The 72,089-nt window shown below is 40.7% G+C and overlaps 3 protein-coding genes across 3 annotated transcripts; 2 read left to right on the top strand and 1 right to left on the bottom strand.

The window, feature by feature from the left end:
• Positions 1-24,877: 24,877 nt before the first annotated feature.
• LOC143301141 (carboxy-terminal kinesin 2-like) lies at positions 24,878-46,004 on the bottom strand. The gene is made up of 16 exons (XM_076615211.1): positions 45,920-46,004; positions 41,864-41,968; positions 40,762-41,005; positions 40,111-40,209; positions 37,281-37,349; positions 36,323-36,557; positions 35,216-35,426; positions 34,299-34,466; positions 33,018-33,164; positions 32,429-32,545; positions 31,025-31,198; positions 29,052-29,216; positions 27,855-27,993; positions 27,143-27,282; positions 25,902-26,051; positions 24,878-25,124 (listed from the first exon to the last, which is right to left on the bottom strand). The coding sequence occupies exons 1-16, from the start codon at positions 45,929-45,931 to the stop codon at positions 25,080-25,082; spliced, it is 2,220 nt and encodes a 739-aa protein (XP_076471326.1). The 5' UTR covers positions 45,932-46,004; the 3' UTR covers positions 24,878-25,079.
• A 989-nt stretch (positions 46,005-46,993) lies between these two features.
• Positions 46,994-54,860, top strand: LOC143301595 (uncharacterized). The gene is made up of 5 exons (XM_076615988.1): positions 46,994-47,339; positions 51,387-51,537; positions 52,317-52,558; positions 53,293-53,470; positions 54,856-54,860. The coding sequence occupies exons 1-5, from the start codon at positions 47,148-47,150 to the stop codon at positions 54,858-54,860; spliced, it is 768 nt and encodes a 255-aa protein (XP_076472103.1). The 5' UTR covers positions 46,994-47,147.
• A 3,250-nt stretch (positions 54,861-58,110) lies between these two features.
• On the top strand, positions 58,111-61,074 carry LOC143301454 (uncharacterized). Its single transcript, XM_076615755.1, has 3 exons — positions 58,111-58,206; positions 59,230-59,376; positions 60,874-61,074. Exons 1-3 carry the CDS (start codon positions 58,140-58,142, stop codon positions 61,032-61,034), a joined length of 375 nt encoding a protein of 124 aa, XP_076471870.1. The 5' UTR covers positions 58,111-58,139; the 3' UTR covers positions 61,035-61,074.
• Positions 61,075-72,089: the final 11,015 nt, after the last annotated feature.

Below are 72,089 nucleotides of genomic sequence, written 5' to 3'. Positions count from 1 at the left end.
GTCAGTACTATTGGCCTCCACAGCTGTGAGGGGCAGGACGTTCTAGTCCCGAATTGTTCTTGGGAGGAATCCTGCCTGCCTGTATTGTGTCCTACAGAAGATCTGGGACAGCTGTTCTGGGTGGGCTCGTCGTTGTCGCAGCGGTTGTGGGATGAACTTCTGCTTCAGGGAGGTATGTTTACCTTGTCATGCTGCAATTAGTACAGCATGGCCAGTCTGGCCGTTTGACGTCGTTGTTGGAAAGGGGGCCACTTGAGCTGGTTCATCATGTCGGAGACGCTTGACATGTTTCTGTAGCGCCTCAGTGTGAATCTTGCTGCACGTCGTTGTACTGATTCCAGACGTACGGTCAATGTCCTGTTGTTGATATGGATCAAAGACTAATGCTGAAAATTCAAGTACTGGGCGGACAAAGGACTTGTATGCCAGTTCCCTGATGGTCTGGGAGCTGACTTTTAGATTCCTTCCCAGGAAGCTTAAGGTTTTGTTCGCCTTAGTTGGAGCAAATGTTCTCGATATGTTTCTTTCAGCTAAGGTCTTTGCTGACTGTCACTCCAAGGTATTTGATGGCGTCCTATATATGCGGTGTGCAGTATGTGGCCATGCAGTTCGTAAGCTTGTTCCTGTGTTTTCCTGCTTCTCGTTACAGGTAGGGTGTAGCATTCCATTTCCAGGATGGAACACCATGTCCCAGCTCTTCTCCCACTCAGCGAGTCTGTGGAGGTCTTGCTGTAGCTATATATGGTCCTGGGGCGTTGCCACTACCTTATACACTGCTGTAACATAGCGAACAGGCGTGCTTTTCATGCCAGCTTCTCAGGCAGATCATTGATGTATATTAAAAAGAGGCATGGACCAAGGACTGAACCCTGTGGTACCCCTGAGAGGACATCAATGAAGCTGGAGCTGACCCCGTTGATGACCACTTCCTGTAATCGATCTAGCCAATCGATCTAGAACATGAGATGTCTGAACAAGTGGGATCGTCGATTAATTAACAAAAGTGCTTCAGGTAGAAGTGACCACGGTCATACGTCCGTGAAAAGTGACTCACATAAAGGAAGACAACTCTGACATTCCTAGTTTCGTGACGTCATCACTCAAACCGGAACGTTCTACGAATTCTCCTTCCGGTTCGATCTTCTTCTTCTTCTTCCTGTTAGGAGTCCACGGTCATCACGCTGACCATTCTGACACCATAATGGGGAGGAGCGCAGCAGCATTACCCACCTTGCTAGGTGATGGGATGGAGGGGGTAAAACATGGTGGGCCCAGGGGGGAGGAAGCCATCAACTGTTTCAGGCATCAGGACCAGGCCTTTCCGGCTACCGAAGCGGCCCCCGGGATCAAGCCCCGACCGGCAGAGCCCTAGTCCCTCACTTGACTTACTTTGGATGATGGCGGGGCAGGGCTTTTATTAAGACATTCGGGACATCCTTGAGGCAAAAGCCTCAAGGGAAGGGGCGGTGACAGTAGCTTCTGGTAGTGAGTTCCACTCTCTGATGGTACGTGGCAGGAATGAGAATTTCCGGTAGTCAGTGCGGCATGATGGTATTCTGTACGCTTGGTTGTGGCCTCTCCCTCTTCTGTTCTTTGGTATGAGGTTGGTTGTTTCGACTTTGGCCAGGTTGTGACCGATTTTGTAGAGCATGGCGAGTCTAGCTGATTTCCTTCGCTGTTGTAGTTTGGGCCACTTTAGTTGCTCGGCTTAGGACGAATCTCGCCGCTCTGTGTTGTACTGCCTCGAGCTTGCTGATGTCGTCTTTTTGGTTGGGGTCCCATACAGTGGAGGCGTACTCGAGGATGGGCCTGACGAGGGACTTGTAGGCTCTTTCTTTGATGGTGGTGGAGCCGATCTTCAGGTTCCTACGAAGGAAACCCAGTGTGCGGTTGGCCTTTGCAGCTACGGCATCGATGTGTGCATTCCAGCTGCTGTTGCTCTGTACTGTCATGCCGAGGTACTTCCTGGAGCTGACTGTTTCCAGTGTGTGGCCGTGCAGGGTGTAGGAGCTCTCCCTCACTGATCTACATCGCGTCATGTTGAAGACGTTGCACTTCTTCGGGTGGAACGACATGTCCCACTGGCTCTCCCAGTCTTCCAGTCGGTGCAAGTCCTCCTGTAGGATGCCCTGATCCTCGGTTGATGCGATGTTTCTGTGGAGAAGAGTGTCATCTGCAAAAAGGCGACTGTCCGATTCCACCTTTTCAGGAAGGTCGTTTATGTACGTGAGGAACAAAGGCAAATCACTCTAATTTTTTTCTTCTAACGAACAAGGTCTAAAGATCTATACCAACCTTCCGACGAACAATTATCGAAGGAAGCCAGCACACGCTTGATGGCTGAATCGACGGCAGCAAGGTCGACAGGACTGGCTTGAGGGAGCTGATCAGCAGGGTTCTCTTCCTCGTCGTCGCTCTGCATCGCGGATCCGTCATGCTGAGCACCGCTGGCTGTCAGCTCCTCACAGGGGCCCTTCAGTGTGTTCGCCAGCATGCCGTAATACGTGTCCTACACATCCATAAAAGTGTGCGTGAAACAGTGAATTCAACTCTTTACTTCAGGGTGGTTTTATTGTGTAAAAACACATATACTGCACACTTCGCTGAACTTTAAAGTCAGTGTACACCAGAGAAACTGCTTTTGGTAGTCGAGAACGTAAAGCATATATTACAGAACCATAAAGTGTACAAGACACAGAATTTAACTCATTTCAAGTTGGTTTATGGAGTCAAGTACATACACTGCATACCTTGAGCTACTGATGCTGATACTTATGGAGTTCGGGATATACAATGCATACATCGCAGAGCCATGAAGTGTTTATAACTAGAGAATGTAACTCTTTATTTCAAGGTTGATGTAAGAAAACGGAGTATGGCTGCCAACTAGGCGGGGTAAAAACGGTCAGACACGTAAAAGCCTACTCGTGTACATACGAGTGAACATAGGGGTTGCAGCCCACGAACGAAGAAGAAGAAACACAATTTACAAAATCATATATATAAACAAGTATACAAAACAAAACAAAAATAACAGCAAGTAACAAACCCACAACAGAAGCAAAAAGAAAAAGAAAAGAAAAAAAAAAGAATATAGTAAGAATGTCCAATCATCAAGTCCAGAAAAAAATAAGGCTTTCTTTTTTAAAATATTCCAAAGACCAGCAAGGCAAAACATTAGAAAAGAATTTAAACAGCACACTGGAAAGGCAAAGGCCAGAAACAATTATTGAAAGTGACAGAAAAGAGGTGGAGTTTTTGTTTGTTTGCTTGCTTCAAAAGATTTGAGAAGACTGGGAAACTATCTAAATGGAAAGAGTCTCTCGGTATTCCCTCTTTATCTATTCATTGCCGCTCATAGTCCAAACTGACCACATAGAGCCAAATCAGGACCACCACACCAACCGCGTCAACACAAAACACTCATAGCTCTTAAGAGAATAAACGTAAAACCAGCAAGACAAACCCACAAAACACAGTTCATGACACATTATCTTTACTAACCATTTAGCTCCTTAGGGCAGTATCCCCACTGGGGGTGGGTGTGTGTGTGTGTGGGGGGGGGGGGGTGCGGGGGGGAAAGAGGGTCGCGGGGGGGGGAGGGGAGGGGCAGAGGAACCATCAACTCACCAGACTGCCGGCAGTGCAAAAAGCTTCCTCTTCTATCCGCTTGGCGTGTGTGTACTTGTCCACCATTTTCTTTCTGGTCAGGCTTTTTACATCGTCCACCACTTCCAGTCTGATGAGTTGAACAGATTAATTGTTTTCCCTCTCTTTGTCATCACGTCACAGAATAATACTAACCCGTAAAGAATCATGATTTGAAAGGCGGAAGGGGTATGTGTGTGGGGGGGAAGGTTGGTAGTGGTGGTGGGAGTGGTTGGTGGGTGTGGTGGTTGTTGGTGGGTGTAATGGGTGGTGGTGGGTTGTGGTGGTGGGTATGATGGTGGGTGTAGTTTAGTGGTTGATGGTGGGTGTGGTGGTGGGTGTGGTGGTTAGTGGTGAGATGGTGGTTGGTGATGGGTGGGGTGGTGGTACACACACACACACACACGACCATGCTAAACACCCACACTCCCCCACAACCTAATCGTCCTACGCCCTTTCTCCCCACCACCCTCCAACAATCCACCCACCCACGTAACAATCCTCCATCAACCCCAACTTTCTTTAAAGCGCTTCACCCATCCCACTCCCACCTCATTCCTCTCTCCCAACCATCCTCCACCCCTTCACCCACCCACCTCTCCATGCACCACTCCCCCACACGTTTCCTCCACACCATTGTCCACCTCTCCATGCACCACTCCCCCACACGCTTCCTCCACACCATTGTCCACCTCTCCATGCACCACTCCCCCACACGCTTCCTCCACACCATTGTCCACCTCTCCATGCACCACTCCCCCACACGCTTCCTCCACACCATTGTCCACCTCTCCATGCACCACTCCCCTACACGCTCATCTCTCTCTCCCCCACCATCACCCACTATCTACCCACGCCTCCCTCTTCCCACCACCCGCCATCCAACCCACCCCCACCCATATCTCTTCCCTACCACCCACCCACACTCTCATCTCTCTTACTCCCCTCTTCCCCCCCCCCCTCTCTCTCCCCGCCATCATCCGACCCATCCACCCTCACACTCTCACCTCTCTCTCTTTCCTCTCTCCCCGCCATCATCCAGCCCGCCCTCACCCACCTGCACCAAATTTTCTTTAAAATCAATCACCCACATTTTCTCCACCATCAGAATCCTCAGCTCCACAGACACCTTCCCGCGCCAACACTCTGCCAGCGGCTGTTGCAGCTGCTGTGGCTGTTGCAGCTGTTGCTGATGATGCAGCTGCTGTTGCTCTTGCAGCTGTTGCTGATGATGCAGCTGTTGCAGCTGCTGTTGCTCTTGCAGCTGCTGTTGCTCTTGCAGCTGTTGATGCTGTTGCAGCTGTTGCAGATGATGCAGCTGCTGTTGCTGTTGATGCTGTTGCAGCTGCTGTTGCTCTTGCAACTGTTGCTGTTGATGCTGCTGTTGCTGTTGCTGCTGCTGTTGATGCAGTTGCTGTTGTTGTTGATGCTGATGCTGCTGTTGCTGTTGCTGTTGATGCTGATGCTGTTGCGGCCGATGTTGTTGTTGAGGAGGAGGAGGCAGATGAACGTGATGAGGATGAACACAATGATGATGGTGGTGGTGGACGTGCTGAGGCGTGACGACATTCGGGGTGTCGTTCATGGGCACCGCCCTCTGCTCAGGCCTGCCGTCGCCAGTCTGGAAGCGAACTCTTCGTTCAGTCACGGGGTTCCCTGCGGCTACCTGCTGGCCCATGCTGCTGCTGCTGCTGTTGCTGCTGTTGTTGTTGTTGTTGTTGTTGTTCCTGCGGCGGCGGCTGTTGTTGTTGTCGTCGTTGACATTCCGCACTCCGCAGCGAGTGGGGTCGAGGTGGCGAGCGGGAGAGCCCAGCGACTTGTCTTCTGTCGGTGTAACCGGAGGTAGAGGAAGAGGTAAGTATGATCATGATTATGACGCAGTCACGGTGCGTGTAGGTGGGTGAATGGTTTAGTGTGGTTGGTGGGTGGATGTGGTGGAAGTGGGTGTGTGTGGGTGGTGTTAGGTGGTTGGTTGGTGGGTGCCTTTGTGGGTGGGTGGGTATGTGAGCCAAGCGAGTGGTAGTGGTGATGGAGGGTCGGCGGGTGGGTGTGGTGGTGGGTGGGTGGTGGTGGAAGGCGAATGGTGGTGGTGCTGGGGGCGATAGATGGTGGTGATGGAAGGTGTGTGGGTGATGAGTCGTAGGTGGATGGTAGGTGGGGGTGGGTAGATGGCTGGATGATAGGTTGTAGTTGCTGTGTGTGGTACCATCAGCAGTTAGTGACAGAGGAGAGACGTGGCAATGGGTGGGTCAGTGGCAGTGGCAGTGACAGTGGTAGCAGTGGCAGAGGCAGTGGTAGTAGTAGTCGTGGTGGTAGAACTCTAGTAGTAGTCAAGAAATCAGCAGTAGCAGCAGAAGGAGGTATAGATGGTAGTGGTGGCGCAGCTACAATGTTGTATTATGTTGCAAGACGATGGAAACAAAAATACCTTTGGAAGACGCCATTCAAGTCCCCCTACACACCCCCCCCCCCTGCCTACCCCCTTCATCCCCCTTCCTAACCCCACCCCCCTTCCACCATCATACCTCCCCCAACGTCTGTGTGTGAAAGTTGTTTCTCTATCAAAACAAGATTTTTCTACAGAAAGTTGGCCATTTCAGAACTGCATCATACTGTGCCGTATCTATATTTACATGAACACTTTCTTACACCAATATTCACATGCATTCCCTTTCTTTCATCCACTACTTCTCTTCTTCCCGTCTAACGACACTTATAGTGAACAGACGTTAAACTGAAGATCTCTCTCTCTCTCTCTCTCTCTCTCTCTCTCTCTCGCTCGCTCACTCACACACACACACACACACACACACACACACACACACACACACACACACACACACACACACACACACACACACACACACACGGCGCATGCCACTCTTACCAATAACGAACTTGTGCATGATCTCCATTCGGGCCTTCGGATCCCTAGGTGCCGACTGAAGCAGATGAATCAGGTCACCCAGATCGTGACGGTACTCAGCCTGAAATCCCACCAGAGAAAAAGAAGTGTATCAGAAACAACAGCAGTCTTTTCATGTCTTTAACACCATGCGGCCTAGTTGGATCTCCACATCTCTTTCCACTCACAACAAACTGAGGATCTTCGACACAAATGTTAAAGCAGTTCTTTTGTACGGCTCTGAAACATGGCGAACAACCAAGACGAACACCAACAAACTACAGGCCTTCGTCATTAGATGCCTGCGCCACATTCTAAACATCAGATGGGCAGAGACCATATCAAACGCCTGCCTCTGGAATAGATAAAACCAGGTGCCCATCAGTGAGGAGATCAGGAGGAGGAAATGGGGCTGGATAGGCCACACCCTTCGAAAGCCTCCAGACGACACCACAAGACAGGCACTTGAATGGAACCCCCAAGGAAAGAGGAGAGTAGGGCAGACCAAAGCAGACCTGGAGAAGAAGCACGGAGGATGAGATGAAGACAGCCGGATGGACGTGGACCCGGCTGAAGAGGACAGCCCCAAACCAAGTCCGCTGGAGGAGTGCTGTTGCAGCCCTATGCTCCACAAGGAGTCAAGAGGCATAAGTCTAATAAGTCAAGTCAAAAGCTTGCTATAAGTTTGCATTTTTTTTCGCCAGAGCACAGTTTCTTCAGGGGGTGTGAACGGTGGGTGTGGTGGTGGTGGGTACATGCCCCACCCTGAGAAAGCTGTACAACAGCGACATTTTGTGCACACACACACACACACACACACACACTTATAACCTCAAGTATTCAAGTCATGAAAAGACTGCTCTTGTTTTTATCTCTTTTTTTTATCTTTTTTTTTTCAATTGTTACATTTCTTAACCATACAAATTGTAACAAGTCGCTTTGTACATGTGTGTCGGTGACAACTTTTAATATGGTATCTTTTTTGTGCATGTTAATTTTGGTGTTGTCTGTTGGGAAATGCGGACAGTTTTCACGCAGGAAGAAAAGGTTCCCAGCCGATGTTTTGTAGGCTGACATGTTGTGAAACACATGAATTTGACGTCATCCATGAACTGCGTCACGTTCGCTGGGGACTGTCTCCAATTTCTGAACGGCCGGCTTGCCCTTGGTGAATTTGGGAGTTCGAACTGGCTTGTCTTTGGTGAATTCGGGAGTGCTAACTGGCTAGCCTTTGGTGAATTCGGGAGTGCTAACTGGCTAGCCTTTGGTGAATTCGGGAGTGCTAACTGGCTAGCCTTTCGTGAATTCGGGAGTGCGAACTGGCTAGCCTTTGGTGAATTCGGGAGTGTTAACTGGCTTGCCCTTGGTGAATTCGGGAGTGCGAACTGGTTTGCCCTTGGTGAATTCGGGAGTGCGAACTGGTTTGCCCTTGGTGAATTCGGGAGTGCCAGAAACATTCCCGTTGGGAACAGCATCGTCTGATTGTGGCAGACTGAGATAAGGGAGACGCTGGTCCACTGCCGTCCCAGGGGAGAGACTACCAGCTGAGGGAGAGCGGCCATGCAAAAGACGACCTGGAAGGGCGGACCACCCATCGGTGTGGCGCCCTGTGTACCATGGTGTCCGTCGGTGGTGTGTCGGCGCCTAAGATATGGGCAGCTGTCGTCGTTGTGTGTGAAGTTTCTTTTTGTTTATTTGGTGCGAGTTCGGAAACTAACGAACATTTATTTTCTTACAAAAACAATTGATTATATATCTATTAATATTATTAAGTGTAAATAGCCAAGTTAAAAAGTAAAAGAAAATGGGAGTTTTCGTTCTTTAAAAAAAAAAAAAAAAAAAAAAAAATCTAGATTCGCGTTGTGTTGCTTTATGGTTCGAATGGGGTGTCAGGTGAAAACAGCACAGGCCCACGTGTTTACGTAATAAAAAAAAATCCGTTACACAAATACAGTAAAATATAAGTGTTTGGTGCATCCTTGGCCAGTTACTGTACAAAGTACGAAAACTGAAGTTTGAATGAATTGTATGTGAAACTTGATCTCTGTCAAGCTTCCCATACATGCATCTTAAATATTCCACCAGTGAGGAATGTCTACACCCATTCATAATTGTCCAGTTAATGTCCTTTTTATTCTTCTTTTTTTTCCCCCATTGCATTGAAGGTTATGTTTCTCTCATTGAAACATCATCATTATTAAGAGAATAAATTATTGTCCATTAGCTGCCCTCTCATACAGAGACTTAGGGTTTCCAAATAAAACAGTAAAATCATCTTCTTCTTTGTTCGTGGGCTGCAACTCCCATGTTCACTTGTATGTACACGAGTGGGCTTTTACATGTATGACCGTTTTTACCCCGCCATGTAGGCAGCTATACTCCGTTTTCGGGGACAAACAGTAAAAAAAAAAAAAAAAAGGGATGAAGAAATTAAGCAGAAAAGGGAGGGGGGTTAGGGGGATTACCGTATCTACCCCTCCCCCACTCCCCGCCCCTTCCCACCCCCTCCGTGCGACTCCCCCCGCCTCTTATGAAACAGTAAAATAAAATGAAGAAAAAATAGAAACAGAACACACACACAAAAAGTGAGTTTCTGTATCCAACCTCTCTCTTCTCCCCCACCTCCTACCTCCAACCAACCCCAAGTGGCGTGAAATATGAAATAATAATAATAATAATAACAAAATAACATGCAAAAAAAAATAACAACGACAAAAAGGTGAGTTCATCACCTACCCCCTCCCCTCTTCACCCCCCTCCCTACCCCACCCCTCACCACCACTGAGTGGCGTGAACTACAAAATAATAAAACAAATTCAAGAGGGGTAAATAAAAAGCTAAGTTTCCGAATCTACCCCCTCCCTGCCCCTGCCATCCCCACAAAAAGAGTGAAATATATGATAAAACAAAATTAATTCAAGACAAAAAAAAAGACGAATTTACGTATTATCTACCAACCTCCCAGTGGTGTGAAAAACCCTCACATGAAAAGCGGGCTTGAGTTGCGCATGAAGCGATCTTTGCATCGCTGCATTTGCTCAGTGTTGATAAGTTTCCTTAATCCATGGAATTGGCATACGCTCCTTTTTTTGACTCACTTGTGTAAACAAAGTGAGTCTATGTTTTAACCCGGTGTTCGGTTGTCTGTGTCTGTGTGTCTGTGGTAAACTTTAACATTGCCATTTTCTCTGCAAATGCTTTGTCAGTTGACACCAAATTTGGCATAAAAATAGGAAAAATTCAGTTCTTTTCAGTCATCTTGTTTAAAACAATAATTTATTGCACCTCTGGGATGGGCACAAAAAATAAAAAAGAAGCAAAATTATATGCAAACCGAATTTACTGTTATATTTACATTTTTTTTATTCTCTAAACTTGGCAATTTGATCTGATATTCTGACACTACAACAAGAGCAGTCATTTTTATCATTTTTTGTTCAAACAGGAACTTCTTTTGCTAAGCATGGAAGTTATATTTATTTTGCATGTCTTTGGTGCAGATAGTAAAGAAGGGAAATTAATCTGTAATTAATGCTAGGGGGCTTAATTTGCTTTAAACTGATCTTTCTCATCTTAAACATTACATTTTGAAATTATACTCAATACATAAAGAGCTTGTGCGTTTTACTCTCAGTGTACAGGTCTTTCACAATGTTCATTCGCCCAAGTGGTCTTTTTCGGAAAATACTCAAATCAATACGATGAGTGGACTTTTTATATCTATTGACTGAGCCCTGAAGGTCACGGGCAAAAATCAATTGCGTACACATATTTATACATATTCAAAGCGCGTGCTCATATTCTTTGCGAACGCAAACGACGCCATTTTGTTTCAAGTTGTTGACCTGCCCGTTCAATCCTATATTCAATCGACAATACACGATAACATGTGATGGAAAGTTGGAGAAGGAGACCGTCAAATATTTATTCAGATAAAGATTTGTGAACGCCTCATCACTTACTGGATTATGCCCCAAACTGCCATAAAAATATCCACAGAATCAGTTTAAAATAATAAACCATGAGAGTTAATACCCTCCAATGACATCTCCAATGTCTCCAACCAAGCCAACAAGACCTTAGGCCTACTCAGACGGAACCTGAAAGTAGGCTCCCAGTGCATCAAACAGCAAGCCTACCAAACACTGGTCCGCCCAACCTTGGAGTATGCCAGCTCTGTGTGGGACCCCTATACAGAGAAGGACAATAACAAACTTGAGGCAGTACAACGCCGGGCTGCTCGCTGGGCGACCCATCGACACAGGAAAACATCCAGTGTGCAAGACATGATGGAGCTCTTCAGTGGTCTCCCCTCAAAGAGCGAAGGAGAAAGGCAAGACTGATTAACTTTTATAAGTTCCACAGCGGCAGTCTTATCATCAACACATGCCACAAGCCCTCTCAAAATCCTTCAGCATCCACGGGGACCCGAGGATCGCATCCAGCAGCATACCACCTCTCCAACTGCAGGACGTGAATTGATGAAACGTAAAAATTTCCAGTCTTGACTTTTCTCAAAATGAAGTCCTTTTCACATCATACGACGTTTAGAAGTACTTGTACTTGGCTGTACATGTTATTAGTTTAACAAAATACTCAATTTTCATATAAACTTTAAAACTATAAAACTAGAATGAACATAAAAGAGAAATTGAATCGACCATGTAACTAAACTTGTACATCTGTCTAGATCCAGAGAAAACGGCTAAATGTTGCAGTGTGATTGCGGCGATAGCCACGTCTCCTTTACCGCGGACTTATAAAAAAATTTTATTTGCCCTCAAAGATTTTTCGAATGCCCAAGATACACCAGAATAATATGATTTAAACAGCGTTTAAATACCGCAATCGATTTATCGCCCTTTAAAAAAGCATGTTTAAATATCATATTTTTGAACGTCAGGTATAGAGCCCCGATAGTGTAATGGGTAAGACAGTTTCTTCTCACCCGAACACGCGGGGTTCGAATCTGCTGTTAGGACCTTTTTCTTCTTTCTTTTTTTTTTCTTCTTCTTTTTTTCTTTAAGCTGAAGCTTTATAATAACAAATACAGAACACATTTTAACGATTAGATTTTTTTTAAGTGTATCACAAGTGAGTCTTGAAGGCCTTGCCTCTCTTGTTTTTTCTTCTTCTTCTTCTTTTTGACTCACAAACACACGCACACACACACACACACTCATACACACACGCGCGCGCGCATGAACAAACGCACGCACACGCACACACGCACACACACACACACACACACACAGGGACACCTCTTACCGCACTGTTGGCGTTCTTCTCCAAGAATTTCTCCGTTCTGACGGCAACGGCCTCCAGTCTGTCGAACGTGACCTCGTTGGCCAGGAACGAGTAGCACTCCATGGGGAACATCGTGCGGAGCCTGTGATGATGATAATGATGATAATAATACTACAATGATAATGATGATGATAGTAATGATAATAATTATGATGATGATGATGATAGTAAAGAATTTAATGATGATGATAATAATAATAATAATGATAACAGTCATGAAAATGATGATAATAATAGTGATGATAATAATAATAGTGATGCTAGTAATGACAATAATGATGATGATAGCAGCAGCAGCAGCAGCAGCAGCAGCAACAACAACAACAACAACAACAACAACAACAACAACAACAACAACAACAACAACAACAACAACAACAACAATAATAATAACGATGATGATGAAGATGATAGTAATGATTATGATGATGACAGTAATGATAATAATGATGATAATAATAATGATAACAATAATGAAAATGATGATAATAGTTATGATAATACTGATAGTAATGACAGTAATGGTGATGATAGCAGCAGCAACAACAACGACAACAATAATAATAATGATGATGATAAGAAGAAGAAGAATACTAACAACAACACTTTTTACCATTAATGATAACAATAATGATCATATCATTATTATCATTATCATCATTATTATTATCATTGTCATTGTCATTATCATATCCTAAATTATTGCACCAACTGGTTTCATTTCCACGGTTTGTGGGACGAAAAACGGAAAAAGCAAGATGGTCGCACGTTATTTTAGTGACTGAATCTTTATCAAAATAAACTGAGTAAAATAACGTACACAATAAGTGTTGAAATCCACTGAAAACGGGTTACAACATCTACTAATGGTAATATCGTTTCATACATGCACAAAAGTTCCGGTAAAAATTGGTGCAATAATTTAGCATGCGAAAACAGGATTTTACAAATGTAATGATAATGATGATAATGCAGGTTTATATAGCGCAGCACCCCCATCCCGGGTGGAAGTCACCACGCTTCACAATATGATATACACATCTAAGAATAAGTGACATAAAAGTATGTACAAAAAAAAAAAAAATCAACACAGGCAGTATCACAGTCTCACATCACATAGGTCCAAATCACAGCAAAAATAAACACACCACATTCACCAAGGTCAAAACGTACACGGCCCAGGAACCAGGCATCACAAAAATCAGAAAGGGTAGCACATCCAGCGATCACATCACAGCCAACATGATTCTGTAGATGGAGAAGATTCAGATTGTGGCGTTGCACTGCACTACTTGCAAGCCACGACAGTTCCAACACACATTAATGATTGTTTCTGATTGGGTGGAGTTTAGATAAGCCATGCTTGATGTCCTTCCCATGCTTTATGTGTTGATGTGCTTGTGATATGCTGTTTCTTTGAATAAAAAAAAAATGTTTAAAACAAATAATACAGTGAGGCACAGTGGTGTGGTGGCCATGTGGAAACGTGTGCAGAGATGATCTGAGCATACAGGATCCAATCCCAACACACTCGCCAGTATTCCCCCCCACTCCAACCCCCACCCCACCCCCCCCCCCCCCCGCTCCCCGCCCCCTCCACTAGACCTTATTTGTATTTGTATCTCTTTTTTTTATCACAACAAATTTCTCTGTGTGAAATTCGGGCTGCTCTCCCCAAGGAGAGCGCGTCGCTACTGACTACAGAGCCACCCATATATTTTTTTTTCCCTCCGTGCAGTTTTATTTGTTTTTCCTATTGAAGTGGATCTTTCTACAGAAGTTTGCCAGGAACAACCCTTTTGTTGCCGTGGGTTCTTTTACGTGCGCTAAGTGCATGCTGCACACGGGACCTCTGTTTATCGTCTCATCCGAATGACTAGCGTCCAGACCACCACTCAAGGTCTAGTGGAGGGGGAGAAAATATCGGCGGCTGAGCCGTGAATCGAACCAGCGCGCTCAGATTCTCTCGCTTCCTAGGCGGACGCGTTACCTCTAGGCCGTCACTCCACTGGCAGAGGTCTGGACACTAGTCACCGACTCGCGGGGATGAGACAATAAATAGAGGTCCCGTGGGGTAGCATGTACTCTGCACACGTAAAAGAACCCACGGGAACAAAAGGGTTGTCCTTGGCAAAAATTCATCTTGACAGGGAAAACAACCAGGCCTACACCTACAGGCAGGAAAATTGGAAAATATTAAGGTAGAGTCGCACTGTAGCGACGCGCTTTCTTTGGGCAGAGGAGAACGATTTTCACACAGAGTAATCTCAGTAAAAACAGTAATATGATAACTAAATAAGTAATGATGCAATACAAGTGCATCACGCTACGCCACACACATTGATTTCTATGAAACGCGGTAAATACAATGAAACCTCAGCATCGCATTGCACAGGCTACACTGTGTATAACACTGCACTTCATTGTACCACACTGACCACTGACCCCATTCTAACAGAATGCAATAAACATAATGAAACCCAACTGCACAGACTTCGTTACACTGTTCATTACACTGTACTATAGCATACAAGGCGGCCGGCCACCGGGGCAGTTCACCAGTAATCCGGGTTCGAATCCCTGTTTCGGCATGGTGTTGTGTCAGACCTTGGGAAAGGCACATAGATTCTCCTCACTCCACCCTGGTGTTGAACGGGTACCCGGACTTCCGTTGGGAAAGGTTCAAACGGCGGAAGGAGAGGACTGGGCCCCGCCTTCCTATGTCGAGCCCTGGACACAGTGGATATCAGTTCACTGCCTTAATGGCCGTGGGAGAGTGTATGGGACTTTGAACCTCAATGCCTCACTAAATTACACGTAACGTACAGCTGATTTACAGGCAACGAAACAGCAAGACAAAGCAGAATACCTACAATTTCAGCATCCCCTTTTTCCTCTCTTCATGTGACGCCACGATGACAATGCTGTCTTCGTCATCACTTAGCGTGGAGGATTCCTCATATGCGCCGCCCTCTGAAGTTGCAGCTGGTGCACCGGTTTCTGCAAGAACATCCCCTCCCACTCCGGATTCGTCCATCACGGACACCGCACTCGGGACTCCCAGCTGAGCTTGTGACGCGTCACGGCCTCCAACAGCAACAGCCAGGTTCTCGGTGTTGTCAGCAGTCACCATGGTTTCCGCTAGTGAAGGGTATATAGGGTTGCGGACAATCACTGGAACTGCCAAGCTTTCGGCTTCCAAGGTGTAGTAAGCATCCACTTCCTCAGCAGCTACCTCGTTTTCCGCGGGTGTGGGGTATAAAGGGTTGTGGACAATCACTGGAACTGCTTCGCTTTCAGCGTGGTAAGCATCGACCATGTTAGCAGCCAGCTCGTTTTCCGCGGGTGTGGGGTGTACAGGGTTGGCAACAGCCATTGGAACTGCCTCGCTTTCAGCTTCCAAGGTGTAGTAAGCGTCGACCTCGTTACAAGGAAGTGGCAGGCCGGTGGGTGGCCGTGGGACGTTGTAATATTTCATGGACAACGGTTGGTGTCTGTCTGTCATAGGATTGTAAGAGGTCAAGTTATTCTGCGTAGGAAGTAGCTGGTCTCCACCTCGCGTGACAAGGCACGAGTCAGCCTGGATTGTGGGGAAAGAGTCAGTTAGGTTGGGAACCAACTGGTTTCCACTTCCATGAGCGGGACCGCCACCAGAGTTGAAATCCTCAGCGGGAGCCAAGGGAGCAAGGGCGGCCGGATGTTCAGCGTGGAATCCTGAAGGGGGCTGGAGTGGCGCCTGGTTCAGGGCAGGTTGCGGTGACTGTGCGTCTGGAGGAAGGTGGTCCATTGCTTCATGCAGCAAAGTGCGGTCTTCCTGTTCGCCTGCAGATGGAAAAGGACCGACAATGGCAACAACTTCCAAAATAGTCCTTCCTAGCTTCCCCTCCCCGCTAAATTTAGACTCACTTTCCCTCTCATTCACCATCCCCGCCCACCACCCCCTCGCTCTGTCTGTCTCTCTCTCTCTCTCTCTGTCTCTGTCTGTCTGTCTGTCCGTCCGTCTCTCTCTCTCTCTCTCTCTCTCTCCCTCCCTCCCTCTCTCTCTCTCTGTTATCTTTGAATGAATGCGTGCAAAAGATCCATCGATTTGTACCCCCACCCTACAACCCTTACTAAAAATAAAAGTGAAAAGCTGTCCCATCTTCTTGGCTGTTTTAGCAGGATTGCCCATGGACCTCAGAATTACTCCATGCCAAGTACGCAGTCACATCTGGATTCGTTTGTCGCAGTCCTAGCACTTGCACTCTACAGCTATTGATGTTTGGGTGACACCACCTGCCAGGTTATCAACAAAGCGATAGAAGTGTCACCCAACTAGTACAAGCACCAGCTGTTAATGATACTTTCTAGAATCAAATGGACGATTCATCAAAATCACTGATTATTGTCACACGTTTTGATGGTTTTGATACTTTGGCAAATTGGGCGTGGAACCTTGACGAAATGATATCAGTTTCATCTATGAAACGAAGAAGGAGTCGTTCAAAGGCTTGTTTATTCATCTTTGCTGCTTATAGGCCTGCCGATCTCTCAAAGTCATTGTTCTTAAGCTTTACAGCTTGTTTTTATCCTAACTCTACTACTACTAATACCGATACGACACGATACGATACGATACGATGCGATGCGATGCGATATGATGACTGGATGAAATACAAATTTATTGTCTGTAAATTCACAGAAGTTTGTCTTTTAGCTCGAGTATATGTAGTATTAAACATAAAAGCAGAATCACTTATAGAACAAGTAGTAGAAGTTGTAGTTGTAGTAGGGACTGGCATTTTTGCCATAAGGCCTCGCGTCCTATAAACGTCCCCTCTTTGTATTATCTTTTTGGTCTGCGTGGCATGCCTCATTTAAAAAATATCAAAGCAATAGCTCGTCAAATTTTAAAAAAACATGTTACCAAGTTTTTGATCGCAGTCCAGAAAGTTCTTTAAAATGTTAGTATTTAACTGAAGGTGGTAGTGAGTTCCACGTGTTGACAACACGAACAGAAAAGTTATATTTTGTTTTGTCAGTGCAAAATGATCGAACCAATATTTTTCCTTCAGAATTTCTTGTTATGCTTGATTGGCAAAGAGTGAAAAATTTGTTAGTATCAATGTCCTCATAATTTTGTAAGTCTGTATCAAATCTCCCCAAAACCTTCGTCCCTTCAGAGAGTGCAAATTTAAATATTTTATTCTTTCTCCATATGATCATATTCTGGCATTCCTTCAACATTTTAGTAGCTCTCCTTTGAACATTTTCAATAGCTATTGCTTGATATTTCCAAGCAGGATACCACACAACATTCCCATATTCCAAATGAGGTCTAACAAAAGCCTTATATAATTTCAAAGGGGTAACCTTGTCTTTAAAAGTAAAAATTCTTTATAATTCCAATCATTTGGTTAACTTTATTCATAACTCTCTGAATGTGAGGCCCAAATGAAAGTTTGTCATCAAACGTCACTCCTAGATCTTTTCATCTTTACACGCATTATAGTTTAACATGATTACCAATATTCATAGTGTAGTCAAAACCAGGGTTTTGTATGCCAGTGTGCATAACCTTACATTCTGATACGTTAAAACAGAGGTTCCATGTGTCTGACCATTCTTGCAACGTCTTTAAATCTTTTTGAATGACATTATTATCAGCTGCATGATTGTAGATTTTTGTGTCATCAGCAAATACTTTACATATGCTTTGGATTTTATCTGGCAGATCATTAAGAAATATTGTAAATAGGATGGGACCCAGAACACTACCTTGTGGGATGCCACTGAGAACATCAACTTTATTTGATAAAGATTCATCCACACGTACCCTTTGTGAACGACCCTGTAAAAAGTTGCTTATCCACTAAAATACACTATCCTGGATACCATAAGACTGGAGTTTTATCAATAGTCGTTTATGCGGGACAGAACCGAATGCCTTCTTGAATTCAAGATAAACAATATCAACTAGTTGATCATCACCCATTAAGCTGGTAAGGTCTTCCATAACTTCAAGTAGCTGAGTTATATATGAAAGTCTTCTTCTGAAATCATGCTGACATTCTGCATATGAATTATTATCACGAATAAAATGTTCTACTATGGTATCTCTTATAACAGACTCCAGCACCTTACATACAATACAGGGTAAGCTTACTGGCCTATAATTACCAGCATCTGATTTTGTACCCTTTCTGAAAATTACTGTTACTTCAGCGCTTTTCCAGTCTTTTGGAAGTATACCAGTTTCTAGTGATTTGTCCAAAAAAGCTGACATAGTGGTGTAGATAACTCTTTTAGCACTTTAGGTGGAATCTTGAACATTCATTAATTAAGATATACAACAATAACTTTAGTTATAGAATTAATGTTGACTTTGAAAGAAAAACCGCATGTCACTGACAATGAAATGTAAGACAGCATTTACTTCCTGCTGCACATAAACTACCACTACTACTACTACTACCAACACCACCAGGAAACAGGCTCCGTACAGAAAGATGTCGTTCTTTGCACGGGCCATCCCAGACTGGACTTACCCAGGAGGATGCGATGGCCGAGTTGTTGGACTGTTTCAAGGTCGGTCCCTTACCTTTGCGTAAGAAAACAGCCTCACAAGGTGTATATATCAAGGTTATAAAGTAAGGTGAAAGGGATGAGAAAGGAAATGCTTGTTGTATAAGCACAAGCAACAGCAGCATCTGCATGCAGCAACGGCAGTTGTAATACATCCAACCGCCCCCACCTCCCCACCCCTACCCAATCCCTCTCCCCCCCCTCAATTCAACACGTGTACGTGTATGTATGTACGTGCACACAAAACAATACACAGATTCGGTGTACGCACGTGAGTAAAACATTTCAGGCTTGACACAAATCAGATTCCAAGGGTTATGTTTTGTGGGACATGACTGCAACTTATGTAGTCGTCCTCTGTCACCAATCGCTGCTGTGTCTGTAAATTATATACAATACCATTGCTGGCCCCACTATTGCTGTCGCAGATGGCACGGTAAGATTTTTTTATATTTCTTATGATCATTATTACTGTTATTATTATTATTATTATTATTATCATCATCATCATCATTATTATCATCATTATCATTTTGTTATATAACAAATACCATTACTGTATTTTCCACTTGCCTAACTCTTATTTTATTTTATTTCTTTAATTTATAAATCGCCTGTTATGGGCGAAAACTTACCAGGCATGTTGTCACAGTGAAGTAAAATCTCAGTTTCGCACAGTGGTGGGTTTTACTCCTGACTTGCATGGACCGAATGTGTTCAAATTGATCAACTGCCTGACACAGGATAACTGATTACAGTTCAGCAACGCTTCGCTGCTGCCCTTCTCCTGTGTGTGTGTGTGTGTGTGTGTGTGTGTGTGTGTGTGTTCTGCCACTGTTGTGATGACTGTGTGTGTGTGTGTGTGTGTGTTCTTTGTGTGTGTGTGTGTGTGTGTGTTCTTTGTGTGTGTGTGTGTGTGTGTGTGTGCGTTCTGCCACTGTTGTGATGTTGTGACGCTCAGCTGCCAATACAGAGAGTCCGTGAGGGTGTGGGTTCGAATCCCGCTCTCGCCCTTTCTCCTAAGTTTGACTGGAAAATCAAACTGAGCGTCTAGTCTTTCGGATGAGACGATAAACCGAGGTCCCGTGTGCAGCACGCACTTGGCGCACTGAAAAAGAACCCATGGCAACGAGAGTGTTGTCCTCTGGCGAAATTACGTAAAATGAAATCCACTTTCATAGGTACACAAATATGTAAGCATGCACTCAAGGCCTGACTAAGCGCGTTGGGTTATGCTGCTGGTCAGGCATCTGCTCAACAGATGTGGTGTAGCGTGTATGGATTTGTCCGAACGCAGTGACGTGTGTGTCTGCCACTGTTGTGATGACACTCTTTGTGTGTGTGTGTGTGTGTGTGTGTGTGTGTGTGTGCGTTCTGCCACTGTTGTGATGACTGTGTGTGTGTGTGTGTGTGTGTGTGTGTGTTCTGCCACTGTTGTGATGACTGTGTGTGTGTGTGTGTGTGTGTGTGTGTGTGTGTGTGTGTGTGTTCTGCCACTGTTGTGATGACACTCTTTGTGTGTGTGTGTGTGTGTGTGTGTGTGCGCGCGCGCGCGCGTTCTGCCACTGTTGTGATGAATCTGTGTGTGTGTGTGTGTTCTGCCACTGTTGTGATGAGTCTGTGTGTGTGTGTGTGTGTGTGTGTGTGTGTGTGTGTGCGTGCGTGCGTAACCGCTCTTAACATTGGCATACTTTGTGTGGACGTCATTCATCGGACAACGAGTACGCGTATACGATCCGATGTGACGTCACAGCATGTCGACAACTCGCTGTTAACCTTTCGAAGAGCAATAGAAGAAGACGTCATGAAACATAACAATTGTATGAGAAATCCACAGAGACTCTACTGTGGTCTTGCAACCATACTGACATTGTGTGCGCCATAGGGTTTTTGTGTTGTTTTTTTGTTTGTTTGTTGTTGTTTTTTTTCCATGGCTTTTAAATATCTTAACCGTCTGGGCTCTTTTCCGTATCAGACAATCGTATTCAGAGGTGGATGCATATGTAGCCTTCACTTCTCTACTTTGCTCGTTCCTTCTTCTGCCTGTCATTCATTCATACTACGCATTCAGTTTTTTGTTGTTACTTTTTTTGTTGGTTTTTGATATATAGCATCGTAAATTAATGAGATATGATATCCGTTTCTGCTATGATGCAGGCGGCCTTGCAAAGCTTGTTAACCCTTGCCATGTACCACGGGTAAAAAAAAAAAATAAAAAAAAGACCCACATACATCTTTACAAGTTCATAACACTTTTGCTTTCAGGAGCAACATGCTTCACATTTCAAGAGATTCTCAAGTTGTACATGAACTTTGTATTGAATGACCTCAGAATATTTATAAACACTTACTGACAATGCTCTTATGGTTACACGTCTCCTTTGACCAGTGAAGCAAAATGACAATATTGCCTCTAAAAACCATGGGTCTCTTCCTACCCATGAAGCATGGAAACAGATACTGACAGTGACTGTACTGCAAATGTGTGAAATGTTTTTTGCCCTCAAAACGAGCAAAGCTGAATAAAATGCAATCTTTGATGAGGGTTAAAATATCTGAATTGAATGAACACAAGCTATCCGAAATGATAGCCAGGTTTCTTTCATGATGTGGTGAAAACCTTATGTTATATGTTCAAGATTTCTTGTGACTTGTTAAGGGTATTATATTTGGTTAGCTTTCAAGGAAACCATGACTGTAGACTTAAATTATTTCTGTGTTAGGCAAAGGTAAATTTACCTTTTGTAGCTTACAGTTCTTTGTAGGAATGAAACAACGTAATTCTCTTGATATGACTGTGTCAGGTCTTGGAATAAAACTGGAGATAGTAACTGGCTGAAGAGAATTATCGTACCACATACACACTGTAACACACATTCAATGCCAAACACGATACAATGTCTTGAGTTCATTTTTTTTAATGCATTGTTCAATGTACTATTTCATGATAAAACACATTTCTGCGGTAACGTTTTTTGTAACATGTAGGCACTTCAGAAAAAAAAAATCTTTAAAGTTTCATTTTGCTACATTTTGCAACTTAAGAAAAAAAATAGTTTGTTCACTCTGATAATGTTCGCTTGCTCACAAATGTCCACAACGATATATGTAGTATATTGTACATTCATGAAGAGAAGCAGTCATACATTTTGAATACCTAGTGAACTACATAAGCACAAGACTTAAAATACACTCAGAATCTACCTCAACTGTATTACCTGTATGATTTGCACTCTCAAGACAGGAGTTCATGAGTTCAAATGTCTGAAGTTCGTGCATCAATGAATGCCCAAACCTGTCATGCTATGGTGAGTTAAAGTTCAAATGACTTGAGGCATCTGTTGATGGCCAAACCTGTCATGCTGTGAAAGTCATGAAAATAAAAGCATGAGAGAAAAACCAGACATTCAGTGTATTCCTTGTAATATGCTCTTTCAGGTGCTGTCAGACACCTTTTGCTGTTGATAGGAAGTTTTCCTTTATCACTTTAACTATGATCTGGAGATATGGCCCTACTCATCCAATGTGGCTCAATGAGATATGATTTGACTATACAGTTTTGCACAAGTTACCCAAGATCGACCCATGAAGAGCTGAGGAAATACAGTTTTCCAGTTTGACTGATTCCTGCATTATGTTTTATTTTTATACTTCACAAAAAAAAAAGAACTGAATAATTTAATGTTTTCATTACCATTAATTAGTAATAAGTTAATAATCTTTGTACACCTGACATTAAATGAAATGATTGACAGTCTCTTCTGATTTTTTCCTCCACCTTATATGAAAATACAGTATTGAAGGCATGGTAGTCAGCAATAGTTACTGCAGTTGATGTTCCATCTGGAAGAAATGCTGTGGAATTTGAACACTGATGATCGTGTTTGGTGTATAAAAGATTCTTGTGATTCTATGTTTAAAAAAAAAAAAAAAGAAGAAGAAGAGAAAGAAAGAAAAAGAGAAAAAGAAAAAAAATGTACATCATTGTAGACCTGCTCAGTTTCAAACCCAGTTCATGAATATTTGTTTATAATCAAAATAAGCACATTAAAGATTGTGTAATCCATGTCAGTATTCAGTGTAATGGAAAAATGTAACACCTGGCATCCCTGAAAATGCACTTTGGTTGTCTGAAAGGCACAGATAAAAAAGACCATGGCTAAGTTTCATTAGAGTTAACCTAACACATGCACACACACACATATGCAGAAAACACACAGACAAGGTTTCTCAATCTAAGAACACTCACACACAAACACATATGCTCAAGCTGAAATGCAGAGGAAAATTTTCCACATTTTCTGTATTATAATGTATGAGACTGATGATGGTCGTCCATATTTCAGTTCTCTACACTTCCTGAACATTCTTCCATAAAAGCCATTAAATTTCTACCAATATGTTATTTCTAAAAGCACACAACCCAAACCTGTATTGAATATGTTATCTAAATTACTGTTTACATTTTTTTCAATAACAAAAGTTAAAACAAACATGCATCATAGAATAAAAATAAGACAGAAAAAAGAGAAAAAAACTTAAGGAGAAACAAAACAACAGTGATGATGAAAATAGCTGCCCATACAGATATGGATGAACTGAAAAATATAGCCATACTTTATTCATGGAACAAAGCATTGCTGGTATTGCAACTGTTAGTTTGCAAAGCCAGATGTTTGTGAATAGCCAGAGACTGAATTTTTACTATGCATATGTCACTTTGTGTGAATTGGTATTGCAGGGAGAGGGAAAAGAGAAGACTGGATAACTGAATGGAGTACATGTAAGTGAATGCATCTATACTATTACTAATGTCATGAAATCAACAGCGATGAAGATATGTCAAAGTTCTTAACCCTACTGAACTGCTACCTTTCCAGTACATAAAACAACACAAACACTTGCAAATCAAGTTACCTGTTCAGTTGAATATTATCATGACTTTCATGAAGACTTGACACCATATCAAAGATCCAGCTCATATTGTCACATAATAAAACACATGAAACAAACGTTTCTCAGAACAGCTACCCTTGGCTTTACACACATCAACTCTGAGCATATCTCCTTTCGTTTGATAAACAGTAAACTCCCCAGGAGCTTTAAATACCTAGCAACATCAGGTTCTGAAAATACTCTGCTGTTGAACCAGTACATGAACACAACACGGTTCATTTGTAATCACACGTTGAATGGAGAAACGTGCACAGAACAACAAACCAGCTACCAGAAAAGCTTACAATGAATTATTGTTTATGCATAAAAAATGTGAGCATTGTTTAAAAAAAAAGGGGGGTTGGGGGGAAGAGTAGGGGGATGGGGGGGGGGGCATGGAAAGTATATAAGTAGCATTATAATGGGCTGTTTCACGAATATGTACATGCTGCTTTCCTTAGCCTTTTACACACAGAAGAAACAGAACAGACCTTCAAGATATATATAGAGAAGAGGCAGAAGAAAATAACTACATAAAAAGAATATTCTTAAAAAAAAAAATCATTCATCTAAACATCATTTTAAAGACGTAGTAACATATTCAATTCCATCATGAAGAAAAAACTCAGGCCCTGGGGTCAAGAACAAGCCAGGTCACAACAAAGAGTGGAGTCCACTCTTTGGAGAGGAGGGAACACAGCCTTCCTTTGCTGTATATGAAGAATCTAGCTGGCACACGTGCTTCTTTCCACCTGACACCAGCATGTTTCTATTTTGTTCCTGTTTTTTACCCGGCCATCCAAGCAAAAATGCATCATTCTCAGAGACGGTGTTTGTTGCTGGAGTTGCTTTGTTTCCATTACAAACCAAATTCTAAACACAGATTAAATCATCTGATCTTCAGTGTGCTCACAACTGGACTGAGGAAAAAGTCTGTCTTTATACTGGTCTGAGGGACTAAAAAATTCCTTAATAAGCAGACTTTTTTTTTTTTAAAGAATATCTCTCTGAAAAGGAAAATCCCAACAATAAAAAACACAGCTTACTTCTGGTTCAAGGCCATAACTCCCGCCACAGTGTCTGTGAATGCACTGCACCTTCTGCCTTTAACTTGTAGATTAACTCTATTATTTGAACTCACAACTGAACATAATTCTTATGGTGTAAAACATGAGAAAAACACTACAGAAAGTTGTATCTCCTGTTGACTAGTGACAGCATCGTTAAATTCGCTTCAAATGAATGAATTTCTGCACATCAAAAGAACACGGTTTAGTGGGTACAAGAATGAGACGAGAGAGAGAAGTGTGGTTCACTGCAGTACAAAGACCAGGAACCAGACACAGACACAAACATGGACTTGACACACAGATGTGTATGTACATGTTGCGTGAAAGGAATATGAGAACAAAGAGAGAGAGAGATCGAGAGTGAGTTACTAGCTTCCAGTTCCATCTTTCTGACACAAGGGATATGAAACGCAACACAACAGAGTCAACAGAATCTGCACAAGCACAATTTATGTCCATGATGAGTTTGAGCTCTGGTTCCCCGTGACATTAAAAGAAAAACAAAAGCCCCCAAACTTCAGACAGAAGCCTTTACTACGAGGTGCTCATCCTTCTGTTCCAATACGGATGCTGCCAACTCCCAACCTCACTGTCATATACTGCTGCTCTTTCAAATGACTTGAGACGTGTGACGCGTTGCATGCTGCCCCTCACTTGGATCGCTTCTGCGCCGTGCCAATGTTGCACTGGTTCACCTGAAACACAGTCAGCACATCAGTCACCAGGCTCCACAGGAGGGTTGGGAGAGTAGTGCAGGGGGTGGGGGCATGGGGGATGGGCAGGCATGTAACACTTCATCAACATCGTCATGCAGTGTGTGGCTGAGCTGCTTGCTGTGTGGCGTGCATGGCTGTGAGGAGATCAGCATGATTAATGGTATTAATTACAGACCAGCCAACCCAACACGGCCATAGCAAGGCTGAAAACACTGTCCATATTGTTTCCACAGTACCTGAAAACAAAATATAAAAAAGAATACTAGGCATCAGTTCAGTCATCTTCATGCACATAAACTGAGGACATGCCTCTGATGATGCTGACCATTCTGTCAATTTTGTGCTTGAGAATTAAAATAACAAAGAAATGTACAGCACAGAATGTACGGTTGGGCATACTATCAATACTGAAAACAGCCCCCAGAATCCCCTATAGGAGGGGCTATGAGATGGTGCTGCCATCATCTCCAGCTTTGCTCAACACAGTGACAGTTCAGATTTTACCCAGTGAAAGATCTCTTTAATTCCATTACTGGTGATGATACCATCCCTCTCCTGGGTTCTTAATCATGAGTAATGGATGTTTTGTTTATAAAGAATAATGCGAAAATTTTGTGAGTAGAATTTACAGGCATGATACAGACACAGACTGTCAACTGGTATATATTACTTAACTTCCTGTGCTTGTACACACACACACACACACACACACACACACACACACACACACACACACACACAGCACTATCCTCTTACCTTTGTAGCAAATCGTAGAGAGTTGAGGCTCTCTGAGAAGTTTTCTTCCTTGGGTGAGATGTTGACAAACATGAGGGTCTTGCTGTTGCCCCCTAAGGAGTTCTGCAGCAGATGGGTCAGCTTGCTGTCTCTGTAGGGAATGTGGCTCTCCTGCAAAACATTCATGTCTGCTACATCCACTCATCCCTCCTGCACTAAGCTTTCCACACAATCTGTTTTATTATTATTATTATCATTTAATATAGATCACATATTGATGATTTTTTTAAACGGTCATGACTCTTTTCAAGGTCTGCTTCCCTTTTATCATTAAAACAATGCAGATGAAATCTTTTAAACAGTCATGACTATTTTTAAGATCTGTCAACCCTTGGAAACACAAATATATCTGAGAAGCAATGTCTGTAAAGTATATCACAAACAGTTGGTCTGGACAACTCATTTTTGGTGGGGAAACTGGACCTCAAATTTAAGATCTTTATGGAATCAAGTTACTTCAACGAAAACATACACATGACCTTAAAAAAATAATCAAAAACAATAGTAACACACAATGAAAATAATTATGAATAGTAAAAAAAAGAAATAGGTGGTCACAAAACACAAACAAATCCACTGAAGTCCAGTTCCATTACATTTTTCAATCTTTCAAGTATTTTACTTATTTTAGAATTCACTCAAATCTTTCATTCTGATAAACTTACACACATAAAAAAAAAAAATTGCAAAAAGAGGTCTGACACAAAGTGACAAACAATTATTTATTGTTGGTTTTTTTTTGTGTGGAGGGGTTCCCTAATCTCAACAAACACATTTTCTGAATATGACTGTTAAGGCAGGTAAGCACATTGACATGAGCAAACATGCAAATATTTTGCAGACTACACACACACACATGTGCATTGGAACAAGACACAGCAGTTCCCGGCTGATAATTTGCCATTTTTCTATCCACAAAATGATACAATCATTTTTAGCATTTGTCAGTACAACACTGAATCAATCTGACAACAAATGGCTACCATACTATCGTACTCTAGCATGGATGGCAGTGACTGACTTTGGTAATTTGGTATAATTGATAAGTTTGCAGCCGGGATCAATGGATGGCTTCATTAAGCAAAGTGCATATCTTGATACCAAAACAAAGTAAAATAAAGGGGGCGGGGGCGTTGCCAAAAAGTCAACCCAGAAATCTGTATAATACATGAGTACTGCCCACACACAGGAACTACACACACCTTGTTGCCCAGAGCCATGATGACGTTCCCCAAGTGACTCAGACTCTTGTTGATGGCCTGTGTCTCCTTCAGCCTCTTTCCCTCAGACCCCGAGTCCTTCAGCCTCTCACTGCCGGCCAGGTCCACCAGGTTCAACGTGCCTGCAAGGGAGGGAATCAGTCAGTCAGTCAGTCAGTCAGTTTATAGGTTTCCTGTCCTTGGTGGTAATCTTAATCAGAGCTATGCATTCATGTGAATGACCGGTGTGTAAGCATTTCTCTCTGCACAACATTCAGCACCATGAAAATGCTTTCCCACTGGAATTTATTAACATTATCAGTTTCAACTCACTCAGCTTTCTGCTACTCTTCCTGCTTAACTCTTTCTTTCTCTGTTTGCCCCTCCCCACCCTCCCCCCAAACCTTTTTAATTAATTCAATTTATAGATTTGAAAAAAACAAAACAAAAACAAAAACCTGGCAAGGATACAATGAAAGAAAGGGAATTGCAAAAGTACTATGGAAAAATAGATAAGCGTAAAAAAGACAAAATATGTAAAATTATGAAATGAAACCTATGTCCAGGACTATCAAACAGAAGTGTTCGAAAGATTAAATATATTGAGTTTACCAAAAAAAAAACTTTCCGATCTGGAATGAAACTGGAAAGAAAAGAAAAATACATTAAAAAATAAAAATAAAAATAAAATTAAAAGGGAGAGAAAGTGACTGACCCTGACAAGTCTCACTGGTGATGGAGTTGTGTCCGGCCAGGTGGAGCATGAAGATGGAGTGACTGCGTGACGAACGCTCGTTGCATTTTGTGGCAGCCACCGCACGATTCTCACTGGCCTGCTTCAGCAGTTTGGCTATCTGCAAGGCAAGGTTACCACTGTCACAATGTGAATGTTCTTTCGTTTGCAGTTTGTTGACTTGTCTTGTTTGTGTGTGTGATAATTATGTTCTTGTATTGCCCTGTAAGCACATCCATGTGCATGTGCATTCAAATCTTGGTGTGTGTATTTATGAACATACATCAATGTGTAATAAAATTATACTGAATCAGAGAAAGTACCATAAATTTTCTCAATTACTTGTGTGCGCGCACTTAAGATCAGCTTTTGCAAGACTTGTTAAAACTGTGGTGAAAGCCAGTCTATGACTGCTTGTGTGCATGCAAATGAAGAATGGTTACTAGTGTGGGAAAGAGAGAGAGAAAAAAAAGATTATGTGTGCCTATTTCTATAAAGCAACAGGCATAATTTACCACTATTTCAAGAACATTCATTTTCAAAAAGTTGAAATAGATTTTTGATTAATTCTGAATTATTCAATGACTTTCACTGATATGCAGCATTTCTATAAAGGTGATGGCTAAAATAAGATAATAACTTTATCATCTCATCAAGAGAAATGACATCAGGTGCAGTAAAAACAAAGGCAGACAATCACCCTCAAAAACTTTAAACATTACTTCATTTCATTTTATTCTATTTTAAAGAAAAGAACTAATCAGCAAAGACAGGCCAAACACTGATTAACACAGAACACAAGCACCTGCGTTTCGTCCCTTGTGAAGTGCCACTGTTTCACAGTTTTTATCGACATCTATCAATAATCCTTTCTGGTTTGGTTTCAGTGCCACTTGAGGTCAGCATGTTTGTATTAGCCCACACTCACAGACTCTTTCTTTTTCATATGTATTTCAGCACATGCTTCATGTTTCCTCCACACATACAACAAATATGGGCAAATATGGGAAATAAAGATTGGTTCTCATGCAGGAATAAGAGAAAGAGAAAACAGACACAGAGAGCGAGTCACAGAGAGAGCCAAAGACATGGTATGCTGATGTTTGGTATCAGTGCTGGGAACATTCAGCAAAACAACAAACAAGTCCAAAGATGACAGGGCACAGAACCACCACAGACCTCCACTTGGCTGGTGACGTCCACCGTGGTCAGGTTGGTGACTGTGACCTGGCTGTCCCGTCCGCCCAAGCGGATCTCATGCTTGACACTCTTGTCCTTGCTGGTTGCCAGCAAGTCTCCGATGGTCTCATTGTAGATCTCCACAAAGGATGTGCTGAACTTGTACTGTGCAAAACACCCACCACTTATGTGCTCAGCATCCCGTTTTTAATTTCACAAAGATTATGTCCATACAGTGGAGGAGAAAAGACAAAAACAGATCTTGCCAAAGTGACATGCTAACATTCTTCTAGGTACCTACATTCTGGGGGTATAATCAAACATGTTTAGATCCTTAGATAAAAAGGCAAGGACCAATAAAGACAAAAAGAAACCAAGTTTTCAGACTTACAACACCATTAACAATTCACAGATCAGCAATAAAAGCTGACCTCACAATTTCCCTAGCACTACAACACATGGCATTTTATGTAACGCTCTGCTTTGTGTAACAAGTGATATCAGACAGACAATTGTCAACATGTAATTTTACACTTAGTAACCATGTTTCTTAGTTCTTGCTTTCAAGGCCAAGCCTTTTTTGCATGTCAGATGAAAATCCACATCCACCAAAACCTTTCCTGATCTACTATTCTTGTATACTTACACACATGTTAACATGCAGTGCATGAATACATCCACTGAAAGACTGGAAATCATTTCAAACCTATAATAAGATAAAAAGGTCTGCCACAGCACATTTATTTTTGTGCTTTTAAAAGTTTTTACCTTTTTATTGAATGTTTCCTTTTGAATCAATGTAATACAGAGCCTTTTGTGTTTTTTGACTCACTTGTGTAAACAAAGTGAGTCTATGTTTTAACCCGGTGTTCAGTTGTCTGTATGTGGGCGTGTGTGTCTGTGTGTCCGTGGTAAACTTTAACATTGCCATTTTCTCTGGAAATACTTTGTCTGCCAATACCAAAATTGGCTTAAACATAGTATGAAAAAATCTTCACAGTCACACCAATAACAGGTTGTAAGTCTCCCGAATTAAGCTGCATTTCTGAATCATCAACGGTTTATTTTGCTGAGATATGTTCCGAAATCCAAAAATTTTAGAAACCGCTTTCCACTGAGTTTGGCCTACTAGAAAGTAGGTTGTGTTCAAGGATGACATGACCTCGTTTTTCTTGTTCACAATGAAAAGGAAAGAAATACAAATTCTGGACAGAACACTTACAGTGATATTAACTACACCACTGACGTGTTTACTGCATATAAATATTCTAAAGTGGACACTGAATTAACTGGAATGAACATAAAAGAAAAAGTGAATCAATCGTTTCTTTCAGCCCGTTCTAGACTGGTTTGTGCAGATCTAGAGATCTACCATGTGTTGCAATTTGCTTGAAGTGATGGAAATGTCTCCTTCACTGCCGAAATAAAAGAATAATCGAGATATATCAAAACACACAAAAAACATGATTCAAACGGCATTATTACATCCACTACAATCATATTCATTTATCGCATGAAGAAGAAAACATTCAAATTGCTTTAAGTATTAAATTAGTCATTTGATGTCAGATGTGCTGCAGCCTTGGGGATTAGTTTGCTTGCATCGGAACTGAACATGACTGGTTCAATCCCACTCGCATGCCTTTCTTTTTATTTCTTTTTTTTTTTTTAAGATTTTTTTCTCCCAAGCTTATTTTATATATCATATTTAATAGTGCACTTTTCAACAATTTTTTTAATCTTTTTTTTTTTTTTTTTTTTATCCTCATGATTCCTTTACTGGATAAAGCATGAAGCACAAGTGAGTCTTGAAGGCTTTGCCTCTTGTTTTTTTGTTGTTGTTTTTTAAAAACCTTTGCACTGAAGGTTATATTTTCTGTTAAATCATCACAACACAGTGCCTTCAGTCAGGTGTTGTTGTTTTTTCACCCCTACACCACCAGCACCTGTCCAGCAGGCACTGGGCAGCCTACCTGCCACCCCTTGTCCTGCAGGTCCTGGGCTGTGGCGAAGATCTGGCTGACCGCTCGGGGAATCATTCCCATGCTCTCTTCGTCCCTCACTGACCCCCCTTCCATGGTGTATGTTTTCCCAGAGCCCGTCTGCCCATAGGCAAAGATGCACACATTGTATCCATCCAGCGCGCTCTGAAACAGAACAGCAGCACTGGCCTGTCATATGTACCACCACTTCAGGAACAGTAATGAATTGTAAAATATATCAGCACAAACCAAAATACGACAACCATCAGAAACAGTGGTGAATTATACAATATACCAGCACAAACCAAAATATGGCAAGAATATATCTACATGCATTAATATAACTATGAGTAACTATGTGAGCTTATGTTAGATGGATATCAGTTAATAATGACATAAGTGCCTTTTCAGAACCTAACACCAATCCTTATATGGAATGCTGATCATGAAATTGTGAGGTACTGAACACCAAACAGAACACACATGGGTAATGTGCCAATCAACAGAATTCACAGTGATGAATAAGGTAAAACCACCAACATCAGACCCCTTTCCCACAAACTCACTTGTCAAGACAGTTATCAGCTGCTGGATGTTATCTACCCCATTCTTCTTTCACCTGCTTTTATATAAAGAATTTTATTTCAATAAGACTGGTGGCTAATTTGGCTTATTTCAGTATACCTTTTTTTCCAGTTTGAGAAAGCTTGGATTCCATGAATATTTTCACAGGTAAGGTCAATGTAACTTATGTTTATTCTTACTATCTTAGCAGTTCACTTGTCATATAAAAATAAAATAAAAAAATAAAATTCAGCTCGTGAAATCTTTCCATGTCTGCAAAACTACTCATTATCGTGAACTTTGCTGGTCATCTTTGTAATTCTCTGTGCCACCAACAGTGTGAATACATAAAAGGGAATGTTGAAGCATGCTGTGTGCAAGAGTGTGCATGTGTGTATGTGTGAATCAGAATGTACATTAACTTCCTGTCACTTATCAGCAACTTTCCTGGCCTTTCTCAGTGATATTTAAATCATGACTTATTACTGATAATTATGGAATTAGATTTCCATGCATTCATCATCTGACACAAAACAAGAGGACAGCCATTGATCTATTCTTCAAATAAAATTCTTTCCATGCACAATTACGGCATCACTAACAAATATATATGTATATATATATATACAAGTAAGTACTCTTATTCATTAGAGGACAATACAAAATGTTGTGTTCAGGCTGTCAATAATAAGGTGTTATACTCTGATTACAATTTATATCAAAATGAAATCATGATGATAAACCAGACAAGACAGCATGTCTGCATTTCCACAGAACTGTATTACATGCTAATTATGTGACATGAACTGACATAATCTGGCAATGGCTAACCTGCACAAGCTGTGAGATTTCTTCAAACACCTCCTCCTGGGTGTTTTCCGGTTGAAAGACACGGTCAAAGCTGAACTCGTACTTGTTGTTGCCCCGTCTGTTGTTGTACAAGGTACTCTGTACACAAAGCCAATGCTGAACATGATGATGGTGGTAACTCTCCCTCAGGACTGCATCAGAATACATGCACCAATAACCTAAGAAAAACCAGGCCTGAAAGATGTGTATGATACCTGCTAAATCCACCACATGACTTACACACACACACACACAAAAAATAGTGGGGGATGGGGTGGGGTGGCAATATAAAATAAGGAGACAGAATGATACCATCTTGTGACAATCACCTTTGACTTCTGATCTCAATATTCGGGAGGATTCAAATCTTTGCCACAATAAACCAGTGTATGGAGTTCAAAGATGTCCATGACCAAAGCTCTGTTGCGTCTCAACACAGTGACAGTCTAAGCCTTTTTCTATTATTCTGTGGTGTGACTTGACCTTTAACAGTTGACAGTAAAGTTCTGCAGGCTTCATACTCAGCTACACACATGAACTGAAGATGTCCACTTGCCCTGATCAGGGTTACCTCATTCATGGACATTTCTGTAAGGCGGTCCATTTCCAGCACTTTGTTGTCTGGGTCAGGGAAGTTGAGGTGGTGAATAGCACCGTCGCTGGTCATCAGCTCTTCTCCAATCAACGGCCGCACTCGGCAGAACACTCGGATGTTGCCCTGAAAACAGAAACACACACACACAAAATATATTTCTTTTTATATCATTATTGGAACAGCTGTCATGAAAACATGGCCTCTCAAGAAACATAAGAAATAGCAAATTCTGAAATGTAATCATGGCTTCATATTGATGCTATGCCAGCAACGGTGTATAACCATGGCCCCTCACTCTCCGCTGCAAAAGGTCATGAGGGCTGTTTTCCTCATCCGTCTCAGTTCTGATGCTTGTAACAGGTGTGCATGTGTGAGAGAGGTGGAGAGCAGGGGCATAATTAAGAGATGGAGGGCAGGGATGAGATTATGAGATGATGATATGGATACTTATATAGCACATATCCTTGGTCAGAGACCAAGCTCTAAGCGATTTACAAACATGGAGTCATTTGCACAACAGTCTGCATAAACAGGCAGATCTGACTGAGAGCTGCACTTTGGGCTTTCATTACACATTTCTTTGTCATTCAGTCGGGTTCAGTCACACGTACACACACACACATATCCCTTTTTATGTATATGACAATTTTTGTTTTTTAACCCCATGTTGGCAGCTACTCTCCATTTTCCTGGGTGTGCATGCTGGGTATGTTCTTATTTCCATAACCCATCAAATGATGACATGGATCACAGGATAGTTAACGTGAGAATTTGAACTTATGTGTGTGTAAACATGCAAAAGGGGTCTAGGCTCTTGCAGGTCTGCACATATGTTGGCCTGAAGGACCGGAAAATTCTCCATCCTTTACCCACCAGGTGCCAGCGCCGAAACCAGGGACTGAACTCAGGAAACTTGGGCGAGAATCCAGCAATCTGACAATTCAACTGTTGCACTCATCAGAGACAGATGAAAATGGATAGCAAGTGGAAATGAAGGGGTCAATTTATTGTTGAGAAATGAGGGACAACATTAAGGTCTGGTAGCTGACTTTCATGAGGGGAAAAAAAAGAAGAAAAAAAATCCTTTACTCACTGGTGTATGCAGAGTTCTAGTTACAGGAGAGAACCCTGAAGTATTCATCATACAGGCAACAACAACAAAAAATGATACAGAGGAAGGAAAAGGCTCTGAAATCAAACAGACAACTACTCACACAGCAGACACGAGACACACCAGAGAAGAACACACAGACCAACCTTCAGTTCCTGAATAGTGTTGTGCAGCTGTCGTCTCACAGTCTCGTGATCCCGGATCTTCTTCTGGTTCTCTTCAATGGTGGCCTCGCGCTCTGCCAACATCTCTTTCAGCTCACAGATCTCTTCATCGCGAGCACGGATGTCGCGGAATGCCTGGTCCAACCCCAGCTGACAAAAACAAACAAACAAACAAGTCAGTAAAAGACATTCCACATAATGTTCCCTTGAGCTTGGCTTCAGCCATCACACTTTCATGAAAAACTAATTGAACACAAATCAAACTAACCAGGAAGCCTCTATCCACTAAACCATCCCTCCATTCCACCATTTCAAATAAATGGAAGAAATGCTTTATTACTATGAGATCCATACTGGGCTGAGATTTGGTTTACAAAGGTGTAGGGACCACAGACAGTGTACTGTAAGATGTTGATGAATACACTTCATAAATCATTGTATGAAGAAATCAAGTCTTGCAGTCAAGCTTTGTACATCTTACCATTTCCAGATGGACCACACTTCTTGGTTTTGTTTTCATAGAGAACATCTCAACTGGCTATTTGTCTCAGAACGCAAATGGCTGACCTTGTGTATTCTGACAGGCTTAGATCATACATGCTCTGGCAGTGGAGCTGTTGATTCCATTATGGTGACATGCAAACACCTGAAGGAACAGCAAAAATGGTGTCAACTTAAACAGAGTTGTTAACATTTTTTTCCACCACACAATACTTCCAATATAGTGCACTTTTTAGTTCATTTCATCAAAACAAAATGCACTGAATCCACACAATCTAACCCTATATATGAATTGTTCTGAGCAATTTAGAAAAGAAAAGAAAGCAGCTGAATTTTATTCTTTAAGATAGAGCAAAATAAGCAACACAAAGACACACAACCATATTCTGCACACTGACCTTTGTACTTTCCAGCTCAGCATTGACTTTGGCCTGAGATGAAGTGAGTTGGGCCACAGACGACTTTAGACCACTAATCTCCGTTCTTGAAGCACTTAGTTCCCCATCTAAAGTAGCGTTCTGTCGTTCCAGGGAAGACTTGGAGAAAGTCAAGTCCTCTATTTCCCGCTGGAGTTTCCGACGCATTGAGTCCATCTCATTTTCCAGGTCCCTGAAAAGAAAGACCCATAAATGGAGATATCTCCAAGTGGTGGGAATTCACTTACTGACCTATGCATCATATTTGTTCAAAACGTTGTGCAAGTGTACAAGCAAAAAGGGGGTTGGGTGGTGGTGGTGGTGGTGCGTGCATTTTGTGTTTTAGATAGTGGCAAAGCTTGGTTTGCTATTAGCCAGTTTTGTGTGTTTTTGTTATGTACATAGTATGTCGCATTCATTCTTTTGCTTGTAATCTGTATGTATCACATGTATATATATTTTTTTTTTTTCCCACCATTTATTATTTCACTTTCTCGTTCATATGTCCCTAACACTAACAGTCTCTTCCACCCCCTTCCCTCACTCCTGCCCTCTCACCCCCCTCCACCCCCACCCCAACCCTCCTTTTTTTTTTCTCCCTCACCCTTCCCTTTCAGAGCCCTTTCTTTCCTTCATACACTCACACTGACAGTTTCTTTGTTTTTTGTGTCCTTTCCTGTGACTTCTCATTACTTTCCTTTCCTGAACTTTACTCTCTCCCTCTCTGTCTGTATCTTTCTGTCTGTCACTCACTCATTTCATTTGCCTGAAGAAGAGCCTGTGGCTCGATACGTCGCCTCTTTTATCCCAAGTAAGTCGACTTTTACCAAGATTATTTTAGTCTACGTCCCACTGTATGTATCACAGACTTCTTTCACTTAGATATTAAAGTTACTCTGATTCTGAAAATGGTTAAGCGTAGATATGAGTAGACCTCCAAATCATCACAACAAAAATCTATCGCTCACTGATCTAATCTTTGGGTGCATCCATGCGTCAAATACAAACAAAACAACAACAAAAAAAACAGCCTTATTTCAAGTTGAGGAACGAAAGAACAGATAAACCATTGGAGAAAGAGGTCCTCACCTCATCTGCCCTCGCAAGCCTTCATTCTCCTGGCTGACTTTTTCTGTCTGCTGGGAGCGCTTGGCGATGTCCCCGGATAGCTGCTGCTTCTGGTTCTCCAGCTGCTCTATGCGCTGGTTGTAGGACTGCAGCTGAGACTGCAGGCTGGTGGCGCTGGCCTCGCGCTGACTCAGCACAGCCTCCATGTCCTGCAGCCGTCCTTTCAGGTCCCAGGCCGGTCGCTTCTTGCCTCCCCCTTGGAACAGGATGGGGAAGATGGCATAGTGGTTAAGGCGCTGATCTGACAATGCAGTGTCCGAGAGAGTTACTGAAGGTGGCAAAATGGTTATGATGCTTATCCGCAAATACAGTGTCTGTGAGGAGGGTCCAGGTTTTAATCCCAGTCTCACCCTTTCTCCCAAGTTTGAATGGAGAATTAAACTGAGCATCAAGTCATTCAGATGAGATGAGAAACCAAGGTCCTGTGTGCCAAATTCACTTGGTGCACTGAAAAAAGAACCCATGGCAACAAAAGGGTTGTCCTCTGGCAAAATTCTGTAGAAGAAATTCACTCTAATAAATACACAAATATATAATATGCATGCATTCAAGGCCTGATTTAGCACGTTGAGTTATGCTGCTGGCCAAGCATCTACCAAGCAGTTGTGGTACAGTGTATATGGATTTGTCCAAACAAAGTGACGCCTCCTCAAGGAACTGAATGAGGATCAGTGGTGGGGTGGGGGGTAAGGGGGGTCCAGAACAACAAAGCACTCACAACCCTAAGCATCCTTCTCAGTGGAGGGATGGATGGAAGGGCCTTGCTCCTCCGGAGGACATGGCACAATGTCCCCAGGGAATTTATCAGCAACATAGCAGCCAATAAACACAAATTTTGAGAACTACACACCACCACCATATAGAATTAATTAATCATACTGACACCATAAACAGAGTTAAATAAAACAAAACAACTAACCTACGGATGCAGTCTGCGAAGGCGCCCCTGTTCTTCCTGCAGCAGGTTTCTGTGAGGCAGCTGAGGCACCTGCAGCAAGAAATGACACTTGTACTGTTGTAGACTAACAGTCCTATAGGCGCAGTACACGAATGGTGAAAGCCCTGGTTTTTCAGTCAGGATGTTTGGCTTCTTTCCCAATCTCTGCACCTGGTGGATTAACGATGGGTATCTTTAAGATCTCCTATGTCAATATATACGTAGACCTTCTGGTGCCCAAATCTAGTGTGTATACATACACATGCAAGAGATCAAAAATGCTTGTTAAAAACCCAGTAATCCATATCAGTCATTATTTGTTGTTACATGAACATACATGATATGCATAAACATCTCCTAAAGAATATACCTAGCGTGCACACAAATGTCTGAAAATGGACTATGCCCAGTTATAGATCTGAACCAGTGAATCTGGGAGTTGCACCAATTGAGAAAGAAAAGACAAATTATACTGTAACTACATGCATATGAGTTGTACTTCTGGGTAAGAGTCATAAACACATATATATGTGCCTTATTCGTGATGCAACTGATTAATCCGAGGGAAAGAAGTATATATACAAAAATGAATAAATATGACTGATCTTTCAAAAATAAACTAATTCTATCATTTCAACAATAATTTTTTCAAAGAAAAAAAAGGCATAAAACTAAGATTCCTCCACCAGTGCTTTCCTCTTTCACACCTCCAAGTCAGAGCTTTGTAATGTAAATAACCTACCACACTATTTGACTAAAACAACACTTCTATAACCTCGATGATGAAAAAATTTATCAGTTGAGTTAGACATGTCAATCCTGCTACTGTCAAATTGCAATGCATCATTTCCATTCGGAAATATTTGTCCACCAACGCAACATCTAGACTTGTCGTTTCTCTCATTCTCTCTCGCCTTGACTACTCTAACTCTCTATTGTCTGGTTTGCCTGTTTCATCCATTCAGTCCCTTCAGCGCATACAAAACTCTGCTGCCCAACTCGTCCTCAGAAAGAAAAGATCTGAGCACATCACTCCTATTTTGCAACATCTCCATTGGCTCCATGTCTCACACAGAATAAAGTACAAGATCAGCAATCTATGTTAAAAATGTATTCACAAATCTACCCCTTCCTATGTTTGTGGCTGCCTTCACCTCTACACTCCATCTCACTCTCTACGATCGGCTTCAGATCCACTCTGTTTATGCATACCCAGATTCAAACACTCCACTGTTGGACGCCATTCTTTCTCTGTCTCTTGACCTTGCATTTGGAATGAACTTCCTCTTTCGCTTCGCTAGGTCTCCGCACTCAGCTCTTTCAAGTCTGCCCTTAAAACCCACCTCTTCACAAGCCTCCCTCCCCTGCCTCTTCCTTGTCTTCAGTTTCTTCACAGTTCACTTTAAGAGATATGCATGCGTGTGAATGACTGGTGTGAAAGCGCTTAGATTTGTCTCTGCACAAGATTAGCGCTCTATAAATACTATCATTATTACTATTATTATGACATGGATATATGTGCATTTCCTTAAATAAAATGACTGTGTAAATAAGGAATTCGGTATAGTTTTTAGCTGTTCAGGAAGTGAGCACTTCCTTTAACCCCTAGCCTATATGACGAGATAACTCGTCATCGCAAGTATGTACGCTTCGCTGCCACAATGACGAGATAACTCGTCATCGAAATATTCTGACTTTTCCCTGGTTTGCATTCAGTTCGTTGACGAAAATGCTGGTTGCTTTAGCTTAGGGAATCTTTCTAGATTCTATTCATAGCCAGAAACCCCATCTACGTCATGAGGCAGTCCTTCATTTGAACGTTTTGGTTGGGTCACTGTCGCAGTGTTTTGCCTGGCTCCTTTCCTCGCTCACTCAACAAAATGTCGGACTGACGCTGTGCTCGACATGCGATCGTGGAGAACTAAATCAACCAAGATTGCTTTCTTTAGCTGATGCTCATAAAGAATTGAAGCGTAAATTTGGAGAAGACAGTGATGAACGTTTATAGGACGATTTGATAGAAAATAAAGGGAGCAATCAAGAGAATGGCCAAGATACGACCACCAGTGAGTAATGCCGGCTGCACAACTGTAGCAGACGACACAAACTAACCGAATTATTAGCAGGACACAGTGTGAACAATTTTCTTGGCACTCAGCCAATGCGGTCTGAAGAGAATTGGATAAAGTGATCGTGTAAGAGGGGTGAAGAGGAGGGGGTTGGAGACTGACGGGGCGTGGCCTCACATCCATATTATCACTTGGAGAAGTCACACTGCATTGTGTATCTCTCTCTTTTTAAAAAATTTGTATTGCGGTTGTTCTAGAATGATTTTGTGTGTGCAGATATCCATTTGTCCAGAAAATATGATATTTTAGTGCAAATTACCTGACTAATGTTTGAATGAACATGTTGAAAATGTGACAACAAAAAAAACACTGATTTTAAAACAACAGCATGTCACTAAAAATATATAAAATGGGAAAACATTATGTCTTTTGTATTCTTTATTGATTTACCTTTCAGAAAATATATTCTTTTATGGGTCTTTCTCAAAAAACAAAGAGCACAGAATTTTTTTTGAAAATTTATACCCGTTTTTTGTGAGAAAAAAAAACCCTGGCAAATAGATTTCACTTAAATCTTATTTTCCTGGCAGCGAAAGAGTTAAAACAAAGCAAAACAAAGAACACACAGACACTCCAGACATCTTATCTAAGAATACAACTTCAAAGAACAGGAACTGTGAGAAAGAAAAAAACACAACAAAAAACAGCAGGCTCAACACACACACACACACACACACTTATACCTGGGCGGGAGGCTGCTGGCCGAGGTACTGGAGGCCTGGACACAACAGTGGCTGACCTGGAGGCCACAGGTTTCCTTGTTCCCTGCCCCATTGCTGGCCCTGCATTAGTGCATAACAATGCCATATTCACTGGACATTGTTTTCTTAACATGTGAAACTTTTAAACAGGCACATGAATATGCAAATCATTGTGATTAACAAAAATTAACTTAAAAATATAAACACCTGGAAACCAGTTTCTCATGCATGTGCATACGAGCATGTGTTCGAATTCAAACAACAGTACCATTTACTGCAATCTCATTAATTACAAATAAGACCTCAGATTCAATAATACATTCGTTCAACAATCAGACGCACATCAAAACCTTACACTGCTAGTGAACTGCACTCAAGTCAGTGAATCGCTTTTCTCTATTTCAGTCTGACCAGTCACCGAAAGGACATGTTCAACAGAATTTTAATAATTTGGTAAAGAAAGCACACTTCCAAATGTTTCAGCAAGTAACTCATAATTCACGTAACTACTTTTTGGATGTCTTTTTGGATATAATATACAAATAAAAAAGTGGACGCTTCAAAACATTTTATACTCAATACACTGGATCGTGGACAATTCAAAACACCTCATAATCAAAGGTGAATCCGCACCTTTTCTGATAGGATCAGCAGAAGGCTTAGGTTGGGTCACAGTGCGTGCAGAGCATGTTGCTGTGGAGGTGGATTTCTTCAGGTGAGGCTGGGCAGTGGATGGCTTGGTAAGCTTGCTGGCTGGTCGAGCCCCTGAAACGCTTGATGTGGAAGACAACCTAGAGATGCTGGAAGAACAAGAAGCAAAGGTCTCCTGCACCTCCTCTTCATCCAGCCGAGTCTTTTTGAATTCAGTTTCCTGTGGCTGTGGATAAACCATAATGATAAAAAATAATGACTGAGTCAAGGAGACATGAAGCATGATATGGACATACTTGTTTAGGCTATCACCTTTCAAGAAGTATCAGTCTGTCCTGAATCTATTCAAGTGAACTCTAGGACAGTTAACATTGACTCAAAGTGTAATGTTTGGAAATGTATAATGAAGATTAAATGTGCCAACATTCTTTTTCTCCATCCTTGTTCACCACATATTACTGAGTCTGATGCAATAGAGTCACAAAGAGTGACTGTCCTTAAGGCTTTCCAATATGAGATACCCTAAAAAAGATACCAGAAGGGTTATTCAGTCTTATGCATGAACTTGAAATTGGGGGCTCTGTTGGTTAATATATTCCATAAATATATTCCATATATTCCATAAAAGTTTGTAACAACCAGTTCTGGCATCATACACAAAATAGTCAAGACACAAACACAGTGTATTGAATACTATAACTTATAAAGCACCACTAACCTTTAAAATCTGAGAAAGTGAGAAGGAAGTTGAAGAGTGTCTGCTGTCCATGCATGTGTGTGAGCTTGAGCATGTACATATGTGTGAATCACTAAGTAAATGTAACACATTTTAAGCATGCAAGCAGTTGCTGCAGTTAAGACTGTCACTCCTGCTTGGGCCTTTACAGCTGTAGATGATGTTTGACAGCACAGACCAGTAGGTCATTACCGGTGCAAATCCATGGTCTCTCTAGACTGACAGATGCCAACATGCAAACGAGTGCACGGGGCTTCATGCATGTTTTGAGACATGTAGATAAGAAAAAGAAGGAGAAAAAGTGTACATTAATTAGCAACTCTCATGATAAACTGTCAAACATCTTACCTCCTCTTCTGGGCTGCGCGCTCGTTTGAAATTCTGGGGAGGCTTAAGACGACTACCTGGCATAGGCAGTTTGCTCAACCCATTTCTTGTCAACAAAGGCTTTCTCTGGGGGAAACACACACACACACACACACACACACACACATATATATATATATATATATATATATATATATATATATATATATAAACACAACATACCAACTGTATCAATACAAGGAAATAATGTGCACTGAACAAAGGTAAAACAAACAACTTTGATTCAAAATACTTGTGAAGAAAATATTGTGCAAGAACAGGATCAAACTGATCACTGTTTCTTCATTACTGTTAGCTGTCAGTGATGAGGATAAGGCAAAGACTTTAAATGATTTCTTCGCTAGCGTCTTTACCGATGAAGACTTGAGCAATATCCCAACTTTGACAACAGAAGAGAAGTATGCTTCCTCCGCTTTGTCTGATATTATATTAACTCCAAAAGCTGTAAAAGATAACTAAAGGCACTAAACCCCAGCAAAGCTCAGGGCCCAGACCAGATACCTCCATGAATTCTAAAGGAACTATGCATAGAGCTTTCTGCACCTTTTTGTGTGTTATTCAACAAGTCCTTGGAGGTAGGAGAGGTATCAGACGACTGGAAAGTAGCAGTAGTTACAGCCATCTATAAAAAGGGGACTAGATCAGACCCAAGTAACTATCGACCAGTGAGCCTTACTTGTATATCCTGCAACTAGTGCAAGGTAATAGAGTCAATAGTCAGAGACATACTAGATGACTTTATGACTGCAAACAACCTACCTGGTATATTCACCATGTTAGCATGGATTTAGAAAACACTGATCATGTATTACACAGCTTCTGGAGGTGATGGAAGATTTAACACAATCTATGGAAGAAAAGGAGCCTGCTGATATTATTTACTTGGACTTTAAAAAAGCTTTTGACTCTGTGCCATATTTCAGGATACTGTCTAAGCTAGATGCTTATGGGATTACACTTACAGGCAATGTCTTAAAGTGGATTACACTACAGCATTCCTGTCTAGGAGAATCCAGAGGGTACGTGTCGGTAAAAGTTATTCACCAGCTGCACGAGTTTTAAGTGGGATTCCCCACTGGCCCGAGGAAGAATTTTGGGGCCAATTTTATTCACTATTTTTTATAAACGATCTTCCGAACTGTGCAAGTAGTTGTTGAAAATGTTTGCTGATAATAATAAAATCTATGATAAAACTGGGAACTTCTCAAGATTACAACTACATGACAATATAAACAACCTACAGAATTGGTCAAATAAGTGGGACCTGTATTTTAATGTGTCTAAATGCAAAGTTCTGCACTTAAGAAAAAATAATCCAAAACATGAATATGTCATGAAAACTGATGAAACCACATCCAGTGTTATTTCAAAGTGTGTTGAGGAAAAATGACCTGGGTGTCACATTTGATCAGAATTTTTCTTTTGATGCCCATATTGAGGCAGCTGTGAATAAAGCGAGAACAAAATATTGGTTATTATAAGGAGAACTTCTACTTCCATGGATAACAATATTTTTACCAATCTTTTTAGGACAACTGTATGACTGATACTAATATGGCAATGTAATATGGTATCCCAGCCTAAAAAGACAATCAGTAGCAACTGAGCAGGTTCAGAGGAGAGCAACGAGAATGGTGCTGGAACCCAGAGATTTAGATTACCAGTCAGTTGACACAATTAAATCTACATTCATTCAAATACAGGCGCTTTAGAGGAGATGATTCAGATAATCAAGATCAAAAACAAAATTGCTGATATTGATTCTAACACTTTTTTCTCATCTGACAAGTCTGATAAAACCAGAAACTCACTAACATTTATACCCAGTTTTGCAGGACTAATATCCGCAAATCATCTTTCAGCACCAGAGTTGTTAAAGACTGGAATATACTATAAATCATAAATATAAGGAAAGCAGCTAAAAATATTAAACAATTCAAAAATCTTTTTAACAGTGATTCTAGATCAATAGTGCAGAAATATGACTGACGAATAACTACTCAGGCAAATTAGCATGCAAATGCAAACCCTAAAACCCAAGAAGGGGCGTGGAAAGGCCGCAAGGCTTCATTTTAGCCCCAAATACTGTACCTTTACCTGTACCTGTGATAGTGTCAGACTAAATAAGTAAATGCCAGTTTCTGGTTGAAGCTGGCACCATATCTGTTGCTATGATAGTGTTGTATCATATATGGAAGGTCGTAGTTGAAGGGGTTTAGCAAGATAAGTCTTGGGAGAGCAGTCATTGGGATGTATCCAGTTCAGGTCAGTATCATATCATATCATATCATATCAAGGCGTGCAGGCCTGACGAGGCCTTTTGCCCGCTTGATGTGGGGAAGAAAAAGAGAATCCCCACATATGTCTGATGCATTTTTCAACATTGAGTGCGCAATGCTTGAAAAATCAATAAATATGTAAATGAGTTTTGTAATTTAAATTTTTCAAATGAATATCAAGATAATTTTTAAATGTATTCACTGTTCCTGCGGAAACATCATCTTGTGACAAATTGTTCCAAACATTTGTTACTCTGTTAGTAAAGAAATGTGCAAATCTGGAAGTTTTAACTGAAACTTTTAATAGTTTGTATGAATGGCCTCTTGTGGTACTGTTCTCATTCAATGTAAACAAAGAGTTTATGGTTCTGCTGTCATATAATCCATGTGTCATTTTATACATCTCTATTAAATCACCACGCAGTCTTCTATATTCTAAACTAGGTAACTTAAGTGCTTGCAACCTACTTTCATAGTCCATATCAGCAAAGCCAATGATTCTTTTAGTGAATCTTCGTTGAACATTTTCAATACTGTCTGTATGTTTCACTAAACCCGTATTCCAAACAACATTCCCATATTCTAAGACTGGCCTGACTAATGACTTAAATAATGGCACCATTATGTCTTTACTTTTACACTGTATGTTTCCAACTAGCATTCCGGTCAATCTATTGGCTTTTTTAATGGTTTCATTAATATGAACATCAAAAGAGAGACCAGAGTCAACAATGACTCCAAGATCTCTCTCCGATGAAGTCTCCTGCAAGTCCGTACCATTCATATAATACTTATAATGTGGATTATTTCTGCCTACGTGTAAAACTTTACATTTATTGTTATTAAATTTAATTTGCCATCTATCAGTCCAGTGTACTAAATTATCAATACTAACTTGTAATTTCAATCTACCGACATCAGAATCTACTTCCTCATAGATCTTTGTATCGTCTGCAAAGATTTTCACAAAACAGTCTAGTATGTCAGGCATGTCATTTATATAATATACAAAGAGTGTGGGCCCCAAGACACTGCCTTGGGGAACACCACTACTCACCGTAACAGGACACGATGACTCAGTCCCTACTGATACGTACTGTGTTCTCTCAACTAAGAAATCTTTTATCCATTCCAACAATTTACCACAAATACCGTACCCTTGCAATTTAGCAATTAACCTATTATGTGGAACTTTATCGAACGCCTTCTGTAAGTCCAGATAAATTACATCCATTGGTTTATTGTTTTCAAGTGACTGCATCCAGTCATGTACAGTATTCAACAACTGAGTCACACAGGATCTACCACTGGTAAAGCCAAACTGATAATCAGACAGTAAGTTGTTATCAATCAAATGTTTATTCAAAGTATCACGTATGAGACCTTCAAAAACTTTACATACAGTTACTCAAGGCTTTCGGTCAAATCCACATGCTACGCATCATCCGATTACCACATATCTGCTAAGCAGATGCCTGGCAAGCAGCGTAACCCAACGCGCTTAGTCAGGTCTTGATGGAAAATAGAATGAAGTATGCATAAATCAATAACTGGACGCATCCAGCCCATTTGTACTGAATAAATTTTACAAGCAACCGATGCCATAATCATGTGTTGCCGATTCAAACACGCTTGCCTACAATCCTCGTCATGATCATGTTTGTCAAGAAGATGCTCGCTAAGATATATACAAGTCTCTTTCGAAAAATGGATCAAATCAAAAACGGGTATGTCTCACCTCCGATTCCATGATAATGATTCCTTTAATAATTTCTTTCCTTCAGCTGTTGTCAACAGTCGGTAGCCATTCGCATTTGAATTTCCTGTATAAAATTTCCCAGATTTATTCGAGATTTTCATTGGCTGATTTTGTTATGGAACGGAATAGTTCATTGGTTGGAGCTGGAATTGTTCCTCAGTTATGTCCCTTCAGCCTGAGACCGCACACACGTACTTTCTCTCAGATGCAACACACAGTTGTTAGGTTCTTTTTATGTCCTCAGACACTTAACATTCCAATCGTGTGTGTGTGTGTGTGTGTGTGTGTGCGCGTGCGCGCGCGTGTGTGTGTATGTGTGCGCGCGCGCGTGTTTGTTTTCCCCAAAAGGTATTAGGAGACTTAGTCTCATAGTACAGCAGCATACTTATGAACTGGTGCAGTTGTTTTGTTTTTTTCAAGTCGAGAAGCCACAATCAATGAACACGCTGATTTTTAAAAAAAAATCTTATGGGAGGGATGCTGTGTTTTCGCTTGGTAGTTAAAAAAAAGTAAACTCAGCCGCACCTTTTAATATTTTGCCTAAGCCGTTGCCCGGGATTAGCACAATTTAAATTGTGATACAGTCTTCAATAACAAGATCGATCTAAATTAATCAAGATTTGAAAATTAAAAAGGAAAGTTCTTAGGGTATTTTGATAAGTTCAGTGGTCTTGTGCTCGTAAACGACGTGAGTAAATGAGCCAAACATCCAAACCTAAGTTTTTGCACTCTGTTGTTGTTGTTTTGTTTGTTTTTTTTTGGGGGGGGGGGGGGGGGTTACGTACGTTTGCCGGCGGCTGGGGAATTTAATTATCTACTTTGAAAACTTTTTTTTCCAGATTATATTATGTAAGGAAAGGCATAATCATGGTCACTGTTATATCCAGTCATCGAGCTTAATGGTCACAGTCATTGTAGATGACATGACGGCAGCGTGGGTTTCACCTGCAGTGGGCGTTAGCATTGCAGAGAGACTCACCTGACATGTGGAAGAATGACGTCACCGCCGTGTGTGGCCCATGTCTCCAGGAAGAGAGGTCACTGACAGGAACGTCTGCTACAACAGTCTACAACTGTTAACAAACAGGACGAAAACGGTGTTTTTCTTTGCTGGCTTGTGCAAAGTTTATATCCTCTAGCATTGGGTGTTTCATCCGAATAAGTTTCACACAGAACTTTGCGTCGGTAACGATTTGTTTGTGTCGCCATGATGCCGAGAGCGTGTTGGTTGGCAGTGGTCGTCTGGTTTGTGGCGGTTGGCGCTAATGACTTAAATCACGGCTACGATGCAAAGAGTGGTGAAAACAGACTGCACAAGCCCACCTGTCTACAGTTGTGCGCTGAATTGAATATTAAGGACGGGTGTCAGCGTGCACCCCAGGAATCCGTGAGGGAAGAGGTAAGCCTAAAACTTGTATGGGTCACTTGAATCTCAACAGTTAATTGCCGCATACGGAATAGAGAGGAAGAAATTTTAAAACTGGCGTTCAGCAGCTTAATTTTGGGAAATGGAAATTATTGTAATTATCAAAACTCATTTATCAGAATCATAGACGCTCACAGTCTCACACGTGTGCATACAAAAGTACACGAGCGTGCACTGCATGATTACACACACATTGGAGAGTCGTCTTCTTCTTTTAAGTAATTATGTGCAGACACTGCATACCAACACTGGCCATTTCTTGACAGGTTGTGATGTAATTTTCCTACCTTAATTAGGTCCTGGTGTTTACAAATATATAGGACAGTTAATCCGAGTTGAATGATTCTGTCCACTGTCCAGGTCTGCAAGTCCCACACTCATTACATGTATACAGACTTTATCCAGACATTATTTTCTCATAAAATGAGAAAAAATTCCCAGAAATTTTGTTTGAGTGGGCTTTTGTGAATATGATCATGTCATCCTCACTATTAAAGTATCCATGCTACACTTTTTTGGGTGTGCAAGCTGAGCATGACTGTTCATTTCCTGATTGTTTACTGAACTTTGACATGATCTGTATTGATAAACAGATGCTATTTTATCTTTTGCATGTGTATGCTATTGTATATAGATATACATATACTGATCTGGGAAAATGGAAAATCACCACACCCTCCGAACACAAATATCAGAATCCAGGACCCTCACATTGGAACTATGGAAGTCAATAAACAATTTGGCTGTTGCTCCAGTCAGCTGGATAATAATCCAGGGTGTTGTTGTTGTTGTTTTTATCCTAGGGGACACAGAAATCAGTTTAGGAAATATTATTATAATGATTTTTTCATGTAACCCATTTTTTTTCAAGCAGAAGCATTTTTAAATGCTTTACAAATACATACTTAAAATGAATAAACATATAAAATGAAGTTCAAAATGTAAAAAAATTAATAGCCAGGCAGGAACATATATGAGGTTGAGAAAGGAGACAGAGTATGTGTGGAGATGAGCCTGATTCAACAAACTCACTCTCTCTCTCTCTCTCTCTCTCTCTCTCTCTCTCTCTCTCTCTCTCTCTCTGTCTCTGTCTCTCTAAAAATATGTCAAAAAGTAACATAATTGTATTTAGAAAAAGTGGATATTTAGGACTAAAAATGGACTAAAATGGAATAATGATGCCTGTAGGGAATGTGTATAAATATTTAGGAATATATTTTTCAACAAAATTGAGTTTCACAGTTGCATGTAAAGATCTTGCAAGTAGAGTTAAACAAGCTTTACTTTGTGTTATGAAAAAACTGTCAAGTTTAAAAAATCAGTCTTTTGATCTGTTTGTTAAATTGTTTGATTCCCAGGTACAACCTGTTGTACAATATAGAGCAGAAATTTGGGGTCTCTCTAATGCTGCAGTTTGCTGCGAGAATGTTCACTAATTTGCATTGAAAAAGTTTCTTGGAGTTACCATGAAAATGCCCAATGATTTAATTTATGGAGAGACAAAAAGATATCCAGTATATCTCAATTCCACAGTAAGATGTATTCGCTATTGGTTGAAAATAACACAAATGAAAGATTCAAGGTTGTCAGTAAAAAGCATTTAACATGTTATAAGATTTAGATTTGAGGGGGAAGGTAAACTGGGTGTCAAAGGTTAGGTTTAGATTATATGAAGTGGGATTTGGTTATGTTTGGTTACAGCAGGGGATAGGGGACATAAAGGGATTTATTAGTGCACTCCAAACAAGATTAACTGACTGTAGATGGCAAGAATGGTCTTGTCATGTTCAAGGTAGCGATAGTTTTAAGTTACAGACAGTTCATTTCTCTGCACTCTATTCCTACTTATCTGTCAATAAAAATGGATTTAAGCATTTTGAAACATATCACAACCAGGTTCAGATTAGGAATTTCCAACGTATTTCTTCATCATTATTGTTATCGAAAGCCTAGTGTCTCTGATCTTAGTTGTCCTTTATGCAGACGTGCTGAAGAAACCAAACTTCACTTTATGTTGTGTTGCCCTGCTTTGAATGACATCAGAGTTAGACATAAATTGATTCCACAAAAATATAGACACCCTACTTTATTTTGACTTGCCATGCTTATGTCATCAACTAACCAAACTGTTATAAAACAGTTTGCTATTTACTTACATAAAGCTTTTAAGTTTCGCAGTGTATTATGTAGTTAATTATTATTAGTTGTGTATTATCCAGTTTGTGGATTATCCTTTGCAGTTATCATTTACTTTTGTAATTTGTTAGATTTTGATTTTGGATGTTGGTTCACTGTAGCCCCTTCATGAGGGGCCATGGCCTTTGTTGAATAAACTATCCGTATCCGTATCCGTATCTCTCTGTCTCTCCCTCGTCTCTCTCTGATATGTTTGTTAAGTGTTCATTGCAGATAGATTGTCTCAAAATGATTATCATAAACACAAAAACATTTCTTTGAGTTCAAAACTTGAAGACCTCAAATCCAGCTTGTTTCCAAAACAGTCAACCACTTTCCTTTGGAACAAACTCCCTTTTAAATTGTCCTCAATTGAAGAAGTCTGTCCAGAGAATTCTGACTCCTGCTGACACTCTCAGTTCTGAGGTGGGACCCTCTCATAGGGTAGAATTTGGTTTATGTGGATATACCAAATATTCCTGCATGACCTTGACATTGATTCAAATTCGCTTAAATGGCTGTAGTCCATAACAAGATCAAAACTTCTAGAACTTGGATCCAAGAATGTTTGTCAAGTTTTATTTAAGTCAGTCAAAATACTCAAATGGTTCTTAACATACATACTAAATCTAGATATGTGTAAATGGCAAAAGAAGATATTTCAAGTGTATTGAAATAGGATCATGATAGAATTATTTTCTGTTTTAATGCATTCTAATGCATTATTGTTTTGTTGGCACAAGCTGCACTGAAATAGGCTCAGTAATGTGAGAAAAATTGCTGATGTTATCCACACACATACACACACACACACACACACACACACACACACACACACACACACACACACACACACACACACACACATGTATGACTCAACAATAAATTATAAACACAGCAGTGTAGCCTTGGTCGTTTTGCCAATGTCAGAGACAAGGTAATCCATCCCACTGCACTCATATATTATTATGGCAGCTTAGTGTTTTCCATTCTTTTCCTGATGAACAATCCAAACTGCCATGTCGGTGGACAAGACTCCACACAGTCAAAACCTCTTTTCATTGTTTGGGAACTAGGAAAGAATTTTAAAGTAATTTTTCTCAGGGTGACTTTGGGCGACAATATTTAGTGTGTGTGTGTTTTGAATACATCACTGTCGACTAAAAGTGTGCAAGTAGTGAACCATGTTTTACCAGCCAGCTTCAGCTGAGTGTCAGGTGTCATGAGAAATTTATTGTTTTTTCAGGTACTCCTGTCTTTCTCACAGTCTCTGTTTCTCTCTGTATTTGTCTCTTTTGCTATACAGGCTTCTCCCTCCCTTCTCTCCTTGTTATTCTAGCTAGTCTGTTTTCCTGCCTCCCATGAAATGAGATACAAAGTTTCCATTGGCCAACATTGAGATGGGTGCATGTGTACATTTATAAACATCAAATTGAAAAAGCATATGTGCTTGAGTGTTGGGAAGAACTGAGAGAGAGAGAGAGAAATATTTAAACACACACACACACACACACACACACACACACACACACACACACACACACACACACATAAATATATAGCATTTGTATGCTTGCCAGCAATATATTGATATAACATTGTATTGTTTTGTTGTTCAATTGTTTATTTATATATTGACATGCATCATTTCACCTTTTTCTTTATACATATTGCTCTTTAATCAAGGTGATGTGACTGTGGTGAATAACACTAAGTTTACGACAATACAAGCAATGTCACAAGAAAGATAATATTATGGTGAATACATTTCAGAGGAAAAAATCTTACCTGTTTTTTTGTGTTTTTTTCTCTCTCTCTTTTTTTTTCAAAATGTCTGCTGGTCAGGTGATTATCATGACCAATGGCAGTGCAACAATCCAGAGTTGGAAATGGGACACGATCACAATGGTGGTGACAACCTATTTTGACGGCATATCAAAGACCAGCTTGACATCCTGTGTTGCCCACTCTAAAGGAAAACGCTATGGACTGCGAGGTAACTGGTCTTGTGTCTTTAGAACTGGTCAGTTTGGCGTCTTGTGCAGCCGTTGAAAGTTTTCTTTTATTTGTTGTAATGTAATTTGTTTTGTTTTCTGTTTAGAAATCATAATTTTTTTGTATGGCATCAGTTTTGGGAACTGCTCATGAAAGCATGGCAAACAAAAAAAAGTCTGGGTTTTTTTTTATTTGGGGTGTGTGTTTTTTTGTGGGTTTTTTTTGTTTTTTTGTTGTTGTTTTTTTTTTTGGGGGGGGGGGGGGTCTTTCTTTTTTTCTTTTTTTTCTTTCTTTCTTTTTTAATAGCTTACACATAATATAATAGATTCCAGTGATGAAATTGAAGGGCACGTTTTTGTGTCAAATTTGCTATCATATTTTAAACCATAATTTTGTTGTTTTCTTTTCTTTCGACACTTTTTGGGTTTGTTTTTTTAGGGGGTGGGGGGGTTTTTTTTGTTTTTTTTTGTTTTTTTTTTGGTTTGTTTTTTTTGCATTCATTTGTTTAGTGCAAAACATTTTTTTTGTGTGACAGGCTGAAATTACAGTGGGTGGGGTAGTAGGTTTATACAATAAATCTGATGGACTTGATTGTCTTGTTAAAGTGTTGGATTTTCAATCAGAGGGTCTTGTGTTCATTTCCAGTATCAGTGCCTGGTTAGTTAAAATTAAGGTTTTTTTTCTTCATTTTCCCAGGTCAACTTTGTGCTTGTGCGCATTCAAGTGCACGTGCCCATGCCAGTTGTTTCTGCACTTGATATTTTTGTGTGCTTTTCATAGAATATGTACCTGGAAGTTATGATATCACCACCATTCTTGGAGATGTGGAAGCGATAAAGAAAGACTTCATCAGCAAGATCACTGAGTATCAAAGACAGACGATGGCAGACCACATGGTGTTTGACCTGCTCCTCTTCTTTCACCAGCTGGAAAAATTGCCCTCCAAGTCTGTCGCCATCGCAAAGATGAGCGACATTTTGTCAGCGGCGGCATCGAAAATCCGTGAAAATCACGATAGTGAGGTATGTTATTTGTCTATAATTTTGTCCATTGTTATATACCATTTTCATCTCTCTGTGGAAAGGGTTCACTGATTGAGGTTAGCTCTATGTGTGTGTGTATATGTGTGGGTGTGTGTGCCATGACACATTGCGTGCGCATACATGTTATCTCTACTTTTCTTTTTGTCTTTTTTGAGATTCGTGCTAGAGTTAGTGGTCAGTCTCACCTTGCACTGCATTGCTTAACACCAAATTGGTATAGGCCTTTGTTCATTTCTGTTTCACTATTTTGTGCTTGCTTAAAAAGAACAAGAATGCTGAAGAACTGTGCCTGACCACTTATTTTGTCAGCTGTTTTATTTTGTTGATCATTATATTGTGTCTTGGAAATTATGAGACTTGTTTTCTTGGGGATCTTTCTTTAAAGGGGGCTGTGTTTTTTGTGTGGTGTTTTTTGTTGTTGTTTTGTTTTGGTGTTTTTTGTTATTATTTTGTTTATTTGTTTTCTAAATTGTAATATGTTACTTAAAAAAATGTCTTCACAAAGAGGTATACCATTTTCTTTTCCTAGGAGGTACTGTTTATTTCTTATTCTTATACCAGCTCATCACAGACATTTCATGCCACTCAGACAGTATGCATTTCTTTGATAAGGCTTTTTTTTTTTTTAGACAGGTAGTCATAGAAATGGTACATAGTGTTCCCATGTTTATGTGGCAACTGGTGTTGAAAAAAAATGGCATTACCTGGCACAGGTGTTTTGCGTGGTTCCGTGGGAGCCCCCTTGCCCAGAGACCAACTGCACAGAGATCAGGATGCTGCTGGGTTACTGCCACGTTCTGCTCCTGAGCCCTGACAGCTACATGCCCAAACCGGAGCCGGACGGAAATTGCAAGGCTCAGGCTACCGTCCCCATTTCCAAGTTCCTGTATGGTGAGCCCTGTTTTCCTCATGTGTGTTTTCTTCCACTCCCACCCCTACCCCTCATTTTCAGATGAGGGGGCTCCCTACCCCTCATATTCAAATGTGGGGGCTCCCTTACCCCTCATATTCAAATGTGGGGGCTCCCTACCCCTCATATTCAAATGTGGGGGCTCCCTACCCCTCATATTCAAATGTGGGGGCTCCCTACCCCTCATATTCAAATGTGGGGACTCCCTACCCCTCATATTTAAATGTGGGGACTCCCTACCCCTCATATTCAAATGTGGGGCCTCCCTACCCCTCATATTAAATGTCGGGGCCCCTACCCCTTGTATTCAAATGTGGGGGCCCCCTGCCCCTCATATTCAAATGTTTGGCCTCCCTACCCCTCATATTCAAATGTGGGGACTCACTACCCTTCAAATTCCAATGTGGGGGCCCCGTACCCCGCATATTAAATGTGGGCCTCCATACCCCTCATATTAAATGTGGGGGCCCCTTATCCCTCATATTCAAATGTGGGGGCTCCCTACCCCTCATATTAAATGTGGGGGCTCCCTACCCTTCATATTCAAATGTGGGGGTCCCTACCCCTCATATTCAAATGTGGGGGCTCCCTACCCCTCACATTAAATGTGGGGGCTCCCTACTCCTCATATTCAAATGTGGGGGCTCCCTACCCCTCACATTAAATGTGGGGGCTCCCTACCCTTCATATTCAAATGTGGGGGTCCCTACCCCTCATATTCAAATGTGGGGGCTCCCTACCCCTCATATTAAATGTGGGGGCTCCCTACCCTTCATATTCAAATGTGGGGGTCCCTACCCCTCATATTCAAATGTGGGGGGGCTCTCTTCCCCTCATGTTAAATGTGGGGACTCACTACCCCTCATATTCAAATATGGGGGTCCCTACCCCTCATATTAAATGTGGGGGCTCCCTACTCCTCATATTCAAATGTGGGGGTCCCTACCCCTCATATTCAAATATGGGGGCTCTCTACCCCTCATATTCAAATATGGGGGGCTCTCTTCCCCTAATATTAAATGTGGGGGTCCCTACCCCTCATATTCAAATGTGGGGGGGCTCTCTTCCCCTCATGTTAAATGTGGGGGCTCCTTTCCCCTCATATTAAATGTGGGGGCTTCCTACCCCTCATGTTAAATGTGGGGGCTCCTTTCCCCTCATATTAAATGTGGGGGCTTCCTACCCCTCATATTAAATGTGGGGGGCTGTTTTCACAAAAGTTAACAAACCTGATACAGACCCACTGTAATTTATGTGCCTGAGGCATATTTCATTGTGAATATACAGGATATTACCAGCCATCATGGATATTGGTTATAATTGAGGACTGCCTCTTCATTTGTATACATATAGCTTTTTGGTGCAGATTGACCGTGCTGTTTCAGAAACATATGAATTAAAGCTGAAACAATTCTTCAGCAACATGTTACTTGTGATGCAAAGCAACAGAGCTTTTTCAGAAAATGCATACAGCAAATCTAGCCTAGTTCCTTATTCATCCTGACATTGCAGAACAAGAGTTGTTTCCAAAGTGCTTACTTTTAGTTTCAGGTTTGAGGCGACCTCAAAGGATGCACACTACGCCCCTTCTGATTTAATTTTTAAAGAATTAAAAGATAAGAATAAAATTTAAGAAAGAACAGAGAGCAGGTGACTGGCCAACACACAAACCCAGAATGCTGGTTGAGGCTTTGAGAGCCCACCATAGCTATGCATAAAACATTTACTTAAAATGAAAGAAGACAGATAAACAAAACAAAATAAACAGTTTATAAATTCATTAAAATATAATGAAAATGAAAGATAACATAGAAAGCAAATGATTGAAATGAAGTAAGAATAGAAACGTGCCATGTTCAGCAAACTTTTGCATTGACAAATAAGAGAAAATGTTTAAGTGCTTCAAAATTCAAGGCTAACTCTTAACTGTGTTTCAATAAAACGGTGACACATTGCAGGTGTGGATCGTTACATTGCTTTGAGGGCCCAGGCAGTTGTTCAGCAGTCCATCGTGGCTGGGATTCCGTGGCATGGCTATACCTACAAATGTGCTTCGTTGTCTGTAAGGCCCTTATAGTTTGTTGCAGTTTGTGTTAACTATATGTGTGTGTGTTAATGGTGGTGTGTAACTTTGTGTGTGTGTATGTGTGAAAGGTGGTGCATGTACATGTGGATATTTGCATGTGAGTGCATGTGTATAGTAGTATTTTTGGTTGTAAAGGATGTTAGACACGATCTGTGTGTGTGTGTGTGTGTGTGTGCACCCACACGTTAGTATGTACATATATGTGTAGTACATGTCCATGTATTCATATATGATTGTGTGTGTGTGTGTGTGTGTGTGTAAGGGGTATGTGTGTAGTATATATGCATGTATTCAGATTTCAAAACATTTGGGAAGATCACTTGTATGAGTTCTTGCAGCCCTTTATTCAGACATGTTTATTCAGCTGCAGTACTTGTTTACAAGCATTCACTTCTTGAGTGTTAGAAAAACCACCAGCATTTCATCACCGTGATCTCCATTAAAAGAACAGCTTTTGTTTTTGTGTGTGTGTTTGTTTACGCCTGACTAAGCGCGTCATGTCACGCTGCTGGTCAGGCATCTGCTTGGCAGATGTGGTGTAGCATATATGGATTTGTCCGAATGCAGTGACGCCTCCTTGAGCTACCGAAACTGAAACTGTTTGTTTATATGTTTTATTTCTTTGTACAGTTGAAGCATTTATTTCTGTGACTGTGTTGATCAGCAGTGAAGTTCACTCTGTGCTTTTTTATAATGATGTGCATAGTTTACAGCTGTAACTGCTACAGCTTTGTAAAATGTTAGAGTCTGCCTTTACTTTTGTAAAATGTTAGAGTCTGCCTTTACTTTTGTAAAATGTTAGAGTCTGCCTTTACTTTTGTAAAATGTTATAGTCTGCCTTTACTTTTGTAAAATGTTATAGTCTGCCTTTACTTTTGTAAAATGTTAGAGTCTGCCTTTACTTTTGTAAAATGTTAGAGTCTGCCTTTACTTTTCATCATAAAGAAGAAAAGAACAAAAACAATCCACTGAACACTTAAAAAAAAAAAAAATTAAAAAGACAACCAACAGCTAAATTCTTTCTTTTATTTCACAGACAGTTTTTGCCTTTCTAGTCTGTCAGTCGGCAATTTGTGATGTGTTTACTTGGCAGCTGGGATGGGCTTCAGCTGTCCTCACTGCAGTGTTGTTTTGTACTTTTTTCCATGTTTTTTTGTGCATTGTAGTTGATTTTTTTATTCACTCTTTTATGTGGTGTTAGATTAAGTTGAGTGGCTGGCATCTTTATTGCCCAGTTTTATTGTATGAGTGAAGCAGTGTAGTTACCGATCAAAAGCTGCCAAAGAAACTGTTTTATTCTTCATGATTTGAGATTTTCTTATGGCATGTTTGCAGCCACAGTATGGCCTTCATAGTCATTTGGGCCATGAGCAACATTTGATGAATAAGTGAATAATTGTGTCTTAGGATGTATTGAATTGTTTTCTCAATGATTCTGTGTTTTGCTGAGTGGTCATTTTTACCATTTGGGCCATGAGCAACAATCGATAAATAAGTGAATAAATGCTTCTGAGGATGTATTAAATTGTTTTCTCAATGATTCTGTGTTTTGCTGAGTGGTCATTTTTACCCAGTCATGCAGGCAGCCATTAGTAAGGTGAATCCAGGCAGTTGGTTATTTAAACCTACTTTTTTCTTTTCTTTTTTTTTTCTTTGATAACAAATATTTTAGATTGATTTAGATTTGAATGCCATTTTCATTTTCAGGGTGATACATGTATGGTTCACAAATCAGATGGAGGCCAGTGTTTTGATGATTCCAACCGACGTAGGCATTCTCTGAGCGATATCCACAGTTCGTCCATTTCAAAAGTTCGGGTCAAAATGGATGACATGAATAAAGGCATTTATTATAATGTGGTAAGTTTTTATGCTATTTGTGTGTGTGTTTTTATAATAATACATGAATTTTTTACTGTCTGAAATTATTCTAAACAGAAATGTCTTTCGTAGTATGCATGCATTTATGTGTATGTGTGGCAGAAAATGATGGAGTCAGTTTGTGTGTGTGTATGTGTGTGATAATGATATTTCAATTGATTAAATGCATAGATTTATTATGCATAAATTTTGACGTATACGGTACATGTTTTTTAATACAATGATTAATGCATGCGTAGATTTTGTAACATACATATACTTTTTTGGATGGGTGTGGAATAGTATAATTTTCATATTGAATGGTTAATCGCACACATAATTTGGTAACATTTATAGATTACATAAATGATGATTGATTAAATGTTTAGAGACATATTATCTGTTGACATATTTTCATATAATTGTCCTGAAAGCTGCTTCTGTTTTTAATTTATTCAAGATTTGGTGGTGTTGATTATATTGTGATTAAACTTCTTTTTTTTTTTTTCTTTTTTTTTATTAGTGGAGACGAATCTGTCAACATCGATTACTGAACATGAGAAAAGGTGGCTGTGCAATATTTTAACAGGAAAGGAGTTTTGGACTGGTGTTGAAGTGTTTTTACTTTTCTGTGTAGGGGGTTGGGAGGGGGTTGATATTTTTCTTAATGTTTTTTCTCTATTTTCCAGAATGACAGTGCACAAATGTGGTTTGAGAACTTCACCACGTTATACATCAAGTATCAGTTGGTGCAGGACCTTCAGTTGAGAGGTGAGCCATCTTCTTTCTGAGCATTCGAAGGGGCTGATCACAGCCATTTTGTTCTTGGCGGAACTGATGAGGATGATGAGGACTCATTCCCTGAGATGGCCTTCACTTGCTTTGGTTTTAGTCACACACATTGTTCTTTTATATATATATAAAATACAACAGTATTGTACTTGTGTCATGGGGGACTTGAATAGAAGCTGTTTAGAATATATATATATATATATATATATATATATATATATATATATAAACAACAGTATTGTACTTGTGTCATGGAGGACTTGAATAGAAGCTGAGTAGCCTTTCTTTTTATTGGAATTTTGTTTGCCCTTTTTTTTTTTTTTTTTTTTTTTTTTTTTTACCTTAGCTTTGTTCCAGATTGATCTAACTTTCACAGGACCTTTTCATTTTCAGTCCTTGGTCTGAGTTGGTTGACAAGACTGACATGAAGTATGCTAGTTGGTTTTAATTCTTCTGTTGTCAGAAAACCATTCTGGGTCAAGGGGAGAGGGTGGGGGCTCTTGATGTTAGAAGTGTATTTTAGCTGGTTTGTGTGCGTGTGTGTGAAAGTGGGTTGGTGAATGCACAGAATGTGGAAATACATGTGTTGTTTTTATTATCCTGTGTATATGCACATGCACATCTTTGTTTGCATATTCAATCACATATAGGTAGTTGTATGTCTGTGTAGCCATGATGGTTCTTCAATCTTGCTGCCACACTCAGTGGCCTCTTGAAAGTTTGATACTTTGTCCTGTTTTGCCTGTCCACCATTCCCGTTTTGCCTATTCAACCTCTCTCTCTCTCTCAAACACACACCGTCTGTGTTTGTCTCTGTGTGTCTGTATCTGTGTGTGTGTGTCTGTGCGTGTCTATGTCTCTCTGTGTTTCTGTGTGCATGTGTGTGTCTGTGTCTGTGTACATTTGTGAGTGTGTATATCTGTGTGTGCATGTGTGTATGTATCTGTGTGTGTGTGTGTATCTGTGTGTGCATGTGTGTATATATCTGTGTGTGTGTGACAGGTCTGTCCATTTGGTACGGCGAGGACCTGGTGGTGGACATGTCAGTGGACGACACGACCTTCACCTGGACAGCCTGGGACTTCCTGACACACCACGTGCTGCACAAGGCTGCCTTCCATCCTGTCCAGAACAAACACGTCTATGCAGGTAAGTCACTTCAGTTCACCTGCCGCCATGGCAAAGTGGTTAACATCGCAGACTTTTGACTGGAAGGGTTAGGTTTGAGCCCCACCAGATGCACGCAATAGCCGAGTTGTTAAAGTATTAGACTTTGAATCTGATGGTCCCGGGTTAGAATCTCGGTAACGGCGCCTGGTGGGTAAAGGGTGGAGATTTATCCGGATCTCCCAGGTGATGCAGACCTGCTTGTGCCTGAACCCCCTTAGCGTGTATACGGCAAGCAGAAGATCAAATACGCACTTTAAAGATCCTGTAATCCATGTCAGCGTTCGGTGGGTTATGGAGACAAGAACATACCCAGCATACTCACCTTGAAAATGGAGTATGACTGCCTACATGGCAGGGGTAAAAACGGTCATACATGTAAAAGTCCACTTGTGTACATACAAGTGAACATGGGAGTTGAAGCCCACGAAAGAAGAAGAAGAAGAGGTTCTTTTTCAGACTGTGGCTGGTTCCTACACAGAGTTGAGTGTGATGTAGGCTCAGATTGGAAGGTCGGGACCACACAGTCAAGGGTTACATCCACTTCATGCATCTATGGGAGTGTTGTGCAAATTTCCTAACCAGCACTACAGGCGCCTGTATCTCTCAGCCTGGTTGACACCAGGAAATATAATGAGGCTACAGCCGTGTCAGGTAGACCAACAACTAAAATGGACCCCACAGCAGCAGCATCATGACCTCCATCCTCCTTCGTCATCATGCTTTGCATGTGCTGCAGAGGAAAAATTTCCATTTTTAAACGATAGATTTTAGTGGGCATTAAAATGATCTTGAGTCTCAACCTTGATGACTGTTGACCTGCTGTTGAAGCAAACGTTGTGGTGTTTGTTTGACGTGATGTGATTCTGGCACCGTCTTTGTTTCGCATGCCCGTCAGTGCGTCCTGTATTGTATTGCCCGGCACACCAGTCCAGAGCTACAGCAAGAGCTGCAGTTCCTGTGCTTGTTAATCACACTCAGTTACACATTATGCGGATGTCATACTCTTTCCTGATGGTGTGTCATAAACCTTGTGTGTGAGGGAGTGAGGGGGTGGGTGCGGTATGAACCTTGTACACACATGATGAGTCACTTTGAATACTGAGAAAGAGTGATCATGAATGATTTATGTAACTTGTAAAATTTTTCTTTCATGTAAAGTGCCCTGAGCTCTTAGAGAGAAAGGGTGCTATATAAATGTACACTATTATTATTATTATTAATGTGGATAAAAGAAAAACTATTTGGAGGCGCAGCTAACCATGTTGGAGCACTACCAAAAGTCAGTACGAATAAATTATTTCTGTTTATAATGTGCAGGAAAGCAAAGGTGATTTATTTTATTTTATTTTATTTTATTAAGATACTTCCCAGTTGTTCATTGGTAAAATTACAATGACAGAATGGTATCCACCGTTCCTGAATAAGCAGTAAGTAAGTGTCATGAAGCTTGAAGAATGATGTCTTCCTTTTCCCCAGACACTGTGGCCTGGGTGAGTGTTGGCTGCCTGCTTCTGGGCATCGTGCTGGGCGTCACCTTCACCTGCATCGCTTTCCGAAGGAAGGCTTTCCGCCGCCCCAACCGACCCTTCAAGTTAGATGAAGTGGATGATGATTTCCGTGACGATGAAGGGCTGTAAGCTGTTGCATCTGTCTTGTCTTTAGTGTCATGTTGTAGAGTTTTATGAGGGTTGTAAGCCATTGCATCTGTCTTGTCTTTTGCATTGTGTTGAAGAGTTTTATGAGGATTGTAAGCCATTGCATCTGTCTTGTCTTTTGCAGTATGTTGTAGAGTTTTATGAGGGTTGTAAGCCATTGCATCTGTCTTGTCTTTTGCATTATGTTGAAGAGTTTTATGAGGGTTGTAAGCCATTGCATCTGTCTTGTCTTTTGCATTATGTTGAAGAGTTTTATGAGGGTTGTAAGCCATTGCATCTGTCTTGTCTTTTGCATTATGTTGAAGAGTTTTATGAGGGTTGTAAGCCATTGAATCTCTCTTGTCTTTCATATCATGTCACTGGGTTTTTTTCTTTTATTTTGTAGATTGCTTGTCGGACAAGTTTTGGTAGTGTTTAGTTTCAACAACTATTTTATTCATGTATTCAGAATGGAGAGAAGCAAAAACAAGAAACAGCTTATTTTTCAGGATTGTTTCTCTAACAATCAGTTGTAGTGTTGTTTCTTCCCTTTCTTTTTTCTTTCTTTTCTTTATTCTTTTTTCCCTACCCCCAAGTTAATATGTTTGTATCTTCATTTATTTCTGCTTTTTGTGGGATGTGATTTTTCTGCCTATCTTGTGTGTCAGATTCATCAGGGTCTTGATAATCACAGCTGGCTTTGGGTAAATAGTGCTGTCATTTTTGTAATTTATTTAGTATTTTTCAGTTTATTTGTTTTTGTTTTTTTTAATTTATTTATTTATTTAATCATTATTTTCCTTTTTCTTTTCTTTTTTTCCCCTCAAGGCCTGACTAAGCGCATTGGTTACGTTGTTGGTCAGGCATCTGCTTAGCAGATGTGGTGTGGCATATATGGATTTGTCTAAACGCAGTGCCGCCTCCTTGAGTAACTGAACTGAACAAGTTCAGATGTCATGTTTATTCAGTTCTCCTGATGCTCTTCGTTTTTCTTCTTTTTTTCTCTCTCTCTTTTTTTTCTTCTTTTTTTTTTTACCCTCTATTTTCTTTTGTTTTCAGTTTAATCTTTTTGATAACAGATATCAACAATGCATGTATTTAACATTCCTTCTGTATCTAGTTTTGCTGCTAAAAAGGAATCAGTTCATCAAATATGTTTTTATCTATGGGTGAGGAATATATCTCAAGGACGTGTTGTTGGTTTTTTTCTTTTCTTTTGTTTTAATGTTGTTTGAAAATGTTTTAAATCAGATTGTTGTTTTTTGGTGTTTTTTTTTATTTGTTTTTTATAAAAGTCTGTGCCTCTGTCTCTTCCATGCATGCAGTCACACTTGCAGTCAGAAATTATTGTTTGTGATTTACAGTAATCTGTTCTCAGAAGTATATCATCTTATAACTGCAGACACCAAGCTTGCCTTCTGTCTGCAAACATGCTGAGATGTCCTTGCAGTGAGGGTTGGTGAAATCGGTGGTCTTCGATACAGTATTGTTGGGTGGGAATGATGTCTTTCTCTGAGTGCACAGAGTTGATTATATGAATGTTTAATGTCTCTTGGACTCTCACTTTGGGATCGGCTGCAGTTCTGACAATGATTTAAGGCATTCCTTGGTTTTGAAATTGTGTATGTGCATGCATGCGTTCATAGGGATGGCTTTGTGTGTGTGTGTGTGCTCATATGTGTATGTGTGTGGACATATGTATGTGGGTTTCTTATCTTTAATTATACAAACGTGAAGGGATGTTGTGATTAGGACTTGACACATGAACAAGGGACAGGCTATGAACAAGGGACAGGCAGGCTGTGAACAAGGGACAGGCTATGAACAAGGGACAGGCAGGCTGTGAACAAGGGACAGGCTATGAACAAGGGACAGGCAGGCTATGAACAAGGGACAGGCAGGCTGTGAACAAGGGACAGGCTATGAACAAGGGACAGGCAGGCTATGAACAAGGGACAGGCAGGCTGTGAACAAGGGACAGGCAGGCTGTGAACAAGGGACAGGCAGGCTGTGAACAAGGGACAGGCAGGCTGTGAACAGAGGGACAGGCAGGCTATGAACAAGGGACAGGCAGGCTATGAACAAGGGACAGGCAGGCTATGAACAAGGGACAGGCAGGCTGTGAACAAGGGACAGGCAGGCTATGAACAAGGGACAGGCAGGCTGTGAACAAGGGACAGGCAGGCTATGAACAAGGGACAGGCAGGCTATGAACAAGGGACAGGCAGGCTATGAACAAGGGACAGGCAGGCTGTGAACAAGGGACAGGCAGGCTATGAACAAGGGACAGGCAGGCTATGAACAAGGGACAGGCAGGCTGTGAACAAGGGACAGGCAGGCTATGAACAAGGGACAGGCAGGCTGTGAACAAGGGACAGGCAGGCTGTGAACAAGGGACAGGCTATGAACAAGGGACAGGCAGGCTATGAACAAGGGACAGGCAGGCTGTGAACAAGGGACAGGCAGGCTGTGAACAAGGGACAGGCAGGCTGTGAACAGAGGGACAGGCAGGCTGTGAACAGAGGGACAGGCTGTGAACAAAAGGAAATCTGTGACAGTCTACTGCAGTCATTCTGAAAGAGTTGGAAGCAAATTGGCTCCAGAGATTAGTTGTTTTCTTTTCTGGTATTTGGCAGACACAGAATTTTTTTTCTCTTTAAAGATGCAAACTAAATTTGAAAAAGCCCCATTCAAAAAAATGTTTTTGCTGCACAACCAGACACCCTTGCTGTGCAGTCTAAAATTAACAAGCAAGAAGGGATGATAATCCACAGAGGACTAAAATGGAATTTTTTAGAAACCAAAGTTAAATCTGGATTCCACACTGCAAGCCAGAAGCATGGACACGTGCAAATTAAAGTGTCACTTGTACCTTGACACTTTTTTTTATGAATTTTCCTAGTCAAGGTTGTACACTCATATTTACATTATACGGCTGACTGTATCAGTATTATCAAAGTTTGTTAAATCAGATTTGTTCTTGTTCAACAAAGCGTCTCTTAAATGATGTATCTAATTATCTGTCAGGAAATTGATCCTCATCTTCTGATATACCACCACATTTTTTTTGCATAATCCGGTGTATTATGTATATGGCTCTTTCTGTATGGAAATTATGTGCACTTACACAAGTGAGCACATGGTTTTGTGTTTGTGTGCATGTGTTTGTGTGTGTCTTAGAAGTGAGGGTGCATGATTGAAAGATGTGTCATTTATGTATGTTCTGTGTTTGTGTTCATGTGTGTGCAGATTCACATGTGCCCACATGCGCGTGTGCACACACACACACACACACAACACACACAAACACACACATATATGTTTGGGTGTTTTTTTTTAATGATTAATTCGAAAACTTTTTTCTTCTTCACACCAGTCATATTAGTTAGATTTGTTTTCAAATTGCTGTGAGGTCCTGAAGTTTCACCAAAAGACATTAACAAAACAACAACAACAACAAAAAGAAACCATTGTGTGTTAAATAATTTTGCTTTTGTGATGCAGACTACTGGGAGCTGTCTTTGTTAAACTCGGTGCCTCTTGCTACTCCAGCTTTCTGGCAGCTTGTCTGTGTCTGCAGGTTCAGTACTTGCCTGTGAACACCTCTGCTCCTGCTTTGTTTCGCAAACTGAAATGTTTCTGTGTCATCAGTGGTTGTCTTTTTCTTCTTTCTTTTTTTTTTTTTGAGGGGGGAGGGAGGGCAGGGTGCGGTAATGGTACAAAGAATTTTTGAGTACTTGATTTCTGTTGCTGTTTTTTTTTTTCCCCATATGTTAGTTTTTTTTTTATTTGTTTGTTTGCTTTTTGTTTTTCTCTTCATTTGATCAGATATATGCTTCAAAATCAAATGTTTGCTTTAAAATCAAATGTCTGCTTTAAAATCAAATGTCGGGAGTGGTTGTGATTGAGATGTTTTGTGTAAGATTGTAATATGTCTGATGGTCTTCGTTTGCTTTTTGCTTCTGGTGTTTCAGTGTTATGGAGCGTGTGTGTGAATACCAGTAATTTATATGCGACTCTGCACATTTCAACAGGGTGAAATTGCATACTGCATACTCGTTTCTGACATCATTTCAGCTGCTTGTACATTCCTTGTTGAAATTAGCAGGCAAACCTTAACTAACATTAACTCTTTTTTTTTTTTTTTGAGTGTGTGTGACTTGTTTTGCAATGATTTTGCTGCCTGCAGTTTTGTTATATATATTGTGTGCCAGTTTCTGCTGTTTTGCTTGTAATCTGTACCACACTTCTCTGCACTAAGTTTCTCTTCTGATATAATAAAGCTGTTCTGATTCTGATATTTAAAAAGGTCTCTCTTTTTGTGGCATTATTTGTGTTATGTTCCCATGTAAAAGTTTCAACAATTTTTTTTTTTTAAAGATGTTTAACCCTTTGACTGCCATGCACAAAAAAGCAGAAACTAATGTTTCAAGTCATAAAACAACATCCAGAACAATCAGCCAAAAAGTGAGAAAATGGACTAGAGATATACCACTCTAAATCAATTGTGTGAAATTTCAGCCTTCCACAGTTATTTCCCTTCTTTTGATGTCATCGGTGACCCAGAATTCTGTGGGCACGGCAGTCAAGGAGTTAACAGCCAGCCATTGCTTCTGAAGTGAATAGCAATCTATTATTAGTTTTTGTGAACTGAACTTGTAGAACATTGAAGTGTAGTGTTTTAATTAGTGCTGATTGTGACGCATATTGTCCTTATTGTATTTGAAATATAAGCCTTTTAATTCTAAGTTAGTATGTCTTTATGAAGCTTCATGTGACTAGTCATTGTTAACATTTTCACTTGACAAGAGTATGCAAGATATCTGTGTGCATATGTGTGTGTTCAGTTGTGTTATTGATCAGTTGTCACTGTTGTTGTTTTTTTGTTTTCTTCTGGCATCAGTTTGATTTTTTTTTTTTTTTTATGATATGTGTCGCATCTGGCAGTAATTTGACTTGCATGTTGTTGTGTTTTTTTTTTATTAAGAGGCTTTCTCAAATTAGCTGCTTTGTCTCAAAACATGAATAACCGCAAAGAGATTATCCAGTTGTGACCCTTCATAGACATGCCAGGTGCTCTTTCAGTATAGATAGCATCCCCACCTTCTGGAAATAAATGTGTCAGGAATTTCCTCTTTTCTATCCCTCTTTTTTTGTGTAGCTTTTTCATTATGTTTGTGCTGTCTCTTACTTTATTTTCTGCCATACTGGTTCGTTTACTTTTTGACTCACTTGTGTGTGTCTTGTCTGTCTGTCTGTCCGTGGTAAACGTTAACATTGCCATTTTCTCTGGACATACTTTGTTTGTCAATACCAAATTTGGCTTAAAAATCATAGGAATAAAATCTTTTCACAGTCATACCAATAAGAGTATGTAAGTCTCCTGAATTAAGCTGTGTTTCCTGTATAATTAACGGTTTATTTCGTTGAGGGCATTTCTGGGATTCTGAAAACACCATATGACCGCATCCCATTAGCAGTAGCATTGGCGATGCATAGTGAGTGGCGGCGTGACCTCGATTTTCTTGTTTGCAATTAAATGGAAAGAAATACAAATTCTGGACAGAACACATACAGTGACACAGACTACATCATCGACGTGTTTACTGCATATCAATCTTTTGAATGGATAATCAGTTAACTAGAATGAACATAATAGAAAAATTGAATGGACTGTGTCATACTTTCCTGGCGGGTGTAACTAAACTTATACATCTATCTAGATCCAGAGAAAAACAGCTTAATGTTGCAGTGTGATTGCAGTGATAGCCATGTCTCCTTTACCATGGACTTTAAAGAATTCTTAATTGCCCTTAAAGAATTTTTAAATGCCCAAGATACACCAAAATGATATGATTTAAACAGCGTTATAACTTGGAATACCGCAATTGATTAATCGCCCTTAAAAAAACATGCTTAAATGTTCATTTTTGAATGTCATTTGTGGATCCACAATAGTGCAGTGAGTAAGACAATATCTTCCCACCTGAACATGCCTGGTTTGAAACTAGCTCAGGCCTTTTTTTTTTCTTCTTTTTTTTTTTTTTTTAACCCAAAGCTTTATAATAACAAATTCAGAACACATTTTAATTTTTTTTTTTTTTAATTTAAGTGTATCACAAGTGAGTCTTGAAGGGCTTACCTCTCTCGTTTTTCTTTCTAGAATGCCTATAATATGTTTTGTCTTTTTTTCAAGACTTGATAATTTGGCATTATATGTTGTTTTCTTGTTTGCATCTGGGCACATCAGGTGCCCATTGGCAGTTTTTTTTGGTTTTTTTTGTTCTGTATGCCTTCCATTATATTTATGGCTTTGCCCATTACATATAATTATTTTTGCGTTTAGGTTATTATTTCTATCATCTGGCAAACGATTTATTGAATGGTCAGTGTCAGAGGTATGTCTTAGGTTTATGGGCTTGACCATGACATGAAAGCATTACAAGTTCTCTTGAATTAACCAAGCTCCAGACAAGATGCCCACTATGTGAATTGCTTTTCCAAACTCATGCGCCACTTTCTGTGGGGACCAATGTGACATACGTTGTGAAATCCACACAGAGTTCTCAATCATGAACTGCGCAACTTTATTCTGATGAAGTATTCAGCAACAAAAGATGACCCCAGGTGACGATCTGATGATAGTGATTAGACTTTGAGACCTCAGACTATTTTTTGACTTTCTACTTGTTCTGCTATGCATGTGATTTTTTTTTTTTTTTTATTTTTTTTAAGTTGTTGTTTGCCATGCCCTATGGGGTCAGCCTTTACAGTTTCTCAGCCCTGATATGGTCCCTTGTTGTCAGCTGGGCTATAAGCAACAATTATAAATGAAGAAATAGCTCTGAATTTGTAACTGTTCTGTGATTTTTTTTATTTTTTGTTACCCATTTGTGCTAATATTTAGATATAATCTGTAGAAAGGGTGATAATTATTAAACAACAATCGTTTTGTACATGTGAACAAAATTCAATAATTAAAAAAAAACAAAAAAACATCAAACCTATTTTTGGACATCATTTTCTGCTTTTAATTCAGTATTTGCGCACGCTTTTCAAGACCAATGAATAAACTTTTTTTTCTTTTGTTTTCACCGATATTTTGGCATGAACTCTTTCGGATGATATGCTTGATATGATTAACGTTGAAGGTAATGCATGGATGCATGATACCTTAAAATACTTCCACACAAGAGATATTTCATCCTTTTTTCTTTTCTTTTTTTAAGATGTATTTGCATTGTTTGTGTTTTTGTGGAAGCAGTGTGTTGTCTTCTTATAATATGTCCTCCTTTTCTTGGCTATTTTCAACAGGTGAGGGGCATGGTTATGAACATTCCACTCTTAATCGGCTTGAAAAAAAATTTTCTTGTGGTTTTGGTGCCATTTGCGAGCAGCAAAGCTTCATCCTGGTTCGTTAACATAATCACCAGCTCTCACTTTCCTGTGTGAAAAGATTCTTTAAAAGCAAACAACAAACAGTGCGTGGAAACAAAGGAAAGTGAGAAAAACAAACTTTTTTTTTCTTTAAGTCTTGCTGCCATTGCTGAATGTTGACTGATGTGCCTTCAAATGTTTTCTGGTGACACGGAACCGGTGCTGCCAGTGAGACCCCCCCCTTTTTTTTTCTTTTTTTTTTTGCCAGAAGACAATTACAGACAGATGTTGCTGGAGGTCTGTTGCTGGTTCAGATTTAATTAACCCCTTGACTGCTGGACATTGAACTCGCCAGCATTCTCTCCCCCTTGACTAGACCTTGAGTGGTGGTCTGGACACTAGTCATTCAGATAAACTGAGGTCCCATGTGCAGCACACACTTAGTGCACCTAAAAGAACCCACTGTAACAAAAGGGTTGTCCCTGGCAAAATTCTGTAGAAAAATCCTCTTTCATAGGAAAACAAATACACCATATATCACTTCAGATTTTAATCAAACTTGGTATTGTTAATGCTTAATGACGCAGCATGATCCCTAATGTGATACTAATTTGAAAAGTTTGTGCAAGAAAGAGGTCTTGTACATAATCTTTCATCAAATTTTGGTACAGTGATTGGCCCTGAGAAGAGCAAAATCTATGTGAATAGACAAAAATCAAAGGTCAAGTTGAGGTCACAACATGCATGGCAATCTGGGAAAAAATGTTTGGTGATTTATTTGGCCAGAACATAAACTTGTTGCAAACTGGAGATCAAAAAGATTAAGGTCACATCCAAAAGTGTGTCTTTTTAACTTGATTTGCTTCACAGTATTGTTTGGAATATATTGTTATCATGTGCGAGTCTTGAGGGCCTTGTCTCTCTTGTGATTTTTTTTTCTTTGTTTTTCAGGTTTGATGTGATTCCTGGTTGAAAACAGAGTGTGTGTGTTTGTGTATACTTGAAGTTTCTTTAGCCCATTGCAGATGGCTGGGTCAGAAACAGCAAGTGAATGATACTGACCACTGACATCCCAGTTGCATTTATTGCCCATTGTCACCCAATGGCGGAGTCAAGCTGGTTAAAAACAAAAAGAAAAAAAAAAGCTTAACGACTGTGATTCAGGCTGCGTGTTATGAGTCCATCTGGCATTATGTTGTGTATATTTTTCAGTGTCTTTGTGTATATGTGTGTGTGTGTGTGTGTGAGAAATAATCCCACACTCACAGCTGTCCACACATTAGCAGTTTTCTTTTTCTTTTTCCTAATTTTCACCTCATCAAGAAACTTTGTATATAAACAGTGGTTATATTCTTCATTGAATGCAGTCACCATTCATTACGGAATTTACCGAAGAATCTCTTAGGAAAATTAGAGAAGAAAATTTTGATAAATACAATAATAATGTACATTTATATAGCGCCCTTTCTCTCAAAGAGCTCAGGGCGCTTTACATGAAAAAAATATTACAACTTGCATAAATCATTCATGACCACTCTTTCTCAAAACCCCTCCTCGTGATGAGCGAACGAAAAGCAGAAATGGAATCAGATGCACAGATATGATGAGGAAGGTTGTTCCAGATGTGAGGAGCAACAAGGAAGAAAGAACATTCACCATAGTTTCTTGTGTTGACACGAAGTTTCAAAAGGTAACAGGTCAGAGGAAGAGCAGAGATTTCTTGTGGGAGTGTGAACACTGATAAGGTCAGAAAGATAACTGTGTAGGTCCTGCGGATAAAGAGTGTACAGTTGTGAATGCTGGGTAATTTCTTGATTAAAGTTGTTGTTTTTTTTCAAATTATGACAAATGCAGTTAATCTGTATGTCAGTGTTTTTTTGTGTGTGTGATGTTTTCTTTCTTGTTTGAGGGGTGGGGAGTTGTATGGAGGCGATAACATTCCCTTTTCTTGCCACCATGCTGTTTTTTTTTTTAAAGGATGTTATTTTTTGCCATTACACATTTTCATGATTGTTGAGTTCAAAGTGTGATTTTTGCACCAGGAGTTCTAGAACAGTGTGGTTTTTGCCTAACTCACATGTTTTGTATTCTGATTTGCATCGTCATATGTTATCACTTAAGACATTTGTTCATTACCTGAATGCATTTGCTGGATAGGTCAATACAAATGACAAGTTGTCAGTAATTGTTGCTATAGCTGCTTTTGTTTATCTACTGGTGAAACAATACTTGACGCTTTAAATATTCAGAGCAAATTTCCAATTCATGCAAATATTTCAACTTTTTCAGTATTTCACCTGCACTAGAAAAGTTGAATGTGTTTGTTTTTGCCATTAGCATTTGTGTGGTTCATCCGTCGGTGTTCTGTTCCTGACACTTCTCCTGGAGCTGCCTGGCAGCAAACACCATGTCGATAGTCCCGCGTTCTTTCTGGAAGCCACACTGGCTCTCTGGTAGGAGACCTTGCTCAAGGTGCGCTATGAGACGGTTGAGTAGCACTCTGGCCAGAGTCTTGCCTGCGACGGACAGCAGGGATATTCCACGATGGTTGTCACAGGCCTGACGATTTCCTTTGCGCTTGTACAGGTGTATGATGGAAGCGTCTTTGAAGTCCTGTGGAACTGCCTCATGCTGCCAGATGAGCTGGAACAGCTGATGAAGCTTCTCTCTCAGCGTCATACCACCTTTGTAGACCTCAGCTGGAATGGAGTCTGAGCCAGGGGCTTTGCCATTGGATAGCAGACGGATAGCTTTCTGGGTCTCCTCCAAAGTTGGAATGGCATCCAACGACTCACTGACTGGCACCTGGGGGAGTCGGTCGATGGCTTCATCATTGATGGTGGAAGGGCGGTTCAGTATGCTGTCAAAGTGTTCAGCCCATCTCTCAAGGATCCCGTCCTTGTCAGTGATTAGGGTAGAACCATCAGCACTGAGGAGTGGAGCAGATCCGGAGGTGGTGGGACCGTAGACTTCTTTCAGGCCGTTATAGAAGTTCATGTCGTTCCTGTCTGCAAAGCCCTGGATCTCATCAGCTTTGTTGCTCAACTAGGAATCCTGCATCTGCTGCAACTTCAGCTGGATGGTGCTGCGTGCATTCTTCAGTATGTCTTTCTTTGACTGTAACTTGGGATCTTCAATGTGGGCTCTGTAGGCTTGGTGTTTGTTTTCCAGCAGCTGCTTGATATCAGTACAGTTCTCATCAAACCAGTCTTTGTGTTTCCTAGCAGAAGTCCCCAGGCACTCCATGGCAGTGTTGTACACCATCTCATGCAGTGCACCCCATGCTGCCTCCACATTCTGGTTATCCAGCACAGTGGACTCAAGGCGTTCCTCCAGGGTGTCAGCAAAGCTCTGCTTGATGTTGCCTAGCTCCAGCTTGTTGACATTCAGGCGTTTGGGTGCTTTCATGCCCTGAGGCCATCTCTTGGGCTGGATGCAGAGGTTAAGTTTGGAGACGATAAGGCGGTGGTCTGTCCAGCACTCGGCGCCGCACATGGCCCTCGTGACTCGTACGTCCTGCCTGTCCCTCTTCCTGACGATGACAAAGTCGATGAGATGCCAATGCCCAGAGCGAGGATGCATCCATGACGTCCTGTTACGGGTAGGGAGGCAGAAGACGGTGTTAATGATAAGAAGGTCGTGCTCGGCACATGTCTGGAGAAGTAGTTGACCATTGCTGTT

The sequence above is a fragment of the Babylonia areolata genome, chromosome 27 (assembly GCF_041734735.1).
Source record: "Babylonia areolata isolate BAREFJ2019XMU chromosome 27, ASM4173473v1, whole genome shotgun sequence".
NCBI classification, from domain to species: Eukaryota; Metazoa; Mollusca; class Gastropoda; order Neogastropoda; family Buccinidae; genus Babylonia; species Babylonia areolata.
The sequence above is the reverse complement of the archived record's forward strand: the minus strand, read 5'-3'. Positions and strand labels throughout refer to the sequence as shown.

Bases quoted from the DNA above. Each gene is read 5' to 3' on its own strand.
- LOC143301141 (XM_076615211.1), bottom strand. The intron at 33,165-34,298 runs GTTGGTCTGTGT...TTCTGTTTTCAG, and splicing joins ACACTATTCAGGAACTGAAG to GGCAACATCCGAGTGTTCTG. The intron at 32,546-33,017 runs GTAACCCTGATC...CTTTGTGTACAG, and splicing joins CAGAAATGTCCATGAATGAG to AGTACCTTGTACAACAACAG.
- LOC143301595 (XM_076615988.1), top strand. From the start codon at position 47,148: ATGATGCCGAGAGCGTGTTGGTTGGCAGTGGTCGTCTGGTTTGTGGCG. The intron at 47,340-51,386 runs GTAAGCCTAAAA...TCTGCTGGTCAG, and splicing joins AGGAATCCGTGAGGGAAGAG to GTGATTATCATGACCAATGG. The intron at 52,559-53,292 runs GTATGTTATTTG...TACCTGGCACAG, and splicing joins GTGAAAATCACGATAGTGAG to GTGTTTTGCGTGGTTCCGTG.
- LOC143301454 (XM_076615755.1), top strand. From the start codon at position 58,140: ATGTGGTTTGAGAACTTCACCACGTTATACATCAAGTATCAGTTGGTG. The intron at 58,207-59,229 runs GTGAGCCATCTT...TGTGTGTGACAG, and splicing joins GCAGGACCTTCAGTTGAGAG to GTCTGTCCATTTGGTACGGC. The intron at 59,377-60,873 runs GTAAGTCACTTC...CCTTTTCCCCAG, and splicing joins GAACAAACACGTCTATGCAG to ACACTGTGGCCTGGGTGAGT.